We start from the raw sequence: 64,744 nt of genomic DNA on the forward strand, positions 1-64,744 counted from the left end.
AACTCTAACCCTAACTCTAACCCTAACTCTAACCCTAACCCTAACTCTAACCCTAACCCTAACCCTAACTCTAACCCTAACTCTAACCCTAACTCTAACCCTAACCCTAACCCTAACTCTAACCCTAACTCTCTAACCCTAACTCTAACCCTAACCCTAACTCTAACCCTAACCCTAACCCTAACTCTAACCCTAACTCTAACCCTAACCCTAACCCTAACCCTAACCCTAACCCTAACCCTAACCCTAACCCTAACCCTAACCCTAACCCTAACCCTAACCCTAACCCTAACCCTAACCCTAACCCTAACCCTAAAGTCGCCTTGTAGAAGGGTTTTCTTTTCAATAAAAAACGGTGTGATTCCATAAAACGGTGTGATTCCCTAACTCTAACCCTAACCCTAACTCTAACCCTACCTCTAACCCTACCTCTAACCCTAACCCTAACCCTAACCCTAACCCTAACCCTAACCCTAACCCTAACTCTAACCCTAACCCTAACCCTAACCCTAACCCTAACCCTAACCCTAACCCTAACCCCCTAACCCTAACCCTAACCCTAACCCTAACCCTAACCCTAACCCTAACCCTAACCGCGGGACTTTGCTGTGGCGGCCCCCGTGGACACTTTTCTCCGTGGCCGTGGCTCCTCCCTCCATCTCTCCTCCCTCCTCCCGTCCCCCCTCCTCCCCCTGCCCTCCTGCCGCTCCTCCTTCCCATCCCACGGCGGGGGCCAGAGGGTGGGTTGGGGCAGGGGCAGCACGGTGTGGGGTGGGGGGCTTGTGCACGGGGGTTATGCGGGCGGGGAGCTGGCCGGGCCTGCGAGCCGGCCGGGGTGGGTGCGGGATGGGTGTGGGGTCTGTGTTTGTGTCGGCGTTTGTGCGGGGGGTGGGGCGGTCGGGGGGCTTCTTGGCGTGGGGGAGGGGGCGTGTGAGGGATGCACTTGGGGGGGCGGTGGGCTTGGGGTATTCGTTTTTTGTGGACCTCGGGGGGTGGCGGGTTTGTGTGTTTTGTTTTCTTTTTTGTCTGCCTGCGTGCAGTTTGTCGGCCCGGCCGCCCGTTTAGGGGTGGTCAGGGCCTTGTAGAAGGGTTTTTCTTTCAATAAAAAAAGGTGTGTTGACCTAAAAAAGGTGTGTTGACCTAACTCTAACCCTAACCCTAACCCTAACCCTAACTCTAACCCTAACCCTAACCCTAACCCTAACCCTAACCCTAAAGTCGCCAGCGGATCCAGGCCGTGCTGGCCAGGGAAGTTTGCTTCCGAGGAAGCCCTCTGTCAGGGGGGCAGTCTCGTGCCACTGCCTCCCTTTCGTTCGCGGCTGAGGCTGCGGGGGGAGGCGTGGGAGGCCCCGCCGGCCCAGGGGTGCAGGCAGCTGTTGAGGCGGCTGGGATGGCCCCTGCGGTACCGTGCGCGGGGTTCCACGCCTCCCCAGGCGGGGGCTCGCGCCTGTGGGCAATCCTGGGGGGGCGGCCACCGGGGGCGGGGGCTGCGTCTTGGCGGGAGGAGGACGGCGGGTACTTCTGGGATGCAGGGAGCCTGGAGCTCCTCCCGCAGTCCGGGCAGGCCGCCACGCCCGCCGACTTCTCTCGAGGCCGGGCGAGGGCCGACGCGCGGCCCGCGCCCAGGAGTCGCAGTTCCGGGGGCGGGGGGGTCTCGCGACCGCTCCCCACTGCAGGGGCGCAGCTGCTCGCAGGAGTCGCGCGCCCCTCCACGGGCATCGCCCGCCCCGTGCCGCTCGGGCAGCGTGCCTGACGTGCACGCGGCCCCGGAGCCCATGGAGCTGGAGGAGGGGGCGGCGGCTGCCCACCCCCCAGCTGCCTCCCCGGTCTCCAGGGAGTACCGGATCAGGCAGGAGTGGCTGGAGCAATGTGCCCAGCCGCTCTCCTCGATGGTGGCGACGTTCCTCGCGGGGGAGGAGCTGGGGAGGCACCGCCTCCTTAAGGTTTGGGGTGCGCTCGCGGCGCACATTTCCCTCCCAGAGGTGCCCACCGTCAACCTGGCCAAGTATGGCCAGGCGATGATCTGGGAGGCTCTCGAAGGGGCGGCGGATGGCGTCCTCCGGGTCCTCTTTGAGGGCATCGATCCGGGGGACGAGGCGAGCTGGGCAGCTGCCGCGCACGCCCGCGCGCTGACCATGCAGGTGGTGGAGCGCCTGCTGGTCTCCCGCCGCCCGCAGACCCCGGCGCCGTGGCCTGTCTGGTTGGACGAGGGCAGCCTCGTCCGCATCCTGCAGGCGCTGCGCCGGGAGTGGCTCGGCCGCCCGGAGGGCATGGCCCCGCTGGCTGAGCGGGTGGGGGTGGTCTCCTCCGTCCTCACCGCGGAGGAGTATGTTGCCTGGCTGGACGGGCTGGTGGCGGCGCTCCAGCACCGAGCCAGGCTCCTCCGCCAGAGAGGGGTGGAGACCGACCGGCAGCTGGCCGCTGCGGGGGGGGCGGCCGTCCCTGCGCCTGTGGCAGAGGCCCCGGCGGCATTACCGCCGGGAGGGGCGGCCGCGGGGCGGCAGCGCCAGCCCAAACGGCCACAGCAACAGCAGCGGCAGGCGCCGGGCGCCAGCCGTGGCGGCTCCCCCCCGCTGTGCCCTCGCCGCTCCCCCGATCGCCCCCTGAGTGCTCCCGCCTGGCCCAGGCCCGGCGGGAGCAGCGCCGCCAGCAGCACGATCAGCTGCTGGACTCCCGCAGGGGCATCCCTCAGGAGTGGGGGTCCCCGCCGCCGCTTGGGCGGTTGGGGACGGAGCCCAATCCGTCCGGCTCTGGGCAGGCCGGCCCCGCCTCGTGTGGCCCGCCGCCCTCCCCGCCAGTCTCCCCGGGGCCGGCTTCGCCAGGCCCAGGGAGCGAGCCAGCGCGGCCCAAGCGCCCGCGCCTCGAGCCACCTGCGGGGGATGGGGGCGGCCCCGGGGTGGACGACCCCGGGGAGGGGTGCAGTCACTGGGCGGTCCCCTCGGAGCCACAGCAGGGGCGGCAGCCTAGGGGCCCTTCGCCCCCATCGCCCCGTGTCCCGGAGCCGGACGCCCCCTCATACGCCTCCGTCGCGAGGGGGCAGGCCCCGGGCCGGGCATCGGACTGCCCCGTGCCAGTGCCTCCGGCCGCGGCCGTGGAGCACGAGCATGTGCCCAGGGGTGCGCGCAGTGAGGAGCAGGACCGTCCCGGCCCAGGGGCCGGCGGCGCCCGCCCGGCGATGCCGAGGTAGACGACCCGCGGAGGCGCTTCGTCGTGCGCTTCCGCTACCGCGGGCTGGATGCGCGGATGGCCGTCCGGGCGTTCGTGGTCCGCACGCTCATCCGGGGGGAGCTCCGCTTCCCCCGCGAGCGTGTGGCCGCGGTCATCCAGCCCGCGGGGTCCCGGGAGGTGGACGTCTGCCTCACGGACCATGTTGCCTGCCGGGCCTTCCTGGGCGCCGTCCAGCAGCTCAGCAGGGCCCGGCCGGAAGTCCTGCGGGACTTCTCCTGGCAGTCGTTGGTCCGTGAGGACGCGCGGGACGTCCTGGTGGCCTTCCGTACCTCGGTCGTCGCGGCCGAGGACGCGGCGCTGTGGCTCGGCCGATATGTGGCCGTGCGCGCCGGCCCCGTGAAGGTGCTCGACCCGGACGGCTTCTGGACGGGCGCCTTCCGGGCCCTCGTGACATTCCCCCCTGCGGGGAGCCGCCAGCTCCCCAAGTTCTTCTATCTCGGAGCGGACAGGGGGGAGACGTCCTACGAGGGCCAGCCGGCGGCCTGCTTTAGTTGCGGCGGCTACGACCACCGCTGCCGCGACTGCGCGACGCCCCTGTGCGCCAAGTGTGGCGCCAGGGGGCACGTCGCTGGGACCTGCCTGGCGGCCCTCCGCTGCAACTTGTGCCAGCGTGAGGGCCACGCCTTCGTGTGGTGCCCCCTGGCCCACCACAATGCCAGGTCGGAGGCCCGGGCGCGCCGGGCCGAGCAGCTGGCCTGGCAGGGCGAGGAGGCGGCCGCGCGGCGTGCCGGGGCCCCGCCCGCTGGCCAGGAGGACCCGGGGCCCGGTCGCCCGCGGCGGCCGCGGACCCGCCCGCCACCGCCCCTCCGCCCGCAGGATGGAGTCATGCCCGAATACAGTACGGAAGGGCACTGCCCCAGTACTTTGATGCACAGCATTATTGTAAGCAACTTCAACAAACGGCAGGAGGTCTACCCAGTTGTCTTGTTGATAATTAACAAAAGCACGTAAATATTGTTCCAATGTGGCATTGACAGCCTCAATATTTCCATCTTTCTCAGGATGGGACACCATGGATAACGCCTGTTTAGTGCCCAATAGCTTCATAAATTCCCACCAAAAGCGTGATGTAAATTGTGTTCCTCTGTCGGTCACCAAGCGGGTGGGGCTACCGTGTAATCTGTACACGTGAACCAGAAAGAGGCGTGCCAGCTGTTGTGCAGATGGTAGAGATGCACAAGGGACGAAATGAGCTTGCTTCGAGAAAAAATCCTTAACAACCCAAATGACAGTCTTTCTCTGGCTAGGAGGTAGATCCACAATAAAGTCCATAGAGATTTCCTCCCAGGGGTGGGAGGGATTGGCCACTGGCTGTACAAAGCCCTGAGGTTTCCCCCCTTTTCATTTTGCAGTAGCACAGACAGGGCAAGACTTGACATAGGCTTTTACATCTCGCCGCAGGATTGGCCACCAGAACTGTCGGTGCACTAGATGAATAGTTTTTGTAAAGCCAAAATGCCCAGCTGTTTTATCGTCATGAGACCTGAATAGCACGGTTTTGCGCAAGGTTACAGGCACATAGAGGCGATCATCTTTCCATGCCAAACCTTGCTTCAAAGTAACCTCGCTCTGATTGTTTTGCAACCAAGTATCTAATTTCAACTGTCAGAAACTTTTGTTGCAAATCTGCAGGAACGGATACAAGTATTGTGCTAGGACCGGCAGAAGTGTCAGGTTGCTGCGCTCGCGTCTGACTGCGAGTCACTGCTGCTAGTGCCATTTGGGAATCTGTCCAGAGGGTGCCCACCACATCTGGGGCTGTTCCCGAATCTTGGGGTTGCCGAGACAGTGCATCAGCTAAAAAGTTTTTCTTTCCCGGAATGAATCTGAGTTTAAAATCAAAGTGACTGAAGTACTGAGCCCATCGCACTTGCTTAGGGCTGAGCTTGCGAGAGGCAGTAAGGGACTCCAAGTTTTTATGATCAATCCACACTTCAAAAGGGTGTGCCGCCCCCTCCAATAGATGCCTCCAATTCTCCAAAGCGGCTTTAACTGCAAAAGCCTCTTTCTCCCAAACATGCCAGCGCCTCTCTGTCTCAGAGAATTTATGTGACAGATAAGCACAAGGCTTTAATTGTCCTTGCTCATCGGCTTGCAATAAGAGGGCACCAATAGAAAAGTCTGAGGCATCGACTTGCACCACAAATGGTCTGTCAGGATCAGGGTGCTGCAAGATTGGTTCAGAGATAAACAGTCGCTTGAGTTGGTCAAACGCCTGTTGACAACCAGGGGTCCATTTTAGGCATGTCCCTGGATTCTTTGATTTGCGGGTGTCTCCTACACCCTTTGTTTTGAGTAATTCAGTCAGGGGTAAGGCAATCTCAGCAAAAAAAATTAAAAATGGACGATAGAAATTCGCAAATCCGAGAAAAGATTGTAGTTGTTTGCGTGTGCATGGGGGTTCCCATACCAAAATAGCCTCAATTTTGGCAGGATCCATTTCAATGCCTTTATCTGAAATTCTATACCCCAAATAATCAATTTGTGTTTTATGAAATGCACATTTGGATAGCTTGGCATATAATTCAGCATTTCTCAATTTGGTTAACACTTGCCTAACCAATTGCACATGTTCTTTCATTGTTCTTGAATATATTAACACATCATCTAAATAGACCAAAACACCATTGAACAAGTGGTCATGCAAGACCTCATTTATCAATTGCATAAAAACCCCAGGTGCCCCAGACAATCCAAACGGTAACACTTTATACTGAAAAGCCCCAAATGCACAATTAAAAGCTGTTTTCCATTCATCCCCCTCCCGAATGCGAATGCGATAATACGCCTCCCTTAAGTCCAATTTAGAGAAGATTTTCCCCCCCGCCAAGTGGGCTAACATTTCCTTGATGACCGGGAGAGGAGATTTGTTTAATATGGACACTGCGTTTAACCCGCGGAAATCCGTGCATAGTCTTAAAGTTCCGTCTTTCTTTGATCTAAAGAGTACTGGAGCACCCACTGGTGAATTGGCTGGTTCTATGAAGCCCCGCTGTAAGTTTTTGTCTATGAACTCACGAAGAGTAGCCAATTCCTTTGGGGTCATTGCATATACCTTTGGTCTGGGCAACTTTGCATTGGGAAGAATTTCAATGGCACAGTCAGTTTTCCGATGAGGCGGCAGCTGATCCGCCTACTTCTCCCCAAACACATCGGCAAAGTCCTGGTATTGGTCCGGTAGCCCTTCCAACGGTACAGCGAGGGTATGCAGCGTTGACACTGCTGCCCTCCCCACATTGCTATCCTCCTCATCATCATCCACAGGAGGGGCTTTATAGAACCCATCTGCAAAAGTAACAGTTCGGTGTACCCAGTTTATACTAGGGTTCTGTTGAACAAACCAAGGCATTCCCAGAATGACCAAGGGACCACCCACCGGTGCCACCACAAAGGGCAACTTTTCCCAGTGGCTACCCAGTTGCAAAGCCACTAACGCTGTAGACTGGGTGACCGGTTTCCCCCCCGATATAGATCCATCCAATTGGGTGAAAATCATGGGACATTTCAAAGGGAAGGTGGGTAACTCCAAAGCAGCTACTACATCAGGATGCATTAAGGAACGTGAGCATCCCAAATCAATCATAGCCCATAGTTCCACAGTTTTTGTACGGGAACCCAACTTAAGTCTCATGGTCAACGCTGGGAAATTTCCACTCACCGAGACATGATCGCGCCCATCTTCCTCCACCTGCTCCTCGGCACTTTTTAGAGCAGGTGGCTGGAGTTTTCCGCCGGTTGGGAGGTTTCTTTTTCGTCTTGTCTGCCATAAAACAAGTCAACATCCTCCACCAGCTCTGCTACTGTCGCTTTCATCTTCCTCGGTGCCACTGGTGATTTCCCTGCCGATCTGTCTCTCCATTCCTCTGGTTTCCTGCGGGGACATGCAGCTGCCAGGTGCCCCTCCTTTCCACCGCAGGCACAATCCTTTGGCAAAACGGTTTTCCTTCTCTTCTTGCCACGACCGTCTCACTGGTTTGCTAGCACTAGCTGCTGGCCTTGTAGGTTTTGCCATTGCTTGTTGTTTGGGACCTCTTTTAGTTTGAGTATACTTAGCTTGGGCTTGCTCAACCTTCGCAGCCAATTGTATCCACTCATACAGCGTGGCTGGGTCACCATGTACAACTGCCCATCGTAGTATATCTGGTCTTAGTCCATCTTTGAACATCTCTACAAGGGTGGTGGCAGACCAATCCTCTACTTTGCCAGACAGTGCTTGAAACTCCAGCGCATAATCTGACACTGATCTGGAGCCTTGAACCAACTCCCTTAGGGCTACCTTTGCTTTTTCCTCAGCTAGAGGATCACCAAAATGCATTTTCATTGCCCACATGAAATCCTCAAAGCAATCCAACTCCAAAGCGTCCATGTCAACCAGTCGCACGAACCAGTCTGCTGCTCTCTCCTCTAGTTGGGTCGCGACAGCATTAATCTTAGCCCGCTCAGAACGAAACACGCTTCCAAATTCTTCCATATAGCTTTGGGCATTAGTCAAAAAAAATGACAGCTTTGTAGGATCCCCATTAAACTTCACATTAAAGTCTCGATATCGGACCCTGGTTGGGCTATCGTGTCTCTTTTTGTGCTTAGCCTTTCGTGGCTGTGGTGGCTCTTCCTCCTGCACCTCTGGCGCTATTTCTTGAGCCTCTGCCAGTCGAACTTTCACACGTCTCCCCCCCTCCCAGCTCCGTCCTCTCTCCTTCTGCTCCCTACTTGGGGAAGGTAAGGAGGCTTTCTTTGGAGGCCTGCTCAGCAGGGGCCCTCCCCCCCAATATTTCCATTGCTTTCCCTGTTTGTCTATTGGGGGGGTGTTGGGGACACGGAGGTGTCAGGAGAGTCACTGCCTTCTTCACCTCCCGTCTTTTCCTTTTTCTGAGTGTCCCTGGTAAAGGTTAACTTTGCCAACAAATCCTCTATGGATTTCATCCTCGCCTCCAGCTGCTGGGATTTCTCCGTCTCCGTCTCCGTTGGTGTCACGGCTCTCGTCCTTTTGGTGATTTGCACGGTCGGAAACAGCAAGGAATACACCGGCTTGGCTGGGGCTGGTGGTGACCCATACAAGGGTCCCTCCATTTTCTTGACTACCACTGACTTCACTGCCTTCTCCGTATCACAACTGGAATCCGTTGCCTCGGAGAGGTCATCCAACCCTGGCGTGAGAGTCCCCTCTCTCCGCGGTCCCATGGGCTCTCTTTCCCCACCTCTGGAGAGCTGACTTTCCCCCGAGCCGGTGGTTGAGACTGGGGCAGTTTCAGTCATCACTAACTAAACTCCTCACAGGAAACTGGATGGATACTAGCGGACTGATATTAAAGATTCTCAGCTTTATGTAACGGTTGCCTATTCCAATAAAAGGAGTCTCATCAGTAATTACTAGAGAAAACTGATTTATTGAATGAATAGTATGCAAAGTATGAAGAAAGCTGAGAATGAGCAAAAGCGCGCCAAATACAAACTTAAAAAGCCTTGCTCCCATTGCGAACCCTCCCCTCAGGCTAGCATAGCAACCACCCACCCCAGATGCTAGCAACCGTTAGAATCGGCCTGAGAAAGTAACCTTGAACAGCAGAGATAACCCAAACATACATTCCAGAAGATCACAAGTCAGCACAAAGGAAATTTACCAGCGTGGCCAGGCAGGCACGCAACTGCAGACATGACATGTGAAACGTTACGAGGAACCATAAACATCGGAACGGGAACATGACACAAACTGGCAACAAAGACTCACACAAGCACTACAAACAGATACATGGTTGCAAAACAACCGACACCATGTATCTTTCAAGGACAGCATCGCCTGGAAAGAAAAAGCCTTGTACGTGCCAGAATCACTGCGGGGGGAAATCTTACACAGACCGCACAATGACAAAACTGCGGGACATTTTGGGTTCGTAAAAACCCTGCACCTAACAAGGAGGCAATTTTGGTGGCCTAACCTCAGAAAAGACGTAAAAGACTACGTGGCCAACTGCCCCACATGTGCCACCACCAAACAGAAAGGGGGGAAACCCCAAGGACTGCTACAGGCAGTAGCCAGCCCCTCCCGCCCATGGGAAGAAATTTCCATGGATTTCATTGTGGACCTCCCACCCAGCCAAAGAAAAACAGTGATATGGGTGGTAAAAGACTATTTCTCAAAGCAGGCACACTTCATCCCATGCACAACTATCCCCTCCGCACAACAACTGGCACGCCTGTTCCTAACACACATATACAGGATCCACGGCGCCCCCTACAGGTTGGTGACTGACAGAGGCACACAGTTCACGTCAAAGTTTTGGCGGGAATTTTTAAAACTAATCGGAACCAAGCAAGCACTGTCCACTGCGTGGCATCCACACACGGACGGATCTACAGAGATCCTAAACTCAACACTTGAACAGTTCCTGAGGGCATTCATAAATTACCAACAGGACAACTGGGTAGACCTACTACCTTTTGTAGAGGTAGCCTATAATAACGCAGTACACCAGAGCACTGGCCACACCCCATTTAAGATGGTCTACGGAAGGGACTTTGTACCGATACCAGAATTGCCGCAACCTGAAACCCCGCCCTGCTCACCAGACGACTGGGCGGCACAGCTGGCAACAATCTGGCCAATCATCCAAACGGCCTTAGCAGATGCACAAACCACGTACAAAAAATATGCAGACTACCACAGGGCGGAGGCACCGAACTACAAAGTGGGAGATAGGGTCTACCTCTCCACTAAGTTCATAAAGACCTCACAACCCTCAAAGAAACTGGCACCAAAATTCATTGGACCCTTCAAAATCACACAGGTAATCAACCCAGTTACTTTCAAACTGGAACTGCCCTACAACTTGAGACGGGTCCACCCAGTATTTCACTGTGCACTACTGAAACCAACAAGCACATCCAAATGGCATATGGAAGAACCTCCGCCCCCACCCGTAATGATAGATAACCAACAACATTTTGAAGTAAAAGAGATACTGGATTCAAGAAAGCAAAGAGGTAAGCTGCAATACCTCGTTAAATGGAAACATTTCCCACACCCAGAGTGGGTCCAGGCACAATATGTCATGGCAAGACAACTAGCTAAACAGTTCCACGAGGCATACCCAGAGAAACCAGCACCATAAGAACATCTTTGGGGGGCAGCATGTCATGACCTCATTGCAAGGCACAAAGAGCCTCACAACGTAGATCATGATCATTAAGAAATAGAGGAAGGAGATAATTAAACCAGGGATTAACACAAGCACCCAAAAGCACCCACACCCACGGACCCATAGACAGCTGAAAAGAAGGACGTCGGAAGAACGAAGATAAGCCGCACCTGGTGCCCTGGAGGACACAACCGAATCCGGGGAACAAAGGGAGACACCGGGAAAACGCCCAGGCAGCCATCAAGGGTCCCATCAAGAGGGATCGGGACAATGCAGGGTGGAGGAGCCCGGGGCACTACAAGAGGGTATAAAAGGGGCACCTCCACACCACCACCCCCGTTCCCGTTTTTCGTTCTGTCAGCCATCATTCCAATAAACCAGAAATCCTTAATACCCATTAAGTGAGTCTGTGTCTTATTGCGAAGCGAGACTGACCCTGACAAGCGGGGTTTGCCAAAGGGGATCCCGGAGACCTCGAAGTTGGTGCGTCCGGGGTCCAGAAGTGACACCACTGGGGGAGAAGTGCCCCTGCCCTTGCAGGACAGCAGTCACGTCGTCCCCCTGAGTCCTGGGCTACAGGGACCCTGAGGAGGGAGCCACGTGTCAGGAGAGGAAAGAAACTCTACCAGTGGCTCTGGTCCCACCATCCTCCCCCATTCCGGCTGAAGGTGCCCCGTCCTCTGTCTCTCGCCACTCCCATCTGGGGGTGAGAGAATGGGGGACGCCTGCGGGGGGGTGAGAAATGGCTGCCCCTGGGGACGCATCTCTGAGGGGGGCGCAACCGCTCCAGGAGGCCAGGAGGGGCGAGCTCACCCTGTGAGCCTGTTGCCCTGGGATGAACCAGGCTCGCCAACCCCACAAGGGCACGGATGAGACCGTTTCTGTCAGAGGCTCAATTCCGGAGAAGACACTCAGCATGCAGTCTGGGTTCCAGCCATGGTTGCAGAGCCAGGAGCAGCAAGACAACCCAGGACAGCCCTGCAGAGGGGCCCAAGGGCCGCTGAGCCACACACCCAGCTGAGATCGGGCATCCAGCAGAGACGCCTCAAGCAGACCAACTTCGTTCAGGAAGGCGGTGAAACTGAGCAGCCCAGCATCACACAGGCAAGAGCAGAACTCGGGCAACCAAACAAGGAACAGCCAAGAGCCAGAATCGGGCAGGAGGAAAGGGAAGTGGAAATTCCAAGAATGGCTTCTTGGCAGCACGAAAAAGTGTTTGGAAAGTAAGGCCCAACCTTCAAGTAGCAGGCAAGGGAGACTGAAATGTCAAGTTCGGAAGAGCCAAGCCAAAGGAGATAAGCCCACCGTACTGATCAAGTCCTGGCAACATTGAAAGTCAGGACCCGGGAGAGAGAGAGATGTAGAGTTCCTGGTGCTCCCTGAGCTGGGTGGTTTGCTTTGATACCCAAGTAGGCATGATACAGGTAGTCCTGGCTTAACGACCCCACTTGGGAGCAGAACTCCGGTCGCTAAGCAAAGGGGTCAGTAAGGGAATCCGCCCCAATTTCATGACCTTTCTTGCTGCGTTGGTTAAGCGAATCCCCACGGTCATTAAGCAAAGCACGTGGTGGTTCAGCCAATCACAGGGTTCCCTCTTGGCTTTGCTTGCTGGAAGCTGGGTGGGAAAGTGGCAAATGGTGATTGTGTGACTGCCAGACGCCGCAAGGGTGGTAGATGGGAACCGGTTGCCGAGCACCCAAATCATAATGATGTGAGCGTGTGGCTGCTGCGGCAGCCGTAAGTGCGAGGATCACCCACAAGTCTTTTTCTCCAGCACCATCTTAAGTCCCAACTGCCACTAAACGAACGACCATTACGCGAGGAGCGCCTGTAAATGCGCTTTTGTGTCGGATGTTCTGTCTGTGTCTATAGAGCAGCTGCCCTGCCAATTTAGGTGGGAGGGTGGTTTCCTCCTTGGTGGCGGGTTTTTTTTTCAAAGAACTTTATTAGTTTTCAAAGTATTCTTCAAGGTTATCCACTCCTTCATCCAAAGCAGACAAGAAGCATCAAAATACAACCTTAAATCAGGTAAACCCATCCAGTTCTGAGGCTACTACCGTATCCCCTCAGGACGTTTGTGTATAATCGTGTGGACTGTGTGTATGTAGTTGCCTTTCCCTTGTCATGTACTCATCATACGCTCTGTGTGTGTGTGTGTGTCTATGTGTGTGTAACCCCAGACTTCCTCATTCTTTGGCATCTTGTAACAATTTATATTTAATTCTTGCTTTCTTGCTTTGCCAGATGAACTTAGAGACAGCCTGCCATTGTTTAAATGGTAAATCTGTTGACAAAATCGGTATAATCAGGAAAAGAAACACCATCCTAGGCAAAACATTCAACTTAATCACAGAAATTCTCCCCATAAGAGACTATCGTAGTTTTTCCCATCTTAACAAGTCTTTTTTCACTTCATTACAAATTGTAACATCGTTATTCTGAAACAACTTACTCTTCCCAGTTGATAAGATCACCCCCAAATATCGAACCTTTCTCTCAGTCTTCAGACCAGTCTTACCCATCAGCAATTCTTGGCTGGACAAAGTCATATTTTGGGTCAGCATCTTTGTTTTTTGTTTCTTTACTTTCAGCCCTGCCAATGACCCAAACTCTCTCGATTTCTTCATGAGATGTTCTACATTATCCAAAGGGTCTTGTAATATCAAAGCTAGATCGTCAACAAAAGCCCTCAGTTTAAAGGTCTCTTTTTTATCTTTAATCTCTTGATTTGTTCCTCTCTTCTAATATCTCTGTAGAAAACTTCCAACCCCAAAATCAATAACAAAGGAGACAAAAAACATCCTTGCCTTGTCCCTTTTTGTATTTGGCATGGTTCAGTTAGCTCGCCTTTCACAATCACATTTGCCTTTTGAGGGGTATAGATTGACTTGACTCCCTGAATAAAAGACTCTCCAAAGTCCATATTTTCCAAGACTTTAAACATAAAACACCAGTTCAAATTGTCAAAAGCTTTTTCTGCGTCTAGGAAAATAAGAGCCGCTTGACATTCCTTATGGTATTGTAAGTCTTCTATAATGTTCACAACAATTCTTACATTGTCCTTTAACTGTCTTTTGGGTAAATACCCACATTGGTCGTGATGAATAAAGTCCTGTAGAATTTCCTTCTTTCTTTGGGCCAATATTGAAGCAAATATTTTATAGTCATCATTCAACAGTGAAATGGGTCTATAATTCTTAATTAGAGAGGGGTCTTGTCCTTCCTTTGGTAAAAGTGCAATGTTGGCTTCTTTCCATGACTCTGGCGCTGTCATGAGTGCCATTGAGCTGAAGTCATCAGCGCAATGGCACACATGACAATAGCAAGGAAACAGGGGAAGGGGCTCAAGATAAGTAGCCATCAACTCACAACGACTGAAGGTCAAGAAACAATAGCTAAACGGATCGCGGAGCACACCCAAGCCATTAACGCTAATACAACGGAGATCGCCCAGCTGACAGCAATCACCGGAGGAATAGAGAAACCGATGATGGGCGATCCCGGAACGCCAGCGGGGCCTCGCAACCTCTCACCCACCGGCAAGTCAACGTATTGGACAAAGGGGGGTGACATGACCGCGAGTGAGGGGGCGCTGACCGGCGCGGGGTATTTAAACCCCGCACCGGCGCGCTCCTGTCACTCTCAGCTTTTTTCCGATGCTGTACCTGTGCTGTGAATAAACCAGAGCCTGTTCCACTGAACCAGTGTCTGAGCATTATTCAGAGGTAGGCAGCGCATGACATAAAGCTGAGAGTGATAAACTCAGCCTCGCCGAGCCCCACTGGACAACGAGCCGTGGGAGGAATAGACGGTGAGAAGACCAGAAAAATGAAGCCGGAGCGACGCGGACAAGGAGGGCGAGCCGCACGGCGAGAAACAGAGGAGGACTGACCGAGGCCAGAGGCACCGCGGACTCCCGGAGCCATGGACGCCCACCCGACCCGACCCGAGCCTCAGCTCCAACCCCAAGGGGAGATGGCGACGGAGGCAACCCGACCGCAGGAGGGAGCAACATACCTTCCGAAACCAGCGGAGGACCCCGCGCCCCACATTGCACCCCAGCAACGGGCGTGGAGCGACAGCCCAATGGCGGTCAGCACGGAGGACGATGGAGACACCCAGCAGACAGCGGAGGAAGCGGACCAACGGCAGAGGGAGATTGAACCCCGCCGGCAACCCACCCCCGCCGACACACCGACGGAACCGGCCCCAGCGGAGGCGCGGACCGTGGACGAGGAAGCACGAGCTGAACTCGCGGCCATGCTTCAGTCGCTCATGCCCCCCGCGCCGCCCAACGACGTCCCCGCACAGGCCCACACCCCGAGCGAAGCACCGAACACCCACGGGCCAAATGAAGGTCAGCAGACGGCCCAGGCGGACGACACCACAGGCCGGGAAGCGAGAGGAAGGGCCGCGCAAAACGCCCGGGCCCCAAAGGACTTCCCCATCTTCTTTGATGGGAACCCCACGAAACTGTCGTTCTTTATAACGAACGCCAGGGAGTTCATGGGGAGGCACGGACACTCCTACGACTCCGAAGCGGACAAAATCGCCGCCGTGGCGATCAAATTACAAGATAGGGCGGCGGACTGGTACGTCCAACTGTACGAGTCCAGCTCCCCCGTCCTCGCCAACTTCCCCGCCTTCATCAATGAGATGAAAAACTACTTTGAAGACCCACTAGCCAAAGTGAGGGCGAAAAGCGCACTCCAAAGACTTAAACAGGGTACACGCACTGTCCCAGACTACGCCCTTGAGTTCAAAGCCCTCACGGGGAAGGTCAGCGACTGGTCCGAGACCACCCTGCTGGAAATGTTCAAAAGGGGGCTCAACCGCGATGTACTCCAATGGGCCCTCTACCGCGACGACCCAGAAACGCTACACGGGTGGATCCACCTCGCGGGGAAAGCCGAACACGCGCACCGCACCTTCCTCATGACAACCACGGAAGACACGAACTATACCTGCAAAAAGGTACCCGCACCACACGTGGGGACGGCCGGCCCCACATACCCAAAGAAGAAATTCAATCGGGAGCCCTGCGGGAGGTGTGGCAAACTAGGGCACAAGACGGCGGATTGCTTCGCCAACCGACTGCCGACCAGTGCGCCTAAACCCACCCCGAAAATTAGCCCCAAACCACCTAACCCGGTGCCGCCCCCTCACCGCCGAATGACCGTAGCCACAGCGACACCAGAGGAAGGCTGGGACGCCTACTGGGGGGAAGAGGACAACGTAGACCCAGACCAGCCGGCGGGAAAAGCTCCCCGCCTGCCCTGAAACGCGTTGCGAGGCAGGCGGTGGGACAGCAGCGCGGACCACCTCGACGGAACGGCGAAAGCTCCGTAATAATGGCGGCAATTAAACTCTCTGCCGGCAACGGAGCCACCACGGCCGCGGCACTAGTGGACTCGGGGTGCTCAAAAAACCTCATCCACCCCGACTTAGTCGCCAAACTCGACCTCCGCTGCTTCCCCCTCCCCACGCCGTTGGCATTCCACCAGCTGGACGGCTCTACAGCGGGAGGGAAACCAGCTACGATGCAAACCGAGCCGGTCACCCTGCAAATGGGCACCCACACCGAACGCACATCGTTCGTCGTCACTCACATCGGACGGCCCATTGCAGTCCTGGGAATGCCATGGCTTGCGACAAACAACCCGCGCATTAACTGGGAGACCCGCACCTTCACATTTGGCGACGGCGAGAATCGGGCACCAGTTCCAGCGGGCAGAACCAACCCCACTGTGGGACGAGCAGAGGCGACTACACAGGACAACGCCGCTACCATAGCAGACCTACCGGAACAATACGCCGACTTCTCCGAGGTCTTCGGAGAGGCGGAAGCTGACCAACTACCCCCCCACCGCAAGACGGATTGCCGGATCGACCTGCTGCCCGACGTCCCCTTACCTAGACCAAAGATCTACTCGATGACCCCGAAGGAGATGGCAACCCTCCGGGAGTTCATCGATAAAAACCTAGACAGGGGATTCATAGAGCCAGCATGCTCACCGGTTGGAGCCCCCGTCTTATTCCGGGAGAAGAAAGACGGCACCCTACGGCTCTGCACCGACTACCGGGGCCTAAACGCGGCTTCCCTGTCCAACAAATACCCCTTACCCCTGGTGAAGGACATGCTCGCCCACCTGTCCACGGGCAAAGTCTTTTCCAAATTGGACCTTCGCGAGGCGTACTATCGCATCCGAATCAGGGAGGGGGACGAATGGAAGACTGCGTTCAACTGCCCCCTAGGCGCCTTCCAGTACAAAGTGCTGCCGTTCGGACTCGCGGGGGCCCCTGGGGTGTTTATGCAGCTCATCAATGAGGTACTGCATGAACACCTGTTCAAAGGGGTCCTTGTCTACATAGACGACGTCCTTATCTACACTAAAACGCACGAGGAACATGTGACCCTAGTCAGGCAAGTCCTCGACAAGCTCAGAAGGGCGCAGCTCTATGCCAAACCTACAAAGTGCGAATTTCATAAAGCGCGCCTAGACTACCTGGGGTACCGAATCTCCGGGGACGGCATAGAAATGGACCCCGCAAAAGTCGAGGTGGTGCTAAACTGGGAGCGCCCCCGCAACAGACGCCAACTCCAGAGCTTCCTCGGCTTCGCAAATTTTTACAGGTCATTCGCCCGGGGGTTCGCAGAGATAGCCCTCCCCCTAACGGACCTCCTCAAAACCAAAGGGGCGGGGGACACCCGACGCGCCAAGAACCCGGGCACAGTATTGAATTGGACTCCCGCGTGCCAGACCGCATTCAACAAGCTGAAAGCGCTGTTCACCACGGAGCCAATCCTCGCGCACCCGGACCCAGAACGGCCGTTCGTGGTCCAAGCTGACGCCTCAGACTTCTCCCTGGGGGCCATCCTACTCCAAAAGGACCCCACGGGACTCCTGAAACCATGCGCCTACCTGTCGAGGAAGTTTTCCGAGACAGAAAGGCGATGGCACGTCTGGGAGAAAGAAGCCTTCGCGGTAAAATCGGCGCTAGAAACATGGCGACACCTACTCGAGGGAGCCACCCAACCATTCGAGGTCTGGACCGACCACCGGAACCTCGAGGCCCTCCGAACGCCCAGACGCCTCAGCCCAAAACAGGTCTGATGGGCCCAATTCTTCAGCCGCTTTAATTTCCAGCTGAAGTTCATGCCGGGCAAAAAGAACTTCCTGGCCGACGCCCTCTCCCGACTGCCCCAAGACGAAGAGCCCGCCCCAGACACCATTGGGACGGTCCTATCCGCCTCGCAACTGGGGATGGCCGTGACCACCCGAAGCGGCACTCGGAGACAGCTCGACTCTACGGCGCAACCGACGGTGGGACAACCGGCGACCAGACAAAGCCAACCGCAACTACCAGGGGGAATACGCACAGACATCGCCGCCGCCCTCAAAACCGACCCCTGGTTCCTGGCAAACCCCGACAAGGTAACGATGGCACAGGACCTGGCATGGGGGGAAGGCAGAATCTATGTCCTGGACTCGCAACGCCAAGCGATCTTGCATAGGTCACACGACGCCAAGCAAGCGGGACACTTTGGGTTCCTCAAGACCCTACACCTAACACGGCGTCAATTCTGGTGGCCCGCACTCAGGCGAGACGTGAAAGCATACGTAGCGTCCTGCCCAACGTGCGCTAGGGCCAAACGGGCACCAGGCAAACCCGCGGGGCTATTACAACGGGTGGCAGAACCCTCCCGCCCATGGGAGGAAATCTCTATGGATTTTATAGTGGACCTCCCACCCAGCCAGAAGAAAACGGCCATCTGGGTGGTGAAGGATTACTTCTCAAAACAGGCCCACTTCATCCCCTGCACGTCGGTCCCGTCCGCACAACAACTAGCCAAACTCTTCCTCATCCACGTGTACAGGCTACACGGATGTCCCACACGTGTGGTGACCGACAGGGGCACACAGTTCACCTCTAAATTCTGGCGGGTCTTCCTAAAGCTGACGGGGACCCAACAGGCCCTATCCACTGCCTGGCACCCCCAGACGGACGGAGCCACAGAGGTCCTCAATGCCAGCCTAGAGCAATTCATACGCTCATATACCAACTATCACCAAGACGACTGGGCTGAACTGCTCCCGTTCGCCGAAGTCGCATACAACAACGCCGTCCACACGAGCACGGGGAAAACTCCGTTCGAGGTAGTCTCGGGGCGCGACTTCGTCCCCATACCGGAGCTACCTCAACCCCCGGAACCCCAGGTGGACGCTAGCGACTGGGGACGGAAGATCGCGGAATCATGGCCAATAATCACGGCGGCGCTGAAGGATGCACAGGCAGCCTACAAAGAGCAGGCCGACAAGCACCGGCGCCAACAACCGACGTTCCAGGCGGGGGATATGGTCTACCTATCCACCAAATTCCTAAAGTCACCCCAACCCTCGAAAAAACTGGGGCCTAAGTACATCGGGCCGTTCCGAGTCACGCAAATAGTGAACCCGGTGGCAATACGCTTGGACCTGCCACACAACCTACGGAGACTCCACCCGGTGTTTCACACCAGCCTCCTGAAACCGGCAACCACCTCTCGATGGCACCCAAGCACGCCACAGCCCTCACCGGTGATGATCGACAGGCAACATCACTTTGACGTAAGGGACATACTCGACTCCCGCAAGCAACGAGGAACTCTACACTATTTGGTCAGGTGGAAACACTTCCCCCACCCAGAATGGGTGGCGGCGCACAACGTTAACGCGCCTGACCTGACCCGGGCTTTTCACCGGGCATACCCCGACAAGCCAAAACCAAGGTTAGCAAGCCGTCCCCTGCAAAACCCCTCCCCCGCGGGCCCCCCCCGCCTACCGTGCCCCAAGGGAAAGGGCCCCCCCAAGCCCGCGACTTGGGTGGACCTCCCCCCCGCCCCGGGCCCACGAGGCAGTAACAAGCGTTTGCCAGCACCCTCCCCCCGCCCCGGGCCCACGGGGGAGTGGCAAGCAAGTCAACAGGGCAACCTGGGGGCAACGCCCAGGAGCACAAATAACAAAGGCGACGCACTTTGAATAAAAAAGAAGGGCCCTACCTGGAGCTGATAAGCACCCGACCAGCCACGCCTCTCTCCTCGCCGAACTGAGCCAAACAAACAGGGTGTGGCCGGAGCATGCGCACGCCAGGGCGTGACCTGGGCATGCGTACTAAGGACACACCCTGGGAAGGCACGTGGTAGAGGGAGGAGCAAAGGGAGGGGCGAGAACTACTCCGGCGGGAAATTTTTTAAAAAAAGTTCCGGTTGACAGCTCCACGAGAAAAAAAAAAAAAAAAAACCAGAAAACCGGGGGGGAGCACTATTCGGACAGGGGGCAGTATGTCATGAGTGCCGTTGAGCTGAAGTCATCAGCGCAATGGCACACATGACAATAGCAAGGAAACAGGGGAAGGGGCTCAAGATAAGTAGCCATCAACTCACGACTGAAGGTCAAGAAACAATAGCTAAACGGATCGCGGAGCACACCCAAGCCATTAACGCTAATACAACGGAGATCGCCCAGCTGACAGCAATCACCGGAGGAATAGAGAAACCGATGATGGGTGATCCCGGAACGCCAGCGGGGCCTCGCAACCTCTCACCCACCGGCAAGTCAACGTATTGGACAAAGGGGGGTGACGTGACCGCGAGTGAGGGGGCGCTGACCGGCGCGGGGTATTTAAACCCCGCACCGGCGCGCTCCTGTCACTCTCAGCTTTTTTCCGATGCTGTACCTGCGCTGTGAATAAACCAGAGCCTGTTCCACCGAACCAGTGTCTGAGCATTATTCAGAGGTAGGCAGCGCATGACAGGCGCTGCAAAACCTAGCAAAACTGAGTTCCTCCCTCTTTCAGAAGGTTGAAGAACCTGATCTTGAAAACATCTATGGTATAATGCAGATAAACCATCGGGATCTGGTGCTTTTCCCAATTTAGTTCTTTTCATAGCTTCCACTATTTCAAAAGTAGTGATAGGATTATTCAACATTGCTTTCTGTGTCTGTGAAAGCTTTGGTAAGTCTTGTTTGTTCAAATATTCATCTATCTTCTCTAGTGAGGCTTCTTGTTTCTTCTACAAGTTAGTGAAAAACCTATAAAAGGCTTTCATAATCTTCTTGTTATCCAGTAATTCCACATTTCCTTCTTGAATCTTTCATATCATTTCCTTCTCTCTGTGTTTCCTCACTTTATATGCTGGCCATCTCCCTGGTTTATTAGCAAATTCCAAATGTCTCTGTTCATCATTTTTCAACCTTGTTTCTGTTTCTTTGACAGTCAGCACTGACAGTGCTCCAGTAACTTGATACACAATATTCTTCTCTGTCAGTTTTTGCTGCAGCTCAGTTTCTTTCAGCTTAATCTGATCCAATATTGTTTGTAACTTCTGTTGAGATTTCTTCTTAAGCCGAGAATTCGGATAGACAAAGCGCCCCCTCGTAAGCCCTCCATGGTGCCTCTTGAGGACAGTATTGTGTTTGTCTGGGGGGTCCTGGTTTCTCTGCGCGTGGCTGCTGGAGGGGATGCGCTGAAGTCTTTCAGTTTCCTTCGGAGGTCTTCAATTCTCTCTTTGTAAAGGAATGTAAATGTAGTTGCTCTCTGTTCGTCTGTCCATGGCCGATCGGTCTGAATGCCAAGCTTCCAGGAATTCCTAGTCTTTTTGCATTGGCCTTATCTAAAATACTCATAGTTTCCCAGTTGAAACCGCAGTTGCGTCTGTCCATGTGCGGGGAGAGGGAGGAGTTTTTGTTGCATCTTCTGACTGCTGGCTATTGCCCTTGGACGTGCTCTGCCAGTCTTCGGTCTGTCTGTCTGTCCTCCCAGTGGCTGTTCCAGGCCTTGCCTTGTGTGCTTTGATGGCTCCGGTTTCTTCTTCTGGCTAGGACACCGGCTAGCAGTGACTATCCAGACACACAGTCGGGCAGGACACAATACTCTCCTCAAGAACCACCAAGGAGGAAACCACGCTCCCACCTAAATTGGCAGGGCAAGCTGCTGCATACAAACAGACAGAAAACCCCACTCAACTTTGCATTTACAGGCAGTCCTCGCTTCATGGCCATTCATTTAGTGACAGTTTGGTCTTAAGACGGTGCTGGGAAAAAAGGCTTCTGGCTGGTCTTCATGCTTACAACCGCCACAGCAGCCCCACACTGTCAGTACGATTTGGGCGCTCAGCAATGGTTCCCATCTACCACCCTTGCTGCGTCCAGCAGTCACACGATTGCCGTTTGCCACTTTCCCACCCAGCTTCCAGCAAGCAAAGCCAAGAGGGAACCCTGTGATTGGCTTAACCACCACGTGCTTTGCTTAATGACGCAGGGATTCGCTTAACCAACGCAGCAAGAAAGGTCGTGAAATTGGGGCAGATTCCCTTAATGACCCCTTTGCCTAGCAACTGAAGTTCTGCTCCCAAGTGGGGGCATGGGCTCCCTGTTTCATGATGATTCCTAGTTGGGTGGTGAATCAGGGGGAGCAGCTGTCAACACTGGAGAAGCCATTTGGCAGAAGACCCAGCTCTAATCACGGGGCCAGCAAGGAGGAAACCTCCCCTCCACCCACACTGGCAGGGCAAGCTTCTGCACGCGTACAGACAGCACCCCCCACCCTCCCTGGCGCTGATGAGGTTACCTCGTTGGGCCATGCAGCATCTGCAAGGAAACCACCAAGCTCAGGGAGCACCAAGGACTCACGGTTCAACCCAGAGCCACAGAGGTTCTCTTCTCTTAGAAGGAGAGTTGCCAGAAGGAAAGGAGGCCAGCTGCTGGATCCTTACCACAATTCTCCTCATCTTCACAGATCTCCTTTTCAAAATTGACTTTTGCCTGTAAGTATTATTCTTACTCAGTTTTCAGAGATCAACATACCGTGTATTTTGGAAGTGACCAAGCTTTCATTGTGCTTTCAATTTTGCCAATGGTTGGCTTCCAGATATGAATAAACCTAATTAAACTTTTAACTCCATCTTGATCCACAGAGTTTTGACCAATATCAGGCTGGGCAGATTCAGCAGCCAATCTCCAGAAAGCTTAGTGGTGCTGCTGCGATTTGATCAGGGCCCTCTGTTCTCGAGGATGCAGATTGGGCACCCCTGTTCCACCTTCGTCACTGCCGCTTATTCCAGTTAGGTGCCCTGCCGCAATCCAGCCCGTGATCGGAATAGGATCGTGTCGGCTCAGAGTCACCGTCTCCCATAGCCGGTGCCTTGTTGGCTGCCGGTTCTTCAGGCTGTTGGGTTGGGTGTGGCTGGGTGGAAGTCCTTGGCATGACAGCCCCCGGTCCCCTCCTGAACCCCCCAGGCCAAGTGGGCAGTCGCTGAATCCTCAGAAGGGGGTCCCCCTCTCCTTCCCCAGCTCCCAGCCCCATTCCCAGGACGCACAGAGCCTTCATGCCAGGCCCCCCCAGCTGCTTCCCGGCCAGAAGGCTGAGATTTGGGTGACCTCCCTGTGGCGTGGATTCAGTGTCCTGGCCTGGCTGCTGCTATGCGGGCAAAAGCCAGCCCCTGGAGCGAGGAAGAAGAGGAAACAGAGCTCCATTTTGGCCAGGCTGGTGTTGGGAGGCATTGAGTCAGCAGTCCCACTGGGCAGGGAGGTATGCAGGCGCTGGGGACCAGCAGCCTGGGGGACAGCCCCCTCCCCATTCGTGTTACCTCCTGCCGGCTCACCCGAAATTGGAGCCCATCCTGGTGGGATCCCTGCCTGGAGCTTGGCCTGGGAGCTCAGCTGCTCAAGAGCAATGTGGCTGAAGAGCAGAGCTCGGAGAGTTGCCTAAAACAGGCTGAAGACCTATTCCTGACTTTGGGGGAGAAAACAATTCTGCCTTTACAAAGGTGGCCCCTTTGCCTACCCAAACATACGGATCACAAAGTAATTCAGGCAAAGCAAAAGAGTCCCTCCTTTGGGGGGAGATGGGCGGTGATAAAAATTCAATCAATCAATCAATAAAATGGGTCGTCTTTTTACAGGGTACAGAAACAAATGACAGATACATTTGGTATATGCAATACCTCAGAAAGCAACTAGTCCAACAATAAAAGAGATTGATTACCTGTGAGAATTAAACAGTAGAAAACATTGATTACAGAAAACACTCCACAAGTGGGAAATTTATAGGTACGTCACTCCCTTTCCCAGCTGGGTTTGTATTCATCTTAAAACTTCACCTACCCAAAAATACAGATCACAAAGTAATTCAGGCAAAGCAAAGGCATTTATTAAATGGGTCAAGTCTATTTACAGGGTACAGAAACAAATGATACATATATTCTGTATGTGCAAAGTTCTGCGGACTTTTCACGTGTCAGCAGCGGTGTTCCATGGCCACGGGATGTCCATCGCCCCTGTCCTCCTGCAGACAATCCACCGGGAACTGTATGAGGACGCGCTTACCGACACCATCCTGGATCTTTGGTGCCAGAAGATGGTGGACCGGCAAGGCAGGAGGCAGAATTCCAGCGGGAGCCATGCCCCGCATATTTCTCACACCATGGCAAGGCGTCGACAGGGGAGGGCAGCAGGGGGTCTTCCTGCACCTTCCCCTTCTCTGGCAAGAGGGTGCCCTACTCCCTCTGGGAGGTCCAGTGGCAGTTCTACCACCTGGTCCCACCCTTCAGGGCGGCCTGGCCCTGGGAGGCGGCGGCAGCATGCCTGTGTCCCCTGCTGCAGTGCGTCCAGGTGGCCCTCTGTGAGCCAGAGTCTGCCTCTGCGGCCTGCGTTTCCCAGGACATTGTCCGGCATGCTGCCAAGGACTGCCCCGTGAGCCAGGCCATCTGGGACAGCCTCACATGTGCCTTGCGCTGCCCCACGCTGGCAGACCTGCCATGGGAGGCCATCATCTTGGGGGGGGGGGAACCGCGCAGGTTCGACAGACTTTTGCAGCAACATCGGCCGACGGAGCAGCAAAACCGCCAGCAGCCGCAGACCACCGCCTGGGGACAGGGGCACCCTGTGCCTTCCCGCGGCCACCTTGGCGGATTGGGGGGCAGCAGTGAGCCTCCCATGGTCCACCGTCTGTTTTCTTGTTCTGCTGGTGCTCCAGGTGGTCATCAACCTGTGCAGGGACTGGTGGTGGCGGCCGCAGCAGTGTCAGCAGCAGGCGACCGGGCGTAGAGAGGGGCTGCGGATCACAGACGTTGTGCAGTGGGTCCTCATCCACCTGGACTGCCTCCACCTGGCCGAGAGGGAGCGCTGGCCACGCTCAAAGTGGTGGAAGCTATGGCCCTGGAGGGACTGGGCCCACTGCCCCTGGGACGTCAGCTGAGGCGGGATGTGCCTCCAATTTACTTTTCACCGGGGTGCTGGTTTGCCTTTTTTTCGTTTGTACGAGTGGGTTCACTTTGTACTTTTGTTTGTGTTTCTGAGTTGTAGCCTCATCTGTGCATGAGGGGTGGTTTTTGTTCCTGTAGCATTGGTTTTAACTTAATAAAATTTCCTTTAAAAAAAAAATTCCTAACCCTAACCCTAACCCTAAAGCCACCGAATGCCCGGTGGCACTGGTACTCTGGGCGGCGGTGGCCCGGCGCTTTTGGCGGCCAGAGCTGGCTGGCCAGCCCTGGCTGAGCCTCGTCTCAAGCCTGGAGGCGCCCGAGGGCTTCTCTCCTTCCCCCCCCCCATTTCCCTCCTCTGCAGGTGTGGCCGGATGGCGCGGCGGCACAGCGCAGGAGGAGGGTCTGGTGATCGACGTAGGTGGCAGTGGGTGGCAGTGGTGGCAGCGGCAGAGTCCCAGGCCCGGACAATGGCCAGCACGGTGGTGGCATGAATCCCGAGAACCAGGGTGTGGAGGCCTGCACAGCGGCAGCTGCTGGGGCTGCTGGGGCTGCCGTGGATGACGCACCGCCTCAACTACACCATCCTCCACATTCTGTGCCTGCTGAGGCCATGGCACCCGCAGCTGCAGTGCAGCAGTGGGGAGCTGCTGGCGGACTGGGCCGAGGCAGACGCTGAGCAGGTTGTCGATCGGGCAGCCTGGATCTGTGTGGCAGAGTGGGAGCAGCTCCCAGAGGAGTGCTGGTGGCGGCTGTGGCCGTGCTGGCAGCCAGCGCCAGCACCAATCACATGAGGGGGCAGGCCTGTTTCCAGCTGGAGCTGGCTCGCCGGAGCCTGGACTTGGATGGTGCCGCTGGAGGCTGGATGTCGCTACAAGTGGACAGTGGGGGAGCTTTTTTCTGGGGTTTTTGGGTTTTTTTGTTTCTCCGGTTGGAGTTCTTTTGGTTTCTTTATTGTTTATTGATGAGCCCGGCCACCCACATTTAGGGGCGTGCCGGTGAACTATGTAGGAGGGCATTTTGAGAAAAAAAATTGTTGTCATTTCCTAAAAAAAATTGTCGACTGATGGACCTGGCAGGGTTTCAGAGGGAGCTGGGGGATATACCCGAGGACCTGCTGCACAGTCCAGCAGAAGCCCTGGCAGCTGCCTGGAATAGGGAGGCGGCCGGGGCCTTGGACAATATCAGACCTGTGCTGTTGGCCACAAAATGTGGTAAAATATATAAGCCCAAAGCTCAATCCAATAAGACTCTGGACAGGAGAAAACTTTTCTCCATTTTATTTGGTACCAAGTGAAATGGGATTCCTCTCCCAAAAGAGGAACCCTGAACTTCTCAAAAACCAGCATTTTATATTTTTTTCAAGGAGTAGTTACAAGCAAAAAGCAATAATTGGATAATTTTTGCTGCAGTGGTCTCAGGTATCTCTCAGGTATGCATACATTTGTGTTTTCCACCTCCTAAGAATCTTTTCCTCCTCAAGGGGGGGAATTTTGTCACCAGGGGTGTGATTTTTACCATACTAAATACCTGTTTGGTTACTCTAGGGCAGAATATCTCTTATATGCACATGCTTGCATTCTTTCCCCAAACTTACTGGCTCTGTTTCATTTCAACCTCGTTATCTTTTCTCAGTACCATGCTCTATTCAGCATTATCTAAAACTGTCAAACGTAAGTCAGCATTCCTGTACCGCTATACCACCTTCTTTGGCAGACATCAAACAGGCCTCACAATTGCAACTGGCTTTTCCAGTCGCCACCTTCAATTTCCCCCCTTTGGTTCAGAGAAAGCTTGCTTTCGATTGAACCACTATTACTATCCTTACTCTTTCCATATTGAGCTTTTTGCAGCATCATGACATACCTTACAGTTGTCTGTCTCGGAATGTAAGCTGTAAAGCATAAAGGCATACACTGAATTAAGCAACATGTGGTTATAAGGATTACAATCACTAAGACGATCTTTAAAAATATAGATCGAAGCCAACTCCAATTTGGCAGCCATGAAGTAAGCCAGGATAAATCCCAATTCCAATGCATCCAATTTGCCTCCAAGGTCTCCCTATTCTTATGGAGGTCTCTGACTATTTGAGCAATTTTCCTTTGTTCCCTAACAATCTGAGTCGAATTATTAATCAACACACAACAGGTTTGATTTAAATATACACAAGTTCCTCCATGTTCTGCCAACATTTGATCCAATGCCATTCAATTTTGCAATACAACTGTCTGCAAATTAATAATTCCATATTGAAGAATGGTAGATAAATTCCCAGTAGCATTAGCTAAAACTTCTAAGCTAATAGATGCAAAATAATGTAAGTCAGCCAAATTATTGCGATACAAAAAGCTTTGCATTATAGCAACCAAGCCTAGGATAGCTCTCTTACCCTGTGTATTATGCCAGTGATGGTTGTTATAAACTACCTCCTCTAAAGGAGATGGATGTATTCCCCCTGGCCATACCCCTCATAATGTACATATTCCACTAGTATTGGTAGGCCAAGTTTATAAGCAAAATTTCCACAAATCCTATGCATTCCTTGACGCCTTATACTATAACTAGCTGGTGGAAATTGGAACATAGCCTTAAATACACACTGATCTATAACAGTTATTGTGCTCACGTCTGATAAGACTGTATTGTTTGCGCTCACACCAGTGACACTTCCATCAGGCCATGTCCAATTCCCTGCATGATAACTAGCTGTCTGATCACACCATTGATACGATTCTAGCTGAGTCACCACCTGCAAGGGTGTGACATTAAAGCACCAGGAAACAATTATGTTAGGATTACCCTCTAAGGAATATTGCACTTCAGTTAAGTCCTTCTTAGAATTCACAAAATCAGCTTCTTAATTTTTTTAACAAGTACGAATTAGTTGCTAGGACTGCCCATATTAGAAACCCGTGTCTACCATGAAGAGTTGCAAACCCACACAACCAGCAATTATGATATTTAGCCTGACAAGCTATTTTCTGAGTTAAAGCTATTAAGGTGTTAAATTCCTCACCCCCCTTGATAGTTGTTCATCAGTCCACTCTTGATTCAGACACCAACCTATAAAGATAACAAATCCAAACCAGTAAATTAACCATAGTTCCATACTGCAGGTAGGCTGGATTTCAGAATTGCACCCTAATCCCTTTTGTCCTGTAACTTACCACACAGGGTCCCACCTTTTATCCCATTGTTGATACCATGGAGATCCGAAAAGGTCTAAGCAATATTTTGTGAAACAGCCACTGATAATGAATTTATTAAATCAGAAACCCCCTTATGATCCACTTGCACACTCAACCCAATTGCTTGAGACCAATACCACCGCCAGCTAATATGTTCAAACCTAAGATCCTCAACAAAATATCGCTGGTGTGGTATGTTGTTAATCCCTTGAACTTGCTGGTGACAGTGGTATTAGCAACATTTACAACCAAAACACTTCACAAAAACAACGGGCAATCTAATATTAACATAGTAAGTAGAAAGAGGGGCAGACCCAAAAATAGCCAGCCAAAGGTTCCATGCTCTGGGTTATTTGGAATGGGCCAGCCCCACAAAAACTTGCTTTGTGTCCCTTTTCATATGAAAATGGAAAATCCCTATTCTGAATTGAGTACGTCTGCGAAGCTTCCCTTGAACCCTGTGAATCTCTTTTCCAGGTCTAAGGACTACTATGGTCATCAAAGCTATAAGGTATTAGAGAAAGTTCAGGCGCATGGTGCACCCTATGCGCATGTTTCCATGTGTCACCAGAAGGATGATCCCAATCAAGGCTTCAGAGTAAGCCTTGAGTCATGGTCTTTCTGGGGCTGCACAGTCCAGTATCCGGCAGTATCTGGCAATCTCAGTGTCTTCTTTAGAGTCTCTCCCAACGCAGTTGCCAGCTCCCCTCTGTCTGGTTTAACTCGATTTCCAGACTTCTGTGTTCCTACAGATAGGGAGACAAGGACAAGACTTGTGCAGATAACTGTTTCAAGTACTTGCAGATGGATTCCTTCCCCATGGCATGCATGCCTCCTACTTCTCTGCTAAGAATTCCAGGATAGGGTCACCATATCAAATGGATGGACTCCTAGCCTTTTCTTGGGAGCAATCCGGAGACTTATTATTGTCACTAGAAGGGCTTGTGCCCATATCAATCCTGCCTCTGGTCCTAGCCTCTCCAGGTGTCTTTTCAGAAGACCTTTGGCTTGATTGGTTCTACAAAGAAAGGCTTTCACCCATCCTGAGAAAAAGTTCACCCTGGGGCCACCCCCCTTTGGACATTCCCCTGGAGTAGAATTCAGTTGGTCTTTGGGTTGTTCTTTTGGCATACCACACATCTCTCACACACCTGCTTGGCTTTCAAAAAGATTCCAGGACAAATAAATAGTCTGGACACACAATCCCCTAAAGCATTTGGCCCCATGTGACTAGATTGGTAGGTGTAGTTTTGGATTTATCTCAGCATTACTTTGGATAAAACTAACTTCCCTGCCCTAGCAAAATACCACCCTAAGTAAGCAGGCTGGCCATCTCTTTACCACCTGACCCAATTGCTTAGACGACAGGTCTTTTCCAAGATCCCAAAAATTGGGTCAAAACTTCCACAGCCAAACCTCTAATTTCATGCATAAATAACAACTTTAAGTCATTTTTTTCTCAAATAAAAGCAATATTATATACTTCAGTTGTCAATATTTAATTCCCCAATAACTTCCCTAAAATCAAAACTTGTAAAACTAGGAAAAAAAGAAAGCATTGGCATAAGAGTTTATCTAGTGTTTGGACTGTTTCCATAGCCAAAAATTGTTAAAACAAAAACAAAAAACAAAATTCAGATAGATCATACTAGTCCATGGAAGCTCTACTAAAACCATACATTGTCCCAAATTTTTTTTCCTCTCTCCTGTTTTTATCATCGTGTGCCATATTGAGGAATAATTAAAATTTAATAAATTTCATATAATCCATATAAAATTTATAAACACACACACACACACTTTTTCTCTTTCTGTCTTTTCCAAGAGCCTATATTAGAGCCAATAGTGACTCTGGCTGCAAGACAAGAGTGAAATCTCTAATAAAGCTGGAATGCCAGGGGTCAGGGCAGAATGGAGCTGTGGGAGCAAAAGGGTGCCCCCCCCCTTTCTCTGAGTCATTGCTTCTCTGAAACTGCCCAGGTCTCTCCCCGCCCCCCGCCCCCAAGAGGAGCAATCATTTTTGTCCAACAGCAGCAGCTGCAGGAAGAGAATTGACAAGAAACTTACAAGTTACCTTGGTGCAAAATCAGAAGATCTGTAAAAGCACTGCACCTCCCTCTGTCATCCTCCTCCTCCTCTCCTCTCATCCCGATCCTCAAGCCTGTAACAAGCAGGCAAGAGGCAGACGGGGGGGGGGCGGGGGGGCAGTCTTGGGTGAGACTGGACAAATAGTGAAACACACATGCACCTCAAACCATGAAAAACCAATGGGAAAAGATCAACAAAAACCTCTCAACTTTCCCACAATATACATTCAAATTACACAAATCACAATACACACACACACACCAGAATAAATGGTGGATGCAGGCATGGCCAGAACCTGCACCTTTACCGCCATAGAGAGACTCAGCCTCCAAAGGAACAGACTCACACCATCTCCAAACTTTCTTTTCACAACTCGAAACAGTTTCTCAGCCCTACATATATACACACATTTAGATAGACAAATGCTCACAAACAGAAAACACACCAACGCCTCAACATTAACAAAACAGCTCCCTGTCTGTCACCACATACAATCCATCACAGCTCTGCAGGAACACAGAAACTCTTCTGTTGGCAGATGCTGGGAAAGCCTTTAGCCCAGGAGAGGTCAAAAAAGTCACACACCAAGCATTTCTATAAAAATAATTTATTTACAGAAAGCAAAACCAAAAGCAAAACATATTTTAAAGGACTTAGCTCCCTTTGGAGCAAGCCTTGCTTGGCTACATTGCCGGCAGAGAAAAAAAAAAGTAAGAAACAAGTCCGGGCAGGTTTCCTCCCCCCAGGCTATTTTGCATGAAGCACGTGAGAGGAGACAATCTAATTGCAACCTTTTCACCCGGCCAAAATGACTAGGTACAACAGCAGCTTAATCTGTTAGTAGGAAAACCTCAACATCTTCCTCCCTACCTCTCAGTCGGGAGAAAAAAATGCCTTATTAAAAGGGCAACAGCTCCCATCAAGATGAAGGACTGAAGGAACAACTGGGGCAGCACTGGGCAGCAAATGCCAAAGCCACTTCTGCGAGCACAGCCAAAGGTAGTTCCTTCCCCAGTTGCAGGATCGCAAAGGCAATCTTATGCTACAGCAGCACAGAGTGGAACATCAGCACATAACATCATTTCATCACAGCGCAACCGTTCCAATCTCAGCTATGTCAATGATCACGCATTGGGAGGCAGAGGTGACCAACTGTTCCCTCCATCAGGCTTTGAGGGCAATCCAAGGACAGCAAATCGCAATGAGGACTCTTCAAACCAACTGGGACGAGACCACAATGCAGATGAAGATCCAGACCACAGGTACGTGATCCACTTTACAGCTGGAGCAGGTTCTTGTCACAGCATGTCTAACATTATATCTTTCGATGTTTGATCCCTCAACGCCCCACAGATCATTTGGTCAGGGACAGAGGCTTCCCAATGTGGAGAGATGCCAATGTGTGTTTCCGTACAGATGCCTCTCTTTGGGACTTTTGGGCAATTGCCGTAATCACTTTGCCATTTGGGCAGACATTTTTACAGGACTGCATGCACAAGCTATCCAACAGGGGGGATACAGTTCTCCTCTAGGCCTTCCACACTACCACTATTCCACTTTAGGATGTTTGAACGTGGATTGAGTGATACGCTAAAATCTCAGCAGGTCCTGAAAAAGTGAGACCTAGAGAAGGGCTTTGGACAGGGTTAGAGTTAGGGTTAGGGTTAGGCCCGCGAAGCCCAGCACGGCCGGCAGCCGCGAGACCGGGAAGGGTGCCCGGTAGGGAAAGCCCCGTCCTCACCCGCCGCTCGGGGGGGCCTCGGTGTCCCGGGAGGGGCGGGGCGGAGGAGCACCGCCCCCCGGCCTCTGTTCCTGCGACAAGCTCCGCCCCCGCCGGCCGCGAGGCGAGGCCCCGCCCCGGACGGAGCGCGTGGGGCCTGCTGACAGCGGGCGGCGGGCAGGGCCTCGCAGGCGGCGTCTCCGGCGGCGCGGAAGGCGGCCCGGGGCGACGATGGTGCTGCGCCGGCTGCTTCTCGCCCTGCTGAACGACCCCCGGCTCCTGGACCGCCTGGCGGAGGCGCAGCCTATTCGGGCGGCGGCGCGCCTCACGGTCGCGGCCCTCACGCGCGGACTGCGCCTGCGCGACACCTTCCTGCGCGAGCTGAAGGAGGAGGCGGCGCGCGCCAAGGACGCCGGCTGGCCCCCGCGCCCCGCCGGGCCGAAGAAGGGGCGCAGCCCGTGAGGGGCCCCGCCTTCCGGAGGGACCGCGCGCGAGTGAGCGGATGGGCGGGGCTTCCGGGCCCTGGACGCGGCGCCCTTCGCTCCCGTCTGGAGTCGGGCAGGAGCGCCGCGACCGGCCCGCCCAGCGCCTCCTACCGGCGGAGGGCGAGGGGCCACCGCGGCCAGGCTGGAGCCCTTCCCCCGGGAGCCCCGGGCGGCGGCGGCGGCGGCGAGGGAAGGAGCGGACCTGCGTGGGAGACGGGCGGGCGACGGGGGGCTCGGAAGCCGCCCGGTACGCGCCGCTCGCGTCCCCTCTGCGAACTGAGATCGTCCCTCCGGCATCGAGGTCCCGCGGGTCTGGAACAGCTTGGGGCGCGATTCCTGCCCTGCGGCGCCCCGGAAGGCCGCACTTCCGCTGGGGGGATCCCGGCGCGGCAAGGGCCCCGTTTCCGAGTCTTGGTGGCACGCTTAATCGGGGCGCTGGATTAACCTGTTTTTCTGGATTTGTACCATGTATGGAACCCGGAACGGATCCGAACTCTGTGCCGAGCGCTTTTAAATTTGCTTGAAGTTTGTGTTGTGTGGCTTGTTTGTCCAACTGCTGTGTCTGCACACATGCGAGCTCTGCTGCAGGAGGCGGCAAAGTGACTTAGATTGCTTTGTCAGAATTAGCAGTGTTTTTTCTGTAAGAGACGGGGAGCAGCATTTTATGGGTAGAATCCTCAGGTGAGCAGTGCTCAGGAGAGTTGGAGAAGTGAAGCATTAAGGATATAATTAATTGATGGTATAATAAAATACTTCCGAGGAAAAGGTAAAAGTCATGCGAACAGGCTGGTGATATTGCGGAAAGCTCCCTGGGCTGAATCAAAGAGTGATAGCCTGTGTTCACACAATATTTTTAATTACTGTTTTTTTAATACATAAAGTGGGACCTAACCAAATACACTGAATTTGATAACATGTTAAACTGTTAAAAAAGATGCTGAGCCTCAGGATTAAAACAAGTTCACCTTCACATCTTGTGCGTACGCACCTGCTAGATCTTTAATTGGCCCAGATATGTCTGTTACATTCCATGGTCAGCAAAGGTGACAAACAAACAACTACTGGAGCTGTACAAGATCGGAAAATGCGGAGAGAGCTGGTCCATAGAATCGTCAAGAATCGGACATGATTGATCTGTATCATGTCTGTTAAGCAGACCTCACTGAAACAGCAGGAATAACGTATCGCTAACTAGGTATATAGTGTGGGGAGGGGTGGCATCATATGCACAACACGTCATGCACATGATATTATGTACTGTAAGTCATGATGCAATTGGTGCATGTTATATAATGGATCTTACTTGCCTGTTGACAGATGGTTCTGTTGTCATGGTTTCTACCAAACACCTGTGATGCTGTAGTCTGAAACTGGATGGACTGTGCTGGGTAGGCTAAAGTTCAAAATATGCTCAGGCTTGTGTGATATGCTAGGGTAAAAAGAATTTGGGTTTGGAGCAAGATGAAAAAACAACCTCAGAGCTGGCCAGTCAGGCCATCAAGTCTAACCCCATTCTCAGTTCAAGAGTCAAAGCATCCCTGACCGAGGGCTGTCCGGCCTCCACTTGGACAAACTGAATGCAAGCATCCTCTGTTCCTGTGTCGTATGGCTCTGAGGACATTTTTTTCCTCTAATGTTCAGTCAGAATCTTAGTTTTTCTGGATTCTTTTGTAGGGTTGGTCCAATGCAGAATAAAGTGGATCAGCTATATTTCTGTCAACACTGCCTGAAACTGCATTCACCCTTTTTGCAACCACATTCAAGATTGATTCATATTCACTTTGTTAATTACCAATCCAAGATCTTTATTATAGGTACTATTGCTAAACCAAGCTAGATGTTCCAATGCTGTAACTCTCCATTTAATTCCTGTTTCCTAAGTGAAGAACTTTGCATTTCTTCCCCGTTACTATAGCCAATTAAGATGTTTTTCTTTCGTCTAGGGTATTTGCTATCCCACCCAATTTTGCATGATCTGCAGATGTGATGAATTTCCTTTCATCACCTCACCTTAATCATTAATACAAATGTTGATGAGTGCAGAGTCCCCACCAGAACTTTATGGCATCAATGTAGAGGAATCATTCATGAGCATCTCTCTGGGCACCTTTTTTCGGCCAATTGTTTATATTTTTGCCATGCTGTTAGTTCTGGGGTGGTTTGCACAGTTTACTGCCAATCAGCCATACTGATAAGAAACATCATCCCTGATAGCCTATTTCACACTGTGTACCTTTTGTTAATAATGTGTGTGCAAGGCTTCACCTAAAGCTGGTATTCCTCGGGTACAGAATTCATACCCGGGTATCTGTGTCTTGATGAACCCCCATGGGTACTGTGAATCCTCCAACTCAGTATATGTGTATACACATGCATGCAGTATACTCAAAAAGCAGTAAATAGGTTCTCTCCTCTAAGTCCCTTGGTACAATTTTAGATAAAGAATGCATTTAAGTATTCTTTCCTTAGTTTACAGAAACAATTTTGCAAGGTTTACATAATAAGTATATAGCTTGTAAGAAATGGGCAATAGCAAGAAAAGATACAGGCTTAAGAATGTACGTGGATGTAGTTAAAAGAGTCAGATGGCCAGTTTTGCTATAGATCCAACAAGTCTTCAGCCTGGCTGGGGAAAAAAAGACTGAAGCAGCAGCAAGTAAAGCAGCAAGGAAGTGCCAGGCATCCATTTGAGAGGGCAAAATATGTCAGGAGATAAAATGGTATAGTCTCTGTGCCAGACAGGTGATAATCCAGCACTCTGAAAGTAGCCCTTGCTTTCAAAACCCTTGGTGCCAATCCCGTTCTCACCTTGGTAGTTAGCTATGTTGGGTCGAACCCCCTTCATTTAGCCCCTCTTGGGATTCCTTCTGTCCACCTTCTGCCCTCTAGGATTGGCAGAAAGGGGTGTCACGTTCTATCACCTCTTGACCTCATTCTACTAGTCCCTTTATTGATTCCTGAGGCTCCTTCTTTCCTACCACTCCTGACTTCCAGGATGTAGAATCCCCAGCATAGAAACAGGATCATTTTAAAAAGTTTGTTTTGGTTATTGTAAAACAATACCAACCAATCAGTGTGGCATGTCATAATTCAGCATTCAGCAGAGATAATGCAAAGCAAAGCAATCCAAGTAACATTACAAGAAAAGAAAAAAGAATACCAAATACCATGCAGGTACAATCAACACTGTAGGCCTAATCCCTTACTACCAAGCCAATACAACTAGGCAATGCCATCCAGCCCACACTAGCTAGCTTGCTGGTCAATATGCCATAGGGGACATATTTATTGCTGAAGTCAAGATTTACTTTATCCACAGTAATCCCATAGTTTAGTAACAAAAGGTTTCTGATCAAAAAATCAAAATTAATCTGGGAAGGCTTCTTGAGAAATCTATGCTGAGTAGTATGTAAATGCATTGTTTAGGATGGTGTGGCATTAAAAAGTTCATTTGGAGCAGAGTGGTACGAACATGGGACATGTCTCCAACCCTAACCCTAAAGCTGTTTAAAAAAAAAAAAAAAGGTCAGCAGTGTGATTCCAGGAAGATGGGCAGCTGCTTTAAAGAGTTGTGAGTTGTAGACAGGTGCTTTGTTCATGCTACGACATGCTTCAGAGCATCTTTTTGGAATTTAGTCCAGAGAACTGACCAAGCATGGTAGTTCTTAAGGTGATTCTCTTTTCCTTCAACTCCTCCTCCTCTTGATCTAATAAATCTTCATTTTCTCACTGCTCCAACCTCTGATTTGACGCGTTTGCATTGCTAGAAATACATGCCAGGTTGTTTCGTGGCAAAAACCCAGTCTACCGCAAGGACTGCAGGTTATGATTATAGAATGAAGCCCATTCATCTTCAGGTTCTTAAGGTAGCATGTGGCAGCTTTTATTTCTTCTTGTCCCATTCTGAAGTTCTCAGCTCAGTCCACTAGTGACTTAGAAGGAAATTTGTCAAAGATTGACCTGCCAAATTCCTGTTCTCTCTGGAAAAGAGATATCTTAATGTTCCTTCATTGTCTACAGCAACAGCTCTCAGGACATACCCCTGGCAACCAGCAATTATTCAGGAGACGAGTTTTTCATACCACATGAATTGAGCAGATAAACAGCATTCCTCTGCTGCCGGTCTATTAGCAGTTGCCATTAACTTTCCCACTCTCTAGAAACTGGCTCCCTTCACTCTTGCTGTGAGGAATGCCTAAGGCTAAATAAAAGACTCAGACTCTAAATCAAGTTTAAGTTCTGGCTTTTATTCAGAATAGAATGCACACCAGTAAAAAGCTGAGAGTGAAGGAAGCGTGCCAAAAGTTGAATTAAATAGTCTCGCGCCAAACAGCGCTCCACCCCCACACTCCCCAGGTGTGCCCCACAAGTTCCACGGAGTGACAGGTCATCCAGGCTTGATAGGTGAGAGGTCGTCCAGCCCCATTCGCCCCGGGCATCGCCCCGTTTATCTTCCTGCGAGGTAATGGTCCATTACCCCGTGATTAGACTTCAATATTCCTCGAAAGCCCGGCCACGCCCTTCCGAACCTCGCCCTGATTATTTCTTTGATAATGGTGTCAATGGTCGATTACCGGGCGGTGAGACTTTGTTGTTCAATAGATCTCCCAAACCCATTACCTTCTTTGTCCAGTTTATCACCCGCACCTCTCCAGTCATTGACACGTATCTGCGCTTTGTCATGCGAGCCGTTACGATGTTGCAACATCGTAACGGCGATCATGACACCTGCCCACAGTCGCTGCAGCAGACTTTGTCCATCTTTAAGACAAAAGGAAGTAGAACACACTAGAGATCCTGCTGCTTGTAGGCTTCCCGAGTACTTCTGGGGAGTAATTGGGAGCAGAATGCTGGAAAAGATGCATCTGATACAACCCAGCAGGTATTTTACCTTCCCACTTCTCCTTTCAACACAATCTTGTTTCTCTTCCATTAAAGATGTAGCAGTAAGCAATAAAGGTCTTATTTTGAATATCTTCTTGGCGGGATTCCTATATTAATACCTGTGATGGAAAGGTTACTGAATTTGTGTATGAGTGTGATTGTTAGACTGCTAGGTTTTCTTGATGTGAACTTTAATGTGAAGATGAGAGATGGTCTTTTTGGACAATCCAATTGTTTGCTGGTAAATACTTTTTTTGGAGCTAATGGGCAAAAAAAGGTGTCAGTACTTTGGGCCAGCTTCTTGCTAATCAGTTTTTTAAAATGTTTTTCAAAAATTAATTGAATTGCCTTAAACTGCTAAAGGGCAATATGTTCAATTAAAACACCTTCTGATCTTACTATTTGGATATGATGTATTAATTGCTTCTCAAGCTTGTTCATTATTGATATTGTTAGAGAAAGAGTCAGCTTTCATTTACCATTGATTTGGGAAACTTACAGGCAGTTTGGAATAATGAGAGGAATTCAGTTAAATACATTTGTTAATCTGTTGGATGATCCTGAGCATGTAGAGCAAAGGTTAGATTTCAGCCTCTGTTGGAAGGGTAATAGAATCTGAAGGGACTTGTTGTACAGCAATGCTGCTTTGGTATAATATATGTAAGATTGAAATTAGGGTACTGAGAAAGAAAATAAGGCTCAAAGGTGGGAATGTGATGCTAAATAATATTCTGAAAATTTGTTGTTGTTTATTCGTTTAGTCGCTTCCGACTCTTCGTGACTTCATGGACCAGCCCACGCCAGAGCTTCCTGTCGGTCTGAAAATTTAGAAACTAAATTTAGAAAATAATATTCTGAAAATTTAGAAACTAAATAATATTCTGAAAATTTAGAAATTTAGAAAACTTAGAAATGGAGAATTTATGGTGTGTGGGCAGGAATTAGGAAAATTGTTTTACACTGGTGGAAAGTCTCGTACATGCAGCTTAAAAGCAGGATGGAAGATATGCATGCCCCTTCTGTATATGAATTGAGCTTCTACCAGTGCTCTAGAAAGCCTGATTGATATGATTCTATGTGAACAAGGTTTAATTTGTTATTTAAAATATGATTTCTTTGTTTGTTTTATTCTACCTGGATACTGCCTGACTCCAATCGACTCAGTTCCATTGTACATATCCACAGCTTTCCTTTTTTCTGTTTATTTTTTAAGCTTTTCTGTTTTCTTTTTTAATTTCTTGTTGGTTATTATTCTTTTTCTTTTGTTATATATAAAAGCAGTGCATTTTTTATTTTAAAAGGTTCCTATCTCAAATCTGCAAAAAACACCAAGGCTTTTAGAACTGCTGGGATCAAGTAAGACTTTATTGAACATGCCAAATCAAAAACAGAGTACATATATCAGTGAAGGAGAGTAATCTGAATCCTGCAATCAATATGTTTTATCTATTGAAGTTGGATCCTGCAGGGAGTGAACGTTTCCCACCCCCACCACCTTTGGTAGAAGGGCGTATGGCTATCCACATTTGCTGCCAAAGCAGAAATGGCAGGAAGATCATCTACAGTATGCTGGCGTATCTTCTCTTTGTACTCGTCATGCTTTATAATCCACAACAAGAATCTCATGTTACTTAACATACATAATAATGTCCTGTTCTAGAGCAAAAAGAATTGCATACCATAATGAATCCCTGCAAGCAAATGTAAGCGAGTAGATGTAAGTTCAACCAAGAATGCCTCTTTGTCTTTCTTACAGTACTCCAGATCAGTACAGCTGATGACACTTGCCAAAAAAAGAACAGCCCTATCTCCCAGATAGGACAGGTCAAATGATAAGGCAAGTTTAGAGAAGGCCCTTATTCACACACAACACTGCCACATAATATGGCTTGATAGCCTTTGAGTTTATATGATGTGCAAGTCCACCCATTATGTCTCAGCATTATGTGCAAATAAGGTCACTATGATTTGCTCAACAAACCATGGTTAAAACATCTGGCCTATCAATTCATCCATAGAATGCACAGTATGCAGGCTGGTGAGGAAGGAAAGTAAAATATTCCACAATCATTGATTGATTTCATGATGATTGCCTAAGATATTAAGTCTTGTGGTTGCATTTTATATTGTACCTGAGTTGTGGATCATGCAGAGGAAATGGTTGCAAGAGTCAGAATTGTCACCAGTAGGGGAATAACATTCACAGGCTTGGATGCTGGGGTATAACAAAAATAAAGACAAACAGCATTAGCAATCTAGACTGAACATACAGAGTCAGCCTGAAGTCCATCCCAATATGGTGCATTCTGATTTGGAAGTGCCTCTAAATGGGTCTCTGACATTGAAAGTAGTTGGGTGTGTACAGGGCTTTGTTTCTGCTGCATCTGTTAATTGCAGATGCTAGGAATAGAATGGAATACTGTTTGCATTTGAAACATAAGCTCTGCTGTTTACTACATACATACATACACCCCACACCTTCAATCCTTAAAATCTGAAAGAAGTAAGAGATTGGCGTGAATCATTCAGGGAGGCTCTGTTGGAAGTCCTGGCAAATCCAGCATGCCTCATTAGCATGTGAATTAGCATGTAAATTGAGTTGTCCCACAATGCAACTCCGAGGAAGCTGTTTGTTGCCACTCCCACTTCCTCTTTCTCTCTTTCCCCTTCTTCCACCCAGGGAGAAGCAAGCATGCTGCTCTGCTCTCCGTTCATCAGGGCCATGTGCTTGGGCCTTGATGAAGGATTCTGCCCCTTTCTTCCACGCAGCTCTTGGCAGCCAAAGGGCTGAGAGTTTAGGACAAACTAAGTATTTAGAAAGAAAAGAAGAACAAAGGAACTTCATCTTTTCCACCAAGATGGATGTTACAGAAGCAACGATAAAGTCAGTAAGAATTCTTTTACTTATCTTAACCTAATCTGTCTAAGTGTGTGATTCTTTATGCTTGGGAGGGCTGAATGTGTAACAACATGTGTTTCTCTGATGTGCTCATTGAAGCTATCTAATCTTTCTGTGCCAGCTTCTCAGCTGTGTTATAAGCTCTGCTCCATTTCAGTGGTTCTAGCAGGCCACTAAATTGGCTTCAGGCTCAAGGGTCATTTTTCATCTCCAGATTGGCTTTCTATAAATGGAATGGAAGAGACGAAATTGGTGTCCTCTACATTACCAGATGTCATGAGTGAGGATGGCGAGCAGGGGGCTCCCATCCAGGCTGTAAAGCGCATGCGTAGTACTGAGGAATTAGGTGGCCATTCAAAGAGACACAGATCAGGCCCGCCTTAGTCTTTGGGGTTTATATGTCTGGGTTTTCCCACGCTTCTTCAGTTTGTTAGGATTCTCTGTTATGTAGCAGTAATAAAACACTAGAGACCTACTCCTTGTCTCAGCGTGGTTCCTGGCTGTTAGGACATCAGCCCATGAAATGTAAGGTTCTTCCTAGCAGTTGTTATTTAAAGAGCTGCTTTCCTTATCAACAGGAAGCGGGGGCGGGGGGAAGACAACTTCCAAAGCAAGATCGACTTACCAGCTCTTGAGCACTGGGAGAATTCCCAACCTTCTAAAGAGTCCAGGAACGGTTGCCCCAGCCAGGACTTGAATGTTCTTCTCTCCCCGACTGGCACAATTGCAACAGTGGAATCCTTGAAGATTAAATCCTGCTTTTGGAAGTCTGCTGAGCTGAACATTTTAAATCCATTGGTGGTGTTGTCCTTACCAAAGAAATCCTGAAGATTAAGCAAAAGTTTTTGTGACACACCACTTGGGATCCATTTCAAAGCATCTGCCAAAGACCATGCTCTGCCAGGAGCTGCTGGGACCCTGCTGGGCAGGCGGCTGCTGCTCCTTAGGCGCACAGGAGCAGCCAGAGACTTGCCCAGAGCACAACCGTTGCCGCGCTGCATATCAGACACAGCTTCAGCCATCAGGAAACGTGAGGTTCCAGACATGCCGAACTCTAAGCTGGGCTAGCAAAACACAGTATCCACGCAACGTGCTACGTCCATACAAATAAACCTGTGATTTTTGTCTGTCTTTATCAGCTGCTGCAATCTTCCCACAATATCATTAACAAGATGGCCACTTAGACATGATAAACCCAAAGCCTTGGATAAAGACTAGCCTATGGAGGTGTGAGGGTGTAAAGCATGTGTGTCCACTAACAAGTTCCTCCACACTGTGTAGTGAGCACCTTCTAGTGTAGCCCCCGCCCCTGGAGCTTGCAGACAGGCCTTCCCAGTGATGGGGCTTGCTTTCTGGAATAAGGGACATATAAACACCATCTTTCATGTTCCTGTGCTTCCCCATGTGAATGCTGTTGTGCTAACAGTGCAGAATCCTTTACTGCAGCCCTTATCCAAGAAGTGTAAATGTGTTGTCTGTGTTATGGTGTTTGGTTCAAGAAACATGTTTTACATATTGGAGGAGGAGGGAAATTGTTCTTTTGCTCACTTTTAAGACTTTTTCCTAACGTTCCATCGGAATAAGTCACCTGTGGCTTACGTTCTGTATGCTGCACTCTAAGACTATTGTTTATTATTTTATTTGTTAGGTTTATATCTTGCCTTTCCTCCAGGGGCTCAAGGCAACTTATTTTTATTTATTTGTTTATTTGTTTATTCATTCATGCATTCAATTTATATAGCCACCCATCTCAGATCAGTGACTCTTACTGGGGGATCTTCCTTTATTCCTGTAACAGCAACCCTGAGAGGTAGGTTGAGCTGCAAGAGAGACAGGCTGGTCCCAGAGTGCACCTGAACCTGGGTCTTCCAGCCCCATAATCCCCACACTCCAGTGGTGTTCCATATGAAGTGACAAACAGGTTTTGTCTTCTTCTCTCAGTCTTCTCAGAGCTAAATGACCACTTCCATTGATCTCTCCTTGTAGGACTTAATTCAAATCCCCTGAAAATTCTTTTTGCTCTTGTTTGTAGTATTCCAATTTTTTCTCCAGCTTGGGCTCAGATCTATACAAACCATTCTAGGTGGAATCAGCCAGTGCAGAATAGAGTAGGACTATTCTGTCTCATCATTTGAAAATAATACTTGTAACGCTGCAGCTAAAATTCAGTTTGCCTGTTATGTAGCCATATCATATAGTTGTCTCCTTGGGTTTACACAACACACTTAACTGGGTCTGGTAAAGTTCTAGTGGCTGCATTCACACAATAAGCAAAGCTTGGTTGTTTCAATCTTGGTTTTCTTGTTTTGTTTGCATATTGTACAAATCCAGACTATTTAGTTTGTTTTTTATTTCCTGCTGTTATGTCATCTATTTCTGTGTCAAACTTGAGCAGAAAAATAATAATCAAAAGCTAGCGGTAAAGTCCCTTGTCTTCTATTCCCAGCCTGGTCTCTGATGGCAGGCTCACCAAGCCAGACTGAAACCTTTCTGAAAAATAATGGAGGAAAACAAATCACCCAGTCACGCAAAGGAATGTAACTGAGTTCAAAGGCAGTAGGCTTTCTTCCGCTTCTCAGATTAAGCCTACCTGAGCCTTATCCAGAAGCCCATACACAACCAGTGCGTTGGTGTCTGGGTGGACCATGATGGCACGAGGAGGCACTTGGCCCCAGTGACACCCAGCAAACTGGGCAACTTCAGCACGGGCACCGTTTGGACACAAGAGCTGGAAGTCACCAGACCGAAGCATGGAGGCCCAGGCATCTGTATTATGACCTGAAAGAATGAGGGAGCGTCTGAAGCATTTCAGAAATGGCAACATCCAACACACCAGTATGACGAGAGTACCCACATACCATCTGTGTTTTCGAAGACCGAACTGTGCTTGACAAAGGCCACATCACCACGACCGTCTGCTAAGCATCTGCAAGGAGACTAGTGGTCACATTAGCCACTCTGCTGTAGGGATGCAAGCAGGTCAATAGGCTACCCCTCCCTCCCAAAAAGGTGCCTTACAGAGCAAAAGGGCCCCCCCCAAGCGCCCTGAGGTCAGCCCATGCACCCTGCTGCTCTCTTCTGTTCCACAGAGGTGGGGTGGAAGGTCTCCAGGTATTTTGACCCTTCCTGATAGGTGTTCTGGAAGAAAGGGGAAGCCATGTGGTTTTCCTCCTCCTCTCATGACTCTGTCGGGCATGTGGTATGTTGCTTCCCCCTCCCTCCTTGCAAAGCAATTTTATTTATTTTATTTATTTATTTTCTATCCCGCCTTTATTATTTTTATAAATAATGCTCCAAGGAAGAGGGAAACTGGCTATTTCCATTCTCCCAGCCATTGTGCCTGGTCTGCGTGTGGGAAAGGGGATAGTGTATGCATGTGCATGTGCCGTAGTCAGCAAAGGTGCAAGAGGCATTGTTCCCACAGCTGAAAAAGCACTAAACAAACTTTGCTGATGTTGAGAACATTTTGTCTCCTGCCTGTTTTTTTTAATAGCCAACATCTATTCTTCTCCATATTTTTTGCACCCAAATGTAGATAAAACTCAGTAATTCTCCATTTTGGTAGTAATCATGCAGAACTGACACTCAAAGTAAACAAAAATGAGTAACTTAGTACAGAGGACACGGTGTGAAGCTTGCTCCTCCCTAAATTGGAAGTGAAGCTGCCTGGAATAGTCCCATTACCTGAAGGCTCCTGTGTAGCCATAGTAAGTTTCCTGGTTGCTGGCATTGCACCTGAAATTTCCCTTGCTGTCACCGATGCACAGCTCACAGAGGTTGGCAGGGTAGCCCTCATTCTCAGTTGTGGGAATGCAGCTGGCAGAGAAAAAGCCACTCACCGCTGGAACAAGAAGAACAGAGCCAGGGAGGGTCCATTAGCTGAGGGCAACCTCGGAAAGAACTCAGCCTTGGATCTGCCCAGGCCTTGGAGGATTATCGCCACCTTGCCCTGACTGGAGCTCTGTAGTCCAAGTCAGACTGGAGAGGTTGGGGCGCTTCATTCATCTGGCAGCTTCCTGCAGTAGGAGCTTCAGTTGCTCCCCCTTTCTTAAATTAAGCAATCGCAGAGGGTGGTGATGAGTCCACAAACACCACATGGAGTTTCTCAAACACAGAATATAATGCTTAGCATTCCTGGCTTGGTAAGGGTATTTGTGGGGGGGGGGGAAATCTTGGAATTAGTTGCCTAGCAACTAAATAGAAGCAAGTGGTGTGATGTGGCTGCTAAAATGGATAATGCAGTTTTAGGCTGTTTCAATAGAAGCACAATTTATTAAGTCATAGAAAGTTACTGCTTAATTCTAATCTGCATTGATAAGACCCCTCCTCTAGTATTGTGTCCAGTTCTGGGCACCACCCTTTCAGAAGGATTCAGAGAAGTTGGAATGGGTTCAGAGAAAGGCAACGGAGATAGATGATCAGACAGCCAGAATTCAATTCCCATGAAGATAGTATGTAATAGCTGACTATGTTGGGCCTTGAGAAAAATGGTTGGATTGTCTTCTCTCCCCTTTTTTAATATGGGGAGAACATATGCTCTTCTCCAGTCATCCAGCACAAGATTTCTCAAAGATAATATGTAAGGATTCACCCATACCATCAGCTAGTTCCTTTAGTGCCCCAGGGTGCAGTTCAGCTGATCCCAGAGCTCTATACTCATTCAGAGTAAAGAGGTATTCCGGACCTTATTTCTACCAGTTTCAAGCTTCAATCATGCCCCTTTGTACCACCCTTCAAAATTTCCTGGTGGATTATGCTCTTTGTTGTTGAAGATTGAACCCAAACAGGAGGAACTCTGCCTTATCTTTGTTACTTGCTAGTATTTTGGTTCTGTGCAGAGCAGGCTGGTCTGAAAGTAATGAACTATTTCAAGATCAAGTGATTGTTCATGGTCAGTTACAGTTCAGTCTCCTTCACTGAAAAGCTGATATGCTGACTTTTTTCCTTTTATTTTAAACCTATCTGTAAAAGCTTCTGTTGCTGTTGTTGCTATTCCTGGCATCCTTGGTAATTTCAACTCATTCTGAGCTTTTGCTTTTTTTACACCAGCTACACAGTTCAGGGCTGCCTATCTGTAATCTTCCTTAATGAGTCGTTTGTAGATCTTCACTAAGTTTATTTTGCGTAGTCACTGGCTTCTTTTGCTGTCCCCCAGTTTCTCTCCTCACTGGGATTGTCTGATAGGACTCGTCGATGTCGTTCAGTTGTTCCTGATTCTTCAGGATCTGATAGGCATCATTTTGCCAGGATTGTCTCACGGCGTCCTTTTTTGAACTCCTATAAGCCCCTGCTTAGGTTATCAGTGAGGGCTTCTAGGTACCCTGTCCTCAGTTGGCACCCCTGATCACCCCTGCCCCTTTACCTTTGAGAACGTTGCATTCCTGGGGCTGAATGAATCCCTTTTGCAGCAAGAGGCCAATGGGTATGTTCCAGCCAGCCATCCGCCCATAGCCTGTGTGACAGGACCTTTTATGCTGTAGCTCGTGGATAGTGAAGACATCAGAAGTTGCTCGCTTCACCACTGCCACTGCGTAGTATGTGCTGGTAGTATCTCCATCTGCACATAGGGAGGGAGGAAGGGGGGGGAGTAAAAGCAAGACTTAAGGTGTCCTGTAACACCTTAACATTAGTAACATATGGCTGCGAGAGCTGGACCATAAGGAAGGCTGAGAGAAGGAAGATAGATGCTTTTGAACCGTGGTGTTGGAGGAAAATCCTGAGAGTGCCTTGGACTGCAAGAAGATCAAACCAGTCCATCCTCCAGGAAATAAAGCCAGACTGCTCACTTGAGGGAATATTAAAGGCAAAACTGAAATACTTTGGCCACATAATGGGAAGACAGGACACCCTGGAGAAGATGTTGATGCTAGGGAGAGTGGAAGGCAAAAGGAAGAGGGGCCGACCAAGGGCCAGGTGGATGGATGATATTCTAGAGGTGACAGACTCGTCCCTGGGGGAGCTGGGGGTGTTGACGACCGACAGGAAGCTCTGGCGTGGGCTGGTCCATGAAGTCACAAAGAGTCGGAAGCGACTAAACAAATAAACAACAACAAGGTGTCCTGTTCCGCAATCTTGCCTCTAAGCGCACATCACAGAAGACTTCTGAGGGCTGCCAGAGGGCCACTTGTTGCATATGTTTTTCATTTGGACATTTCTGACATACCAGAAGGCTCAAAGCTCAGTAAAAGCATACAGTATCACACCCCTCTGTGTGCAGAAAAGTACATTACTCCTTGCCATCTCAGTCTACTTTGGTGGGGTCTGGAAGGCTATGTTCACCCTAAGGCTAAGACATGATAGCTTAAGGGCTGTCGCAGGGAAAGAGTGGATTTAACCTCTGCAGCTCTTGAGGTAAGACAAGAACCAGCAAGTGGAAGCTTTTCAGAGGGAGATCCAAACACAGAATAAGGAAGAATTCCCTGTGGATGTCATTAAGCATGGAAGAGCCGGCCTCCTGAAGCTGTGGGGGTGCCGACATGAGAGGGTCTCAAGCCACAGTCGAACAGCCCTTTGTCTGGGATGCTCTGAGGAGTCCTGCCCTCGGCAGGGGATCAGACTAGGACACCTTCAGGGTCCCTTCCAACCCCTTTGCTCTGTGATTCTAGCTGGGGGCTCTGAAGCGGAATCCCCACAAGGTGAAGGCTCTGTTGCCTGGTGGCTTCCAGGTCTTGGAACGGGGTTCAGTTTTCACCCTGCCTGGGACTGTGGTTACCCTGAAGTAGCTGATACTTTCCTTCCGAGTTCTTCACATCCACCTTTTCTTAGCAAAGGCTCACGTTGCGTTGGTGAGCAAATATGCTTTAGGCCAAAGAGCTGCACATCCCACAACATTCCAGGATGGGGCGATCTATGCCCACAGATCAGTGCATCGGTGCTTCCCTATTTCAGTCATTTCAGTCATTTCAGGACTGACTGGGAGCATGCAGCAAGCAAGAACTGCTTTGGGGAACATAAATTAGAAGACATTTTATTGGTTTTACACCAGCAATACAGTATAACCACAGGTGGTCCTGGAATGATTGGAACCAAATTGTAGGCCCTTCTTGGTGAAGTAGGCATTTTAAGGTGAAATGTGTGCCTTAAGCTTAAAGTCCCCCAAGTCAGCCCTACCTACTCAGGTGACATCAGCATATCACTGTCCATGACCCTTGAGCCCTCAAAGGCCAACCAAACGAAAAGTGTGGCTGCTGCCCTCATCTACAAGCTGGCAATATGCTTCGGGTGCATTTCCACAGTACTAATGTATTCAGATGTCTTTGGAACATCAATACTTGAAGCAACATGTTCTTTCTGGTTGTGAGGGGGAGCATCTCCTCAAGCAGCATATTTTGTGGAGATGCAAAGAAGGGTCTTTTCAGCAGTGGACCACCAGTTATGGACACCTTCTCCCTTTGGTACCAAGTGAAAATTGGACATATCTACTAGAAAGGAAAATTACCCTCAATTCAAAATGATTCTTCAATGTTAAATTATTTGTTTTATTCTAATTATTTTTGTCTATTGCACCTTCCCTGAGATGTGTTAATGAAGGCTAATCACAGAGAAAAAGGGAAATAAGCGACTGGGAAAGAAAGGTGCAACAGAGCTGGTTTAACAGTTTCCATGCGCCATCTTCTTCCTTTGGTGAGCTCAAGGGTGCAACACAAGCCGGTACACTGAGCCCCCCCTAGCTCAGGGTGGGGGGATAGGAACAGAGAATATCATGTCAGCATGAACAGAGCTGGTCTCAGCCAGAGAACTCTGGAGGGTCTCTGAGAGGCTGGAGCAATGGGAGAGGAACGTGGCATCCATTCTGTAGTGCCTCCACTATGGAGGGACTGAAAAGTCCTAAGGAATCGCTTCTATCCAAGACTTCCTACAGTATTTCCACTTCACTGAGGGTGCTGAGTCCACAAACAGCTGCAGAACGGCTTTGACACAAAGACCCACGTTCGTACCTGCATAGTGTTCTGCAGCAGCAGGCACTAGACCATAAGTCTTCCCAGCCACGTAAATATCCTTTCCAGCCAAAACCACGGCATCAATTTCTCTTTTCTGAAAGGAAATTAAAATGGGTGTGTGGTTGGAATGCTCCCCTTTAAAACTTGGCTGCGTCATGAGGCAAGATGGCCCTCCCTTCTCTCCCCAGACAGCCTATTCAGCCATTGTAACCCAAACAAATTTGCTGTTAGCCCTTCTAGGTAGTCCAGACAAGAAGCACAACTATGAGTCCTAAATCCATCTTTTACATGACGGCAGTCCAGTCTGTGGCTCTTCCTCCTGTCTCCCAAGGTCATTCCCACAGACCATGACAGTTGCCAAGGAATCTTGGCATGGAAGGACCAGATCAAGCCTCCGGGTGGGCAATCAGGAGACAGGGCTGGTAGGCTTTCTCAGGTGTCTTGTCCCAAGGCATCAGCTGCCCCCGTTCTGTACTGGCCCAGAAAAAAAGGACTCTATGAAAAGAGGAAGGGCAGTTCAGGCTGTCTAGTCAAGCTTCTGTGATTCCACAGCCAGGTCCCCCAGTGGGATTAAGCTCATGCAAAAGAGTGGAAGAGTGCATGGAGTTTTCCCAGCAACTACCATGGAGAAACAAATGATCCTTTCATTACAAATAACCTCTAGAAACTTTATTCTTGACAGCTATTCTTCTCATGTCAGTCTTTTGAGATAGGTCAGGCCAAGAAACAGACATGGCAGGGCAGTAATATTTTCAGGAAGGCTCTTTATTGCTGTAGGTAGAATAACTGAATCTTGAAAATCTGTCAGACTTTCTCACTACCCCAGTTTAATCCTAACCACATCAAGCTGGGGTTATTTTGAATTTCTCTCTCTTGCTTCCCTCCTTGTCAGGACAATAATATTTTCTGAAAGTCCCCCTACTAAAAACTTATTCTTTTCTCAAGGCCAGGCCTGCATTTCTTCACATCTCATGGCTACCTGTCCTGGAAGTTACTTACACACATATTCTCTTTGGATGGTTGTGTCCACCAGTGCCCTATTATTGCACTGAGAAGGCACATCCCCAAGGTTTACACACACAGTGTGAGCCAAGGCTCCTTGCAGCCTGCCTGCCTGCCTGCCCCCAAGAGAAAGCAAGAAACACCACATGTACACACCCCTGGCAGGTGTTCTTGCACAACCTTTCATTCAGCATCTCACCTGAATATGCTGCATGCACTGCTCTGGACTCTGGGCTGAAACACACTGGATTTCTGGCTTCAGATTCTGGCTCTTAAAGACGGTGGCCATCTTGCTGCATTTCCAGATCTCCTCTGTTGACAAGACACACCAGCGCAGAAATTCTGGTAACCCTGCATCAGAAGAGGAAGAGGGTCACCAAAGTCATATGAATGCTTTTAATGCAGAAGCAACTGGTTACATCCTTACAAGCCAATGGAGACATATCCTGAGTTCCTATCTCCGCACTAGTCTGATCTAGTATTTTATTTATTTGTTTGTTTGTTTATTCAATTTATATGGCTGCCCATCTCACATTCGTGACTCTGGGGAGCTTACAATTAAAACATAAACAGCACCATTTAAAAAAAAAAAACAGCCACACAAACAATACAAATGTTAAAAACAATTAGACCATTTAAAGCTACTGTACATGGACAGTCACAAGGATCCTATAGTATCCAATAAAACCAGACCACTGCTTCTCTCCCTGGCAAGCAGAAGTGTCAGCAGCAAGATACTTGGTGGGGTCCTAAATTTTAAATTCCTAAGTATACTCATGATATCAAACCAGACTCAGGGCATCCAGAAAAGAGAACCTGGAGGCCATTATGGGAAACTCACTGGAAAAGAGCTTAGAATACTCTGTTAGTAATAAAAGACAAATCTCCCTTTTGGGATCTTTACTGTACAGTAGTCAAATTCTGTTGTCCCACAAACACAGTTGGTTTGCCTTTCTCCCTTCCTCTCTCTCCCATGCTGTTCACTCTTCCACTAGCTCTTCAGGATGCTAGAACCAAGAAGACATTTTCTTGTTACAAAGGCAATTTGCAAGACATACTTTTAGGATCGCAATCCAAGCCTCGCATGGCATGCAGATATTCATCTCCCAACCAAGCCTGGTATGTCTGTTCCATAATGGGAACCAGCTCTGTGGTAGAGTCTTTAAAGAGAAGATTTTTTCCTCCATAGGCTGTTGAGTCAAACATTTGGAAGCTGGAGTCTCCACCGTTAAACCTTTGCTGTGACATTGGGAGAAAAGCACATCTTCCTTAGGAAAACATCTGAATTCCTGAAGGTACAGTAAAGCCACAATATGCTTCAGCTCTGCCATAATCAGATAAGTTGAAAAGGGACTTGACCAAATGTCAGCTAGAAACCAAAGGCTTTACCAGCCCATGTCAGGTCTAGCAGCTGTCATCCCTTGCTCTTCTGAGAGCTGAGCTGCAGGATTGTCCTCAGAGCTCAGCTGAAGAGCCAAAGCAGACACAATGCGGCCTCTCCCTCTGGGGGCTGAGTCACCCAAAGAAAAGAAGGAAGAGCCAATATGCTATAGAGATGCAGCTGTTGGACAAGGACCATGAAGACCCAGGTCCAAGCCATACTCAGCCTGAAACTCTTAGGCCAGTCACACTCTCAGACTGACCTACCTCACCGATTGTGCTATGGGAATAAAATGGAGGAAAATCTCCATGGAAGCTACCTTGAGCTCTTGGAGGAAAGGTGGGATAAGAGTCTAGCAGATAAAGGCATAAGTAGAAGGTCCTTTGGATATCTTAGAGGAAGGATGGGCAGCTTACAGCCTCTAAGCTCCCTGATTGCATTGATGAATTTCTAGTGGTACAATTGCTGAAAATCACAAGGTTTCATGACATTTTATTTATTATCTATTTCCAAGCATTTGAAAATAAATTATCTTAACTCCACATGGCTTACAATCATATGGCTACAAATCAGGATTCCCATAAAGCGTTGCCTGCCTACTTGGGCACTCCTCTCTGAAGGGTCTCCAAAGCACCGTTTTCACCAACTTCCTAAATATTACTAGCATGTGGCAAGCAAGCTGTTCCACAGGGAGGCCATGCCCTGAGGCTCTCGGGGTGGGAGCCTGGATCCCCTCCACTCCTGGCTGGCACATATTGGGCAGACCAAAAGGTAACGGGCAAGGTCACCAGGACCTTAAACTCGGCCTGGCAGCAGCGACAGGCCCATTGCACAACTTTGACTCTGCTGACGTGGTTTCCACCAGTGAGCAGGAGGGCTGCTGCATTCTGTGCTGTGCCAGTGGTGGTTTCTGGGCCACCCAGGGCAGTCTCTGTAGAGCCCACACAGAAGTCTTAACCGGAAGACGGCAAGGGCATGAGCCACTGCCCTCAGCGCTCCCGCCAGGAAGGAGCAAACTAGCCAAAAGCGTCTGTGGCCGTGGCCTCCATCGCAGCTCTAGCTGGGCCATGAGTCCAAGAGATCCCACCCCCAAGTTGTACGCTTGCAAGGAAAGCGCAAACCCTCCAAAAGCTTAGACAGAAAATCCTTGGAATTTCAACAACATTATAGTATATCCCAAACCAGACTAGGTAAAGGTAAAGGTTTCCCTTGACGTAAAGTCCAGTCGTGTCCGACTCTAGGGGGCGGTGCTCATCTCCGTTTCTAAGCCTTAGAGCCGGCGTTGTCATAGACACTTCCGGGTCATGTGGCCAGCATGACTCACGGAACGCCGTTACCTTCCCGCCGAAGCGGTACCAATTAATCTACTCACATTTGCATGTTTTCGAACTGCTTGGTGTGCAGACTAAACCAGACTAAGAAAGGCAAATAAGCCCCCTCGCCTTTAAAAAACTGGGGAGCCTCCTCAATCTTGGGCCTGTGTGGTGCCATTAATGCAGTCCTGCCCACATTGCAGCACCTCCCTTTGTGCTTTCTGTTGTTTCAATCACTCAGCTCCAGTTGGCTCACAAGTAGCAGCATGCAAGGACAAGACAGTCATATCAAAAATTATCAATATACAAAACTAATAAAATCAGATGCTTTAGGGCATGTTTTGCTTCTGTCTCCATAATAAGTTCTATGGTATGAGTGGCGGGTGGCCAGATGCAGAATCTGAATCCACTCATCCCACAAATCTGGCCCAAATCCCTCTAAATTCCTGTAAGCCAGACAGAGCCTGGGAAAGGCTCACCTGTCCTTGGTTCAGCAGTTCAAAGATGAGACTTCCTTCCATGTCCTGTCTGGTGATTACAGCATGAGCAGGAACGCGTGCCAGGTGACATGTCCGCCACTCGGTGACTGCCGCCCGGCTTCCATCCCGGCAGAGAAGTTGGAAGTCCTCGAGGCTCCAGGAGGACAGAGCTCGGCCTGAGATGAGAGCAGCGCTCACACCCAGGACCAAAGGCCGAAGGGGCCTTGCCTCCCCTGCCATCCCACCCAGAGACCAGAGCCGAGCTCCGGGCCAGGCACTTCACAGGTGCCCTTGAAGCCAGTGCACATACACAGAGATGGGTCATCCCAAGCAGGCCCACCGGGGTTAAAAGGAAGAATATACATTATGCTGATTTTAAAATGAAGGTGGAACAGTAATAAGAATAAATATATGCCATTTAAAAAATGGCTGCTCCTTTTTTTAACTTCAAGTTCTAGCAAGCATCTTATTACTGACCCAATAGCTGAAGCTTTACATTTTGATTTGGTTTCACACAACTTACAAGGCCCAATTCCTGCACTGACACAAACATGCTACACCCAGAATTATCCGGAAGAAGGTGCATTTGTTCTGATAATGTTCAAAAGATATGTACACACCTATCCTCAACCTCCAGTTAGGGACAAATTTCTAGGAAAGCAGATTCCCCTCAGTCCCTCTCCAAGGTAAAGGTAAAGGTTTCCCTTGACATGAAGTCCAGTCGTGTCCGACTCTAGGGGGCGGTGCTCATCTCCATTTCAAAGCCGAAGAGCCAGCGTTTGTCCGTAGACAGTTCCGTGGTCATGTGGCCGGCATGACTAAACAGAACGCCGTTACCTGCCCGCTGAAGCGGTACCTATTAATCTACTCACATTTGCATGTTTTCGAACTGCTAGGTTGGCAGGAGCTGGGACTAGCAACGGGAGCTCACCCCGTCACGCAGATTTGAACCGCCGACCTTCCGATCGGCAAGCTCAGCAGCTCAGCGGTTTAACCCGCAGCACCACCTTGAGAATAAAAGTGGGACCTGGGCCTGCTCTGGCTGGAGTCCTCCCTCCCTCCCTCCCTCCCTCCCTCTCTCTTCCACACACACACAGACACACACCCCACACACAGTTTGGACTCTCTGAACTGACTACGAAGAACCAATGGGAGACCAGCTGTGCCGAGGTTCATCTTGCCGGGGAATTTCTGACCACTTTCTCCTTTGGAGAAGGCCCAAGAGGATTGGTGAGCCTTGCCTTGACAGGGAATACTCGGTTGAGGACGTGACTGTGGAATGCTGGAGTTTTTATTTAAGGGAAGCTAAAATTAAAGCTTAGCCAAAAGCAAACCTTAGACTTCAGAAAAGCAGGATTTTATAAACTCCAGATACTGGTAGATAAAACTCCACAGCAAGAGAAGCTAATGGGTGGGAGTTTCTAAAGAAGGAGATACTAAAAGATCACACAATTTGAATACAGAAAAATGAAAGAGAGGAGAAGCAGTTATACAAGAAGCTTAGTGGAGATGTGAGAATGAAAAAGGGATGTGTGGGAAGTGGAAAGAAGGACAGGTAGCCAAGGAAGGGAACAAGCAGTGCTCCTGACTGTGCTGCTGATGTCAGGAACACAAACACTCAGAAGATGCTGGGGTAGGTGAAAGACACTAACAGCAGCAATGGAGAGGAATTACAGAAATATGTTCAAAAGAAAAAAAAGAGAAGAATCAGTATCCTAGGAGTTTAGTAAAGAGGGCAAAGTGCTAACAGTTAGCAAATAAAAAGCAGAGCTGCTCAATCTGGCCTTTTCCAACAAAAAGTGCTGAAGAAGAGCAGGACGAAAGGGCAGATTCAACATGACTTGTGATCAGGGAACGCCTCCTCAGTTTTAATGAGTTTAAATCTCCAGGACCGGAAGAGGAACTGCCAGCTGAGATACTGAAGGAACCATCTGATGATGTAGCTACTTTTTTTTACGTTATCTTCGCAAAATCCTGGAGTACAGGTAAAGGGCCAAGTGTCTGGAGGAAAGGGGAGATCCTGGGAATTACTGACCAGGCAGCCTGACATCAACACCTGCGAAAATGCTAGAGAAGTTTTCTTTCTTTTTCTTTCTTTCTTTCTTTCTTCTCTCTCTCTTTCATCTCACATTTGTCACTCTGGGTGGCTCACACAGTTAAAAACAACCAAAAACCACAACCAATAAGCAAAATCCAAAAAATCAGTAAAAACACAATAATCCCCTTTAAAACCAAATTAAAAACCCAATTAAAAAACAAAATTACAACCAAATGGTCTGTAAACACTTTGAAAATAATGTGAAAAATACCAGGTCAGCATGGATTGTCAGCAATGCATATAGACTAAAGTCAAGAATAACTCTCATCTTTTTCCTCTACTAAAGTAACTTCCTTAACAGATTGTGGAAATGCTTTAGTCATGGAATAACTTGAGTTCAATCAAGCATCTAACGAAGTGTCCTGTGGCTTTCTGATTAGCAAATTAATTACAGTGAACTGGATGGATGATAATTAAATGGATATATAACTAGATCAAAAATCATACTCAAAGAGTTTCTACAATGGCTCCTCATCAAACAGGCAACAGGCATCATGTGGAAGGCCACCAGGTGCAGTCCTGGGCACTCTACTCCCCCATATGCTGATTAATGGCTTACCATCTGTGGCTTCTGGCACTGTGGTGTGCTTGACAAAGGCCACCTCTCCTGGCCCATCCACCAGGCACCTGTGGGAAGCCACCAGCACTCGTTGGCCACAGGCCGTCTGCAGTTCCCACCCAAAGGACTTCCAAGAGGCATCTTGGCCTGGGGCAGGGCTCTGCAGCAATATGGAGCTCATCCACCCCACCCTTGCAGCAGACCCCACTGTGGCTTTTCCAAGGAAAAGAGCACCCCACTCTCCAGGCAGCCCATCACAGATACCTGAAGGCACCAGCGTAGTCATAATATTCCTCTCTGGGGTTCAGCTCACACTTGCTCTGTCCGGTTTCATCTCCTTTGCAGAGTTCGCAGAGGGATGCAGGGTGGCCGCTCTCACCTGCTCCAGGGACACAGCTGGCCTTGAAATAATCACTGACAGCTGAAAGGGAAGAAGAAGAGCTGAATCTCGAGTTGCAGCATCTTCAGCCTGCCTGCCTGCCTGCCTCAGGAAAAACTACAACTGTGGATAAAACCATTTTGTGGGCCAGCCAAAGGCCAAGAAGCCCCCTCCAGTGACGGGACCCCTTTCTCATAGCCAAGCATTCCAGACAACCACAATGGCCCACTGCAGAGCAAAGTTACAGCTGCAGAGAATGTGCTCAAAACCTCCAGAACAAAAGATGGCCTTTTGTGACCAGACCATCACTCAGTAAGGCTCTCGGGCCTGAAGTTGGGAATTTGAGCACAATAGCCAGCCTTCTGCTTGCACAGGACATGTGTTGGGCAGTGGCCTTGAGGGACAGGAGGAAAGCTGCTACCAAGACAATGGCCAGATAAAAGAGGTCTTAGTCTGGGGGAGAGATGGGGAGAGCCAATTCAGATTTGCAAGATTCTGTTACTATAGCTTTACAATAAGAGTAGTATTGTACAGACCTACACAACATTGCATTCCTAGTCTGATCTACCTTGAAGGGCTGACAGGACGCAACCCAGTCAGGACTCACCTTTGGAAACGTTGCAACCCATCATCGGCATTCGACCACTGTCAAGGAGAAAGCCAACAGGGATGTTCCAGCCAGCTGTTCTATTGATCCCTGTATGACATGTCTTAGCCCCTCTCAGCCGGTTGATGGTCAGATTGGAATCTGCTTTCACAACAGCCACTGCATAATAGGAGGTACCAACATCTAGGCAGGGAAAGGTAAGACCATTTAGGCCAGTTTCTCTCTGCTGTGTTCCCAAGAAGGGACGCAGGGTGAATGCAGTGGTAACTTTCTATCCGTAGCAGGTAGATAAACCCCTCGAACTTCCTTGGTCAGGGCAAGACCAGCACTTTGATCAGGGACAGCAGAATGAAAGGTCCTTTTTGAAGAGGAAGGAAGGAACTTATAGAGGAGCAGCTGACGCCACAAATGAACCCAGCTGCTCTAAAACCCAAAAACTCCACCAAATGTCATAAAATAGAACAAACGCGTTTGTTAAGTACTTGATTGACCAATGAAAATAGACATAGATTATCAGTGCTTTGTGCACTAGACTCTTTCTGAGCATTTTGCCCTCAACAGTATGCAGTGAGTTAGCAACACTTTTGCTTCTTCTTCTGGATCAGTTTAGAAAAGTGGCTTTCTCCCACCTTAGGATAGGAGTATCAGCAATTCTATAAAATCAGTGGAAGGCAGAGCACAAAGAAGACGGTGGGCCTATAAGTTGCCAGTGGTGTTGTGGCATCTTCTTTAGTCCAAAGCAGATCTACTTATTTATCGTATGGCAGCACATCATACATATTACAAATATATTATATTTTTAAAAACTGGGAATATAAAAAGGTATATAGAAAACATGCATTGGTCATAGGGCAATTACAACTTAAAAGCAAACGTTAAGATTACAAATATAGTCTTTTGCAGCATCAGCTGCCATCAGGAAATCAGCAAAATTCCCATCGTAGGGCCTAGGCAATTGATAGACCGCCTCCACATGGTGTCCCCTGGGCCTCCTAAGACTTTCGGGCGTGGCTAAATGGTCTATCATATACGAGGCAGCCAGATAATCCTATGGATCTCCTGGCTAGAGCACATCCATTTTTGTCATCTTCATCCAAAGCAGAATCTTTATGACATGGTGCAGCTATATAAGTCTTGCCTGAAAACAGGCAGTTGCTGCCACCCACCCATTTACCTTGGCCATAGGCTTCCGCCACCACTGGCTTCAGACCGTTTTCCTTCCCAGCTTGGTAAATGGTGCCACCATCCACAGTCATTGCATCAGCCAAATTCCACTGTATGCAAAAAGAGAATGGCACTGCTACTTTCCGGTGAGAATGGAGGCAGCCCTGGCAACCTACCGTGAGAAAAGTTCTTAGGGCAATGACAGAGTGGAGCACACAATTGTGGCATGCTCAGTCAATTTCCCCAAAACTTTGATTTGCTCAGGGTAATAGCTAGAAGGCTCCTAAGGTCTCCCCCAGATGCTCTCCTCACAGATACCGAGGAGAGCCTGGGAGAGGTCTGCAGCATTAAGGAGCTGGCTCCTTCAGCAAGCAATGGATTTTTCCATTCTACTCACAGAGGCTGCTCTGTGTAACTTCTTGGCCCAAGACACTAATCCTTTGTCCTTCATCATGCACTTCCAGCAAAGTTTCTTTCCACCACACTGGAAACTGGCCTAAGGAATGCAGTATGCCAGTCATGGCCTCCTTATTTTGATTTGCAACAGATATAAGTAATCTGTTCTAGTTATTACATTGTGTTTCATCTCCGTTTTATTCTTAAGCTTTGACTGAATGCTGCTGAAAGAGAAATGCAGGTATACAGTCGTGTCTGTGACTCAGAAAACAGGCCTTAGCGGGGAAGAGTGTAACCCTGGCCTTGGGTCCCACCACCCAGACAATCCAGGCACACCCTGCTAAGGATCACTTGCTCCTCAGCGCCATGGACACACACATCCTTTGTGGCTACTTCCATGGATCCCTACAATGAGCAGACCAGGCAGAGGCGTCCTCACTTGCCATTTCTTCTGCTGCCCTTCTCAAATCCACACTGTAGGGGGTTAGCAAAGGCAGTCTTTTCCTTCTCCCCAGTCAGGAATCCTGAGGGATGAGAACAACCTCATGCCTCCTTCATAAACCTTAGCATCAGAAGTCCATGCCATGACTCTCCCCCAGGCCTGTCCTCACAACCCAATGCACATGGAGTCTGTGAATCCAGAAAGAGGCATTTGTAAGAGAACATTAAGATGTTTCCCAGGAAAGGGGGTATGAAGATAGAGTAGTAATCATTGTCTGGTGGCCAGCAGTGCTTTACAAACTATGTCTGTGTTATAAACAGCAAGGTCTAGCTCTTCCATTGCCTCTGTGGAGGGGCATTCATTTGGTGGGACTCCAGATTAAGAGAGCGGTTGCTTCTCTCTTGAGGACCATTTGGATGACGCTGACAAACATCAACTTACAGGACACTTCCTTTGCAATCTCAAAAAGGCAGTCAGTGAAGCTTGGGTAACATTTAACGTTATTTGAATTGTAATGTTATTCATTTATTTTTAGTTGAAAGTCAGATGAGAAGCTGATTTAATTGGTATATAACCATAGTATAGTCTAAGGTTGCAGTTCCAAGCATAGTTGGATGCATGAGTTAGAATTTCCAGTGAGCTGATGGAAACTCGATTCTAAAGCCTTGACTAAAGGCCCTCTTAGTCTAGCATCTATGCTCTCAGACTCCATTGCAGTTCAGTGGTTAATACATTCAAATAAATAAATAAATAATAAAGTCCACCAAGACAAGACGACTCTCTGTGCTGTAGCCTACCCTATGTCCACCAATTATGAATTCAACTGTTAGAAAGCTCCAACATACAGTTCGCTCTGTGCTCCCTTCCCCTCACAAACTCCAGACCCAGAAGCAAATAATTCACTTACGTTAATCATAGAGGTGCAATTGACTGCTGAGCCACCATTCACACAGGCCAGTTCAGGGAGGATGTTTGCCCTGGAGAATGCTTTGCTCATGTCACTGCATTTGGCCAACTCCTGGTCAGAGACTGTGCACCAGCGCAGCAGGCTCAGCATGGCAGCTGAAATGAACACGTGCATGGACACACACATACAAAGAGCCGTTAAAAATCCCTGGCTGAGGAAGCAGGCAGCCCAGAGTCAAGCACATTCACAAATTATGTTTGCAAACTTGACGGACCATCTTTCACCAGTTGTTTCTACCTGTCCACTCCAGTCAGGCAGGACGAGCATGCTTCAGATCCCGTCGGCCAATGAATGTTGGTTGGCAGGGCCTAGAAGACGTGCCTTTTCTGCTGTAGCCCCCAGATTGTGGGACATTCTTTCCCCTGGAGATCAGGGCGGCCTGACCCTGCTGGTCCTTCGTAAGGCCCGAAGACCTGGTTCTGTGCCTGGGCCTGGCGTCCCAAGGGTGTACAGGGACCTGCTTCTTGGTTATGCTAGTGATTTGGGTTGATGTTGCTCGGCCACCATGTAGTTTAACTGTTATAATTGTTTTTATTTTAACTTTGTTCGCCACCCACAGTCCCTTGTTGAGATGGGTGGCCATATAAATTGGATAAATAAATAAATAAACACTTCTCCAGAGATAGTCACTAGTCACTAGAATAGTTACTACAGGAAATAGATTTATGCTGAAAATATTTACTGAAAATCATCATAACCATCTCTCCAGGTTGTGCATTAGTCTCTCCCATTGACTGGTTGCTTCTATTTATTGATTTGATTTGATTTGATTTGATTCGATTTGGGTGCTGCCTAACTCCAACCTGACTGGGTGGCCAGACCTCAGTTCAGCCAGGCAGCCAAAGCATTCCCATGAATGAGCCTCCTAACGCTTAGCTGAGACCCAGGCTCACCTCACTGTAAACTTAAGACAAAGCATGGTTTTCAGTTTAGGCACCTGGGTTTGGATTAAAGCTTTTCCGGCTAACAAAATCACAGGAAGACTGCCAGAGCCTGCCTGAGCAGAGGCCAGAGGGAGTGCAACAGCCCAGGCGTTAACCGTCTCAACAAGCGAGAACCCAGAAGCCCCTTCGCAGCGCTTGGGGCCAGGAACCTGAAAAAGAAGGCAGGAACAGCCCAAGCCCAGCTGGCGCTGTGACCGTTGGCATGTTTTCTCATGAAAGGCCGATGCCGGGGACCGTTGGCTAGAGCCGCAGAGGAAGACCCGATTCTCCTCTTCCCACCAGAGGCACCATCTCTGTGGCTCTACCAGTCACTCTGGCTGTTGCCCCCAAGAGGAGGAATGGACTGCAGTGAACACTCCCTCCTCTCCAGAAAGAGGCCTGGAAATCAAAGTCTTCGCCAGAGCAGAGGGCAGGAGCAGCCTTGCTCTTTGAACAGTGCCCCCACCCTGGATTCATGATGTTTCAGCCGTGCTGAAAGGGCCAAGCTCTGCTCTTGTTTGTAGGGGCCCTGGTGGTGGCAGGAGAACACTGCTTCCCAGGAGGGCTTGCAAAGATCTGGAGGGCAGCAAAGGGGTCTCGGTGGCCCATTAAACAAACACCCATTTTCCTCTTGGTCTGGATCTCTGTATGGCCCAGAACGCAAAGAGAAGAAGTTCGTAGGGCTAGAAAATCCCAGATCCCACTGGAACATACTTTAGAACATACTTTTCCCCCTCTTCTTCAAATTATAACGGCTAGCAACGCATGAGCCCACAAAAATTCTGCCAATAAATACAGGAGTAACTCGCGCTGCTGAAAGTTAGAAGAGGCATGTCTCCATGTGTGATGGAAGATAAATGGCTGGGGGTTCTCTGTAAGTTGCACCAGAAGCGTCTCTTGAGTCTGAGTCTACCGTGATCAAGCAAAATGTCACCCTACCTGTATGGAAGCAAAGCAGAAGGGCAAAACAGCACGCTGAGTGCCTCATGGCAAGAGCCCTGTGCCTGTGGCGAGGTTCTCCTCTCTCCCCAGCCTGCGAGCAAAGGAAGGAATCCGGCCCTTCCCTAAACCTGCTCCTCCTCCTGTCCCTCCCTCCGAGGAAGCAGGCTGGGCCCTTGGCGTTGGGAACAGGCTGCACCTCTGTCCTCCGCCTTTGCGGGGGGAGAGTGAGTGTCTGCCTGCCAAGGTTCATAAACGGGTCCACCCTCGTAGTCCTCCTCCGGACGCAGGCAGTGCTCGGAAAAGGAGGCGTTGGCTGCCCAGCAGAGCCACCTGATGGTTGGGTGGAAGAACTCCTCATGCCAAGGAGGACCCAGGAGGGGAACCAGGGAGAGGCACCCAAGACCACTGACTTTTAGGAAACCAGCATGACAATGAAGGAAAAAACCGTTCTTGGGAGGGTGGACTGAGCAGGAGCCAGGCTTGCAGTCAGGCCAAGCCCTGTTGGTAGCACTAGAGCAGGCGTCACCAGAGTAGGCAGCAGCTGATTCCATGTGCGTTTATTTATTATTGATTAAATAGATTATTTATTTAGCTCACTTATTTGACCACCCACCTTGTTCTCACCACTTGGGCAGTTAACATTACATTAAAAACCAACAAAGAAAACCCAACAAAAAAGAAAAAAGAAACTGTAACAGGAAGACAACCAACCACACAAGATACAATACAGACCAACTAAAAATGCTCCTCACTGGAAGTGCTCGGGTCGGGTTGCTCACCAACCCGCCACCCCATGCCCGGTGGAAGAAGGCCTTCCTGAAGGCCACAGGGCCAGGGCCATCCGGCATGTCTCTCGGGGGGAGGGGGCAGGAATGCCATTCTGGAGGGTCGGCATTCAGTACAGGCAAACGGAAGGCAGGTTGGTCTATTTTGGAAGAACCGCAGGTAGCCAATTCAAAGTACACCTCAGGGGCACTAGTCAGTCATTAAAGGAGGGTATTGCTAGATCAGGAGAATTATCAAAAAAGGAGGCAGGCAGAGGAGGCGATTCTTTGTAAGGAAGAGAAGTAAACGAAGAAGTCAGCCCTGTCTCCAAGATTGACCAACAGGAGCAAGAGGAATAGAGCAAGGGGATGGTCAGCCCTGCTGGAACCCAGCTTTTGGGTCCTCCCAGAAGAAAAACACTGTACCTGGGGTGGGGGGTAAGGAAAATGGGCCCTTTCCAGGAGGTAGGAGGGAGGGACACCGAAGGGCAGAACGGATGCTGATATGCCCTGCAAGAAAACACAAGCAGCCTTTTGGGGCTGATGCCAGCCCTTCAAGGCAGGCCAGGCCAGGCCCACGCCCCCACAGCAAGAGGTTACTGCAGCAGAATCCCAAAAGCCCAACTGCGTTTCCCTTCCCTCCCCCTTGCCCAAAAGGGAGTTAAGGCAGAGTCATAGTTTCTTCCTAACCTTCTCTTTATTGCTCAGACTTAAAGCATGTTTTTGTAGCTGTCTCTGCATAGTTTCTCCGAGATCCTCTCTGGCTCTCCCCAGGAAGCTAAAAGCAACAAAGGGGTCGGGGTGGGGGGGTGGTTCTGGCTATATCAGGAGTAAGAGAAAGAGGGTGGTAGAAACAGCGGAGGGGGAGAAGATACAGCTCCTTGACTCTAATTTTGCTTCAGTCTTCTCTCCCAAGGGATAAACCAACTTTCATTGTGGTCAATGACCAGAATTCCAGAACATAAATGCAGAATATAAACAACAGTAAAAATAGATACCATTATGCCATTAACTCGATCAATTTTCAGCTAGTTCTATAGACAATAAAATGGAATTTTGCCATGTTCGAAGAATCAAAATTGTCCTGATCAGACAGTAACTTCTGTGCATTAAATGGATCTGAAAGGCCTAGAAAATTTACTAAAAAGGAATTCTATGGTCCCTGTGCCACAAAGGCCAAGTCTTAATACATACAGTACAGGGATTTAAAATTTTTCTCTTCAAAAACAGCTGCTGGAAATACATTAAAGTGGGAGAAGTTTAAGATACTTTTAAATTTGGAGACAATTATTTAAATATCTTGCCAGCTTAAAAAAGGAAGTTTGTTTACTCAGATATACATGTCTAGCAAGAACAGATAGATTTAATTCTCCTTTGAAAGCCCTCTGATGTTGCTTAAGCACATTTTCTGAAATGTGAAAGGCCTTAGGTATCCTTCAAGAAGCAGCAGATTTTTCAGGAAACATATATTGGTGATAACCCTAAATCTGCTGGATGGCAGTAACCCTGATAATTAGCTCTACTAAAATTATGGACAAGAAAGAAGTATTTTGGAGAGAGATTTTTGATGTTAAGGGTATCTGTAACAATGGGAGATCATTTATCTTTAACAACGGTCCTGTAAAAGATCCAGATCAGGGCTGCCTGCAATGGGGGAGAGGGAGGTGGAAAAAATGCTGGGCACAGCCATGGATTGCACTCTGCCCTTTTGCACATGGTTCAATATTGTACACACGGGTGTACAAAGAAGTAGGGCTGCAATCTGCAATTACACCCACCAGTTTGGTCCCCTCAAGCCCTGTTATAGAGAGCCCTAACCCAGATGTTTAGGTCACCTAGGTTGGCTGGTCAGCTTATTATGGCTGCAATTATGGTTTTAATTAGGTTTGGATCTTTCTGTTGATTGTGGTCTGGCTTTGATAACTTTTCTAACTCATGGCAAGTGGTACAACCTTATTTCTTGGAGCATAATTTGTTAGCTATGTAAATTGTAGAAACCTGAAAATTTTTGAATAATTATACAAGACAAACTCTCCAGAACTTTTAAATAACTTTACGTCTGCTAAAATGGAGCTTAATTGTATTTATGCACTTGATATTCAATAACTATTGAATAATGTAAAGCAAGAGTACAGGGGAAAAAGAGAAAAATCTGGTAGATTATTGGCTTCCATATTAAAACAATGCCAGCAAAATAATATTCTTACAATTAAAGATTTCAAGGGAAACATGTACAATTATTTGAATCTGATAAATTAGCAGCGTTATTATAGTTACTGCCTGATTTCCTCATTAAATATGGATACTAAATTTTGACGGGGCCTTGCTTCAAAGATTGATTGATTGATTGAACATATTTAATGGCTGCTCATCCACCGAAGGCACTCTGTTCAAAGTGTGTTACCCTTATTAGATCATCCTGTGTTAATTACGCATCCTGGTTACATAAAAGGACATCAGGCACCAGATTATATTAGACGACTAGTGGATATACCTGATTCACAATCAGATATTTGGTTGATGCAAGAAAAGCCTTTGCTATGGTGGTTTAAATTCTTGGACCATTTTGTTGGTAAATTTGGTTCTTCCTTTTTGTTGGTAAATTTTGTTGACGGGTTAAGATGCAGGATTTTAATCCATTAGTACAGGCATCACAAATGGAATTATTTCTTTTCTACCCATCAAGATGCTTTTTTCTCCTTCTCTATTTAGCTTGACCTTGGAATCATTGGCCAGTTTCATTAGACACCTCGAGGACTGTCTTGGGCGCGTCCACATTCGCCTGTGCTACACCACTGCTGCATGGGCTGCACTGGCCTCCAGTAGGCTTCCAGGCGCATTTCAAGGTGCTGATTACCTACCACCTAGAAAGCCATTCGCATTATTTGCCCTTGTTTAAAAAGTCCAAAAACAATCCATCTAGGAAATCCAGTCCTGTGCACCTCAGAATAGCTTCTCCTGAAGATTATAATGCCTTGACCGCTTAGTAACTGGAGAGGTTCAGAAAGTCTGATTTTTAGGGCTGCAAATCTTGTCACATACTATTTTGCAACAGTGGTAATGACAATCTTGCAAGATTTCTACTGAGACACTGGCTCAAAAAGACTGCCTTTCCTTGTTACAAAACGACCCACAGGAATTACGTAACAAGGTTAACCGCCTTTCTCTAGCCCTGCACAATTTCTGGCCTTCTGAATGTCACCAGCTGTCCATTCTGGGCCTACCTCCATTGTCCCTACAATGGCACCTTGGTTTTCTTTGGCATCTGGGGGCAGGACTGCCGGACTCTACCACGAGGTTTGGAGGCACTAGCCACCGCGGAAGTCTTTGCGCCAGGGACACAAGAATTGGCCTCACGGGAAGCAAATGTTCCCATCGGTGGCCCCAAAACATTCACAAAGAAGACCACAGACTTGTCTTCTCTCCTTTTCAAAATTCAGCCCATCTTTCTTTAATCTTCCCAAGTAAGATTTGACAGTTTGAGTGCAAGTTCTGTTTTTCTAGCTTCTGTGGAT

The 64,744-nt window shown here is 49.4% G+C and overlaps 2 protein-coding genes across 2 annotated transcripts; one reads left to right on the plus strand and one right to left on the minus strand.

Annotated features, from left to right (window-relative positions):
* Positions 1-31,746: 31,746 nt before the first annotated feature.
* NCBP2AS2 (NCBP2 antisense 2 (head to head)) lies at positions 31,747-33,810 on the plus strand. Its single transcript, XM_063306176.1, has one exon. The coding sequence runs from the start codon at positions 31,837-31,839 to the stop codon at positions 32,065-32,067; it is 231 nt and encodes a 76-aa protein (XP_063162246.1). The 5' UTR covers positions 31,747-31,836; the 3' UTR covers positions 32,068-33,810.
* Positions 33,811-38,324: 4,514 nt separating this feature from the next.
* On the minus strand, positions 38,325-60,692 carry MELTF (melanotransferrin). Its single transcript, XM_063306198.1, has 16 exons — positions 60,463-60,692; positions 58,541-58,695; positions 56,806-56,905; positions 55,632-55,814; positions 54,910-55,066; positions 54,646-54,713; positions 51,989-52,164; positions 49,874-50,054; positions 49,015-49,166; positions 47,811-47,907; positions 45,236-45,430; positions 43,558-43,714; positions 42,732-42,799; positions 42,464-42,651; positions 40,499-40,697; positions 38,325-39,189 (listed from the first exon to the last, which is right to left on the minus strand). The coding sequence occupies exons 1-16, from the start codon at positions 60,509-60,511 to the stop codon at positions 39,119-39,121; spliced, it is 2,196 nt and encodes a 731-aa protein (XP_063162268.1). The 5' UTR covers positions 60,512-60,692; the 3' UTR covers positions 38,325-39,118.
* Positions 60,693-64,744: the final 4,052 nt, after the last annotated feature.

The sequence above is a fragment of the Candoia aspera genome, chromosome 6, assembly GCF_035149785.1.
Source record: "Candoia aspera isolate rCanAsp1 chromosome 6, rCanAsp1.hap2, whole genome shotgun sequence".
NCBI classification, from domain to species: Eukaryota; Metazoa; Chordata; class Lepidosauria; order Squamata; family Boidae; genus Candoia; species Candoia aspera.

Bases quoted from the DNA above. Each gene is read 5' to 3' on its own strand.
- MELTF (XM_063306198.1), bottom strand. From the start codon at position 60,511: ATGAGGCACTCAGCGTGCTGTTTTGCCCTTCTGCTTTGCTTCCATACA. The intron at 52,165-54,645 runs GTAAGCCATTAA...CTCTCATCTCAG, and splicing joins AGTGCCAGAAGCCACAGATG to GCCGAGCTCTGTCCTCCTGG. The intron at 50,055-51,988 runs GTGAGCCTTTCC...CCAATGTCACAG, and splicing joins AACTGCTGAACCAAGGACAG to CAAAGGTTTAACGGTGGAGA.
- NCBP2AS2 (XM_063306176.1), top strand. From the start codon at position 31,837: ATGGTGCTGCGCCGGCTGCTTCTCGCCCTGCTGAACGACCCCCGGCTC.